The 72089-nt window shown below is 35.3% G+C and overlaps 8 protein-coding genes across 11 annotated transcripts; 6 read left to right on the forward strand and 2 right to left on the reverse strand.

Moving 5' to 3' along the window:
* The first annotated feature begins 3825 nt into the window (after nucleotides 1-3825).
* Nucleotides 3826-5293, forward strand: LOC117343688 (integumentary mucin C.1-like). Its single transcript, XM_033906153.1, has 2 exons — nucleotides 3826-3886; nucleotides 4713-5293. The coding sequence occupies exons 1-2, from the start codon at nucleotides 3826-3828 to the stop codon at nucleotides 5291-5293; spliced, it is 642 nt and encodes a 213-aa protein (XP_033762044.1).
* A 1723-nt stretch (nucleotides 5294-7016) lies between these two features.
* On the reverse strand, nucleotides 7017-15585 carry LOC117322442. Its single transcript, XM_033877358.1, has 3 exons — nucleotides 15493-15585; nucleotides 11577-11667; nucleotides 7017-8501 (listed from the first exon to the last, which is right to left on the reverse strand). The coding sequence occupies exons 2-3, from the start codon at nucleotides 11662-11664 to the stop codon at nucleotides 7720-7722; spliced, it is 870 nt and encodes a 289-aa protein (XP_033733249.1). The 5' UTR covers nucleotides 11665-11667; nucleotides 15493-15585; the 3' UTR covers nucleotides 7017-7719.
* Nucleotides 15183-36123, forward strand: LOC117322443. 3 transcript variants are annotated; one of them, XM_033877361.1, is made up of 4 exons: nucleotides 15493-17647; nucleotides 18470-18540; nucleotides 21972-22039; nucleotides 34425-36123. In XM_033877361.1, the coding sequence occupies exons 3-4, from the start codon at nucleotides 21973-21975 to the stop codon at nucleotides 35171-35173; spliced, it is 816 nt and encodes a 271-aa protein (XP_033733252.1). In that variant the 5' UTR covers nucleotides 15493-17647; nucleotides 18470-18540; nucleotide 21972; the 3' UTR covers nucleotides 35174-36123. The 3 variants fall into 3 exon arrangements, with proteins under 3 accessions (XP_033733250.1, XP_033733252.1, XP_033733251.1); XM_033877359.1 differs by lacking the exons at nucleotides 15493-17647; nucleotides 18470-18540 and adding an exon at nucleotides 15183-15246; XM_033877360.1 differs by having other exon boundaries at nucleotides 15493-18540.
* Nucleotides 36124-36436: 313 nt separating this feature from the next.
* Nucleotides 36437-44595, forward strand: LOC117343693. The gene is made up of 4 exons (XM_033906166.1): nucleotides 36437-36513; nucleotides 38346-38434; nucleotides 43048-43121; nucleotides 43675-44595. Exons 1-4 carry the CDS (start codon nucleotides 36437-36439, stop codon nucleotides 43777-43779), a joined length of 345 nt encoding a protein of 114 aa, XP_033762057.1. The 3' UTR covers nucleotides 43780-44595.
* A 1520-nt stretch (nucleotides 44596-46115) lies between these two features.
* LOC117322445 lies at nucleotides 46116-53987 on the forward strand. Of its 2 annotated transcripts, XM_033877362.1 has the most exons (4): nucleotides 46116-46473; nucleotides 47231-47303; nucleotides 50578-50666; nucleotides 52045-53987. In XM_033877362.1, exons 3-4 carry the CDS (start codon nucleotides 50588-50590, stop codon nucleotides 52809-52811), a joined length of 846 nt encoding a protein of 281 aa, XP_033733253.1. In that variant the 5' UTR covers nucleotides 46116-46473; nucleotides 47231-47303; nucleotides 50578-50587; the 3' UTR covers nucleotides 52812-53987. The 2 variants fall into 2 exon arrangements, with proteins under 2 accessions (XP_033733253.1, XP_033733254.1); XM_033877363.1 differs by lacking the exon at nucleotides 47231-47303.
* A 3682-nt stretch (nucleotides 53988-57669) lies between these two features.
* On the reverse strand, nucleotides 57670-59412 carry LOC117322446. Its single transcript, XM_033877364.1, has 4 exons — nucleotides 59308-59412; nucleotides 58870-58968; nucleotides 58217-58318; nucleotides 57670-57866 (listed from the first exon to the last, which is right to left on the reverse strand). The coding sequence occupies exons 1-4, from the start codon at nucleotides 59347-59349 to the stop codon at nucleotides 57693-57695; spliced, it is 417 nt and encodes a 138-aa protein (XP_033733255.1). The 5' UTR covers nucleotides 59350-59412; the 3' UTR covers nucleotides 57670-57692.
* A 2350-nt stretch (nucleotides 59413-61762) lies between these two features.
* On the forward strand, nucleotides 61763-63399 carry LOC117341589. Its single transcript, XM_033903444.1, has 4 exons — nucleotides 61763-61956; nucleotides 62127-62228; nucleotides 62595-62696; nucleotides 63209-63399. Exons 1-4 carry the CDS (start codon nucleotides 61912-61914, stop codon nucleotides 63374-63376), a joined length of 417 nt encoding a protein of 138 aa, XP_033759335.1. The 5' UTR covers nucleotides 61763-61911; the 3' UTR covers nucleotides 63377-63399.
* Nucleotides 63400-67344: 3945 nt separating this feature from the next.
* On the forward strand, nucleotides 67345-69884 carry LOC117322447. The gene is made up of 4 exons (XM_033877366.1): nucleotides 67345-67454; nucleotides 67709-67804; nucleotides 69145-69246; nucleotides 69672-69884. Exons 1-4 carry the CDS (start codon nucleotides 67413-67415, stop codon nucleotides 69837-69839), a joined length of 408 nt encoding a protein of 135 aa, XP_033733257.1. The 5' UTR covers nucleotides 67345-67412; the 3' UTR covers nucleotides 69840-69884.
* The last annotated feature ends 2205 nt before the right edge of the window (nucleotides 69885-72089 follow it).

Consider the following 72089-nt stretch of genomic DNA (forward strand, 5'->3'; position numbering starts at 1 on the left):
TATTCTCATACGTGATATCAAAAGGGCTTTTGTACCTACAAAGAACGGAATATCTACTGTAGTGGCGTTAAAAAAAACGGAGACACATGTATAGACATGCATCTGCTTCCTTTAGAAATATTTTACCTATGGTATGTAACAAACCGACCATATATATATATACCTTTGCCAGAGGACCACTATTTCAAATAACAAAGTCATAATTCTAGCTCAATCGATTAAAAATAACAACACAAGGTTAAAAGAGATATAAAATGGTGAAAATCATGGAAAATTTTCATGGCCGACATCGTGATCTAATTCGGGATTATTCTATTTCCCCTTACGATACGAAGTCAGGCGTGTTCGATACTCATTGAAATACCTCGTAGTTCAGTTGTCATCACTCTATTTCTCATTGCGAAATTGTGACTTTACCGGATTTGACCTGCATTTGTTTACGGGTACCGTCGACGTAGCAGAAGACGATAACTCTTTAGGAACACATTTAACAATATTTAAGCAAGAATTATGATTACGTTGTTAAATCGGTGTTTTTTTTTTTTTTTTTTTTTTTTTAAATCTCTTTCATATTATCACTATTGATTAGCTCACGATAAAATTAACGGAGATTTTTTCCCTGGCGTACCAGTATCAATTTCCATGTGAAGTCTTTATGTTACATATTAGAATTACAAATACTATTGTTTCAGTTCTATCGATAATATGTGCTCTTCAGAAAACTTTTCAGTCGGGTTAATTATTCAAATGCTGAAATGTTTTTCTTATTTGCAAATTGAGATGCATTGTGTTTGGAAAGTGGTTTAAGGGCCGGAAGCTGGTGTTAATCTATCGAACACATGTAAACAATATGATCATACTGTAAGCTATACAGTTTTCTCAATTAAAAACATGTTTTTAAGCTTATGTTTACATTCTGTGACACTATGTAAACTTTTATTTTTAATTTTCATCAATATAGGTTTTTAACAATGCAAAACGGTTCATTCATGTCAACATACAGACTTCCAAATTCACTTTCAAAGTCGTACCATTGTTTATTATCATTATTTTAACGTATCATATTATATAACATTTTGGGAGGAATCTTACTGACTTGATAGCATAGATTTTATAATACTCACTGTCTGCCATTTGCTGACCGATTCCCATGAAACTCGATAGATACAAGACAGATTTTTTTTTTCAAATTCGATAACAACTGGACGCAGGCATTCCATGATGACCCACATTAGTTTATAATCAGCGGACATTTCTCCTCAATTTTATGTAATAAACAACTGTAACGCTGTCCCTTACATCACTGACAAGTCCCTAACATCACTGACAAGTCCCTTACATCACTGACAAGTCCCCTAACATTACTGACAAGTCTGTAACATCACTGACAAGTCTGTAACATCACTGACAAGTCTGTAACATCACTGACAAGTCTCTAACATCACTGACAAGTCCCTTACATCACTGACAAGTCCCCTAACATCACTGACAAGTCTGTAACATCACTGACAAGTCTGTAACATCACTGACAAGTCTGTAACATCACTGACAAGTCTCTAACATCACTGACAAGTCCCCTAACATCACTGACAAGTCTCTAACATCACTGACAAGTCTGTAACATCACTGACAAGTCCTAGAAGAACGAAAGAGTTGTATGATGCCCCTAACATCACTGATTAGTCCTAGAAGGACGAAGCAGTTGTATGATGCCCATAACATCACTGACAAGTCCTAGAAGAACGAAAGAGTTGTATGATGCCCCTAACATCACTGATTAGTCCTAGAAGGACGAAACAGTTGTATGATGCCCCCAGAAACACGGACAAGTCCATAACATCACCGACAAGTCCTAGAAGGACGAACCAGTTGTACTGTCCCTAACATCACCGACGAGTCCTTGAAAGAACAAAAAATGCCGCAAATTATAAATGATATATCTCAATTTGTCTTGAAAGGTGAGGTGTGTGTATTCTTTTATAAAATACTTCCATTAAATGATGTTACAGTTTAGGACACAGTGTTTTTGTGGACATGAAATCGACACTACGAAACTGACCACCGACGAAGAGTGTAATACGCGTTGTGGCGGTGATCAGAGTGAAATATGTGGCGGTACCTGGCGAATGTCCGTGTACACTACAGGTATGATAACTCTTATGAAATAAATGCTGTTTCTTTTCATGTATTGATATTTTTTAAGGGATAACGCTTTTGCTTCTTTTGTTCATTTTTTGTAATTGTGTTTTTCAATTTTTATTTCTATGTTGGTTTCTTTCTGTTAAATCAAATTTCTTTAAAGCAATTTTTTCTTTTCTTTTTTCAAAAATACTCTTTTTTGTTAACATTAAACTTATATCAACCCAATCTTGCTGTCTGTCGATAAGACAGTGCATTCCGAATAATCAAGAAACTTTAACTGATAAAACTAATCTATCTCGCTGTATTATCAACAGGAGTTTATAAAAACACTTTCTCTCATTAATCGTTTGGCAGCGCCTGATTTAAAAAACAACCAGGTAGCATAAAACACTTCAATCCAGTCATTAGCGTTCTACACTATATCGGAATATCTGACCACTACTTGTTATGCATGTTGCTCTCCGTCCTTATCAATATAGACATAATCTAAGCATCAGACACACATTACGATATACATTATTGATGTCAATTTCATTCCATCAAAGTGGCGCTATGTATCCCAGAGATGAAATCTTTCCGGACAACAGGGTCTTACACACGTTGTACTTTAACTAGTATCGCTGTGGGTGTTCCCGTCTTATTTCTGTCAACACAAAGGGTTATGTGCAAATGTAGTCCGACCAGTATGACCTTTTCGTGAAATATTCAAAGTAGGCGATCCTATTTGTGTGTTCATTGTATACCAACCTATTAATTGATGTTTCGGTACATAACGCAATCATGAAAGTAGAAAATTTGCCAATTTTTCAAATTACGGCGATTTGGAAATTTTCTGGTATATTAGCCAATCGGAGCCAAGTATTGGTCCAAACATAATCTTATAGAAAGTGATCTTCATGACGAAGATTAGTCTTAACCATGAGGAAACTTCTTCATACAAAGGTGGAGTTCTCGATTGTGATTGGCTGATGTAAAAGGCCAATCACAGTCGAGTAGACGCTCAGATTTCTTTCACAGGGACTTGGCATAATTTCCCAGCGTACGATCCATACATGCGTGTTAATACAATATTGTAGGCTAAGAAATCGCGCCAAGTCCCTGGGATTTCTTTCGTATGAAAAGGGTTTCCACATTTAAAACAAATCTTAATCATGACGATAAAAATACACAAAAACTTTTTTTCACACAGGTCAACTTTATTTTACAAATACATACACTTAAATTTCAATCTTAACCTTTTTGCCGTTCTTTACGACGATGACCATACCGACACTGTCCGGAACATGAATGGTTAAAGAGTCGTTCGAGTTCACTAGCACTGCATTTTCAAACATATTTTCCTTAGATCCGTCGTCCGGGTTCTTTATCGCTGAGGAGTAACTAGGGGTAGCACCTGTACTTGAACTTGATTGTAAAGCAACAGAGTTTTCAATATTCTGGTTTTCTGTGTTTCTAACAGGGGGATTCAGAGAGTTACTGATATCCTTGAGCATAGGCGTGAGTTCGCGCTTGTATAGATTTACAGCAGAGCTGCGGTGCCAGGATCTTGAAGTTACAGCTTTATCATCAAACCCCTGGTTATAGAGTGTAGTACAACATGTGACACGTCCGCTATGATTGGAAATATTTCTACCACTTGTATCAATACAAGCCTCATTGTAGAATTTTTTCATCATATTTCTCATGTCTTTCTCGGGAATATCTGCAGCACCAAATCGAGGATATTTGTATTTGTCAGACAATGGTAATGGTTTCTTGTAAAGGTTTCCTTTTCCAGGAATAAGGGACAGGTATAATGAGTAGAGTAGGGGGAGTAGGGGGGCATTGTATTTGGTAGTATTGCGTAGCCGTCTAAATCGGTTAGATGATTAAGAAAAATCTTCATGATTTTGAAAGGGCTATGCTCCGCTCCGCCCCTTTCAAAATCATGAAGATTTTCCTTAATATCATCTAACCTTTACATAGCGATCGACTCGACCTGCTGTGTCACCCGCTCAGTGTGGCCATACAAACAGGCGAAATAAAAATTAACAGATGCTGTGATTGATTTGTATACACAAGATAGGTTAGATTATCAAACGTTTGTAAAACGAAATGCTCTCAGTTGTATATCATAGAAAGTTGTCTGATACATTTTTGTCAATAGTCGAATCGAACATCGCCAGCCTGAGGGCCACAATTAAAGCAAAGTTGAAAAATTATAATAAATAAATAAATAAATAAAACAAAATCCCAAGGGCCCAACATAATTAAGAACAAGTGTTATAAGGTGATATAAGTCCATATGTATCCTGGTTATTGAGAAGCCTTTTAAAGATTTTAGCCTATTTGATCCCTGTGACCTTGGATATACATTTAGGTCAAGGTCATTCATTTGAACAAATTTGGTAGTCCTTCATTAAACTGAATGTTATTCAACAGTTGTAATGATGATTTCATGCCCTGGGAGTTCCAAAACACCTATGGCCAAATGTGGAAGAAATTTAACCCGACATGTCACTCTGGTTGGACTATTCATATTGTTCTTACAAGAAATGATCACAATTAAGTATTTGATTTTTTAATTGCAGACATTCCTCCAACAACTGAATATATTCGGACGACTACAGAATCTCTAACAACAACAACAACAAAAACTACAGATAATCCGACGACTACAGAAACCTTTACAACAACAACAACAACAACTGAATATATTCCGACGACTACAGAATCTCTAACAACAACAACGACAACTACAGATAATCCGACGACTTCAGAAACTCTAACAACTTCTATGGATATTCAGACGACTTCGAGGTCATACACAACAATTACAGAAACTCAATCCACGACGGAGAAGACGACATTGCCGAGAGCATCTGGTAACTTTTCCTGCATCTGTAAATGTTATAGATATACAAATATGACGAATGCAGAGCAACAAGAACTATTGCACAAGTTACAGACACAGCTCACAGTCGCAAAAAATTCTACGTCTTCGTATAAAAGAAAATTCACCAGCGTCTATGATCCCCGTCAAAGTAGTATCACAATCGGTATTCTAGCGATCGCCATCTTATCTTTGATTGCAGGAATGATTATTATTCCTGATGCCATCACGTTTGTCAGGTTCTTACATAGATGGCGCTGTTGTTGCAGAAAACACTAACGGGTGGCTGATATATCAGACAATCAGTAGTGTGTGTGGAGTGAGTATTAGTGTGGGTGTGTGTGGAGGGAGTATTAGTGTCGGGTTGTGTGGAGGGAGTATTAGTGTGGGTGTGTGTGGAGGGAGTATTAGTGTGTGTGTGAGTGTGTGTGTGTGTGAGGGTGTGTGTGTGTGTGTGTGTGTGTGTGAGGGTGTGTGTGGAGGGTGTATTAATGCCGGGTTGTGTGGAGGGAGTATTAGTGTGGGTGTGTGTGGAGGGTGTATTCATGTCGGGTTGTGTGGAGGGGGAAGTCCCACATGATTGTGTTTATAATTACTTTGTTTTGGCACCACGACGTCCGAATGCACCTTTGTAGTAATGATCATTTGTTATCATGCTGGCACGAATATAGCAAAATGTATAAGTATTTTGATATACAAACCTTTCTTTTTCGCCTATTGCAGGTAGGACGTAAGAATTGTACCTGCTACCCCATTACATGATTGTAAGAGGCGACTTAATTTGTAATCTTATCTTTTCTCTTCTTTCTAAAGAACTTTCTTCTTCCTAATGTCTTCCTTGACAATGCCCCACATTTGGCCTTTAGTTGAGCATTCACCCCTGGGCGGAAGGTTTTGAGTAAATAAAAATGGTAGCTTCTACTCCTGCTTAGCGCTCAGCATAACATGAGTGGGACGACTGGTTCGCCCGTTGCCAGTATAATGTGACCGGGTGGGGTGTCCTGCTGGGTGTCTTCGGCAGTATGCTTCAGTGAGGTAGCGCTATAAACAATAATAAACGAAACCTCTCATATCGAGTCCTTTTTTGTAAGGTTCGACATTCGGCTATTTGTGCGCTATAAGTTTCACAAAAGACATGGTCATATTTATGTTCATGAAATCTCAGAAGAAAGGAACCGAAATCGAATCAAGATTTGAGTGGGAAATATAGACGGGCTATGCCGAAGTGTGGAATGTCTCTTGTATGTCTAGAAGACATCCAGCAGGTATTTGCCAATCTTTGAGTGATATTTGTAATAGGATTGTCATTCTATGAGCCTATTGAACTGGGAACTGAGATGTTTCCATCGGCTATTCTCTAGGTCAGAACAGATATGCCAGTAAAAGGTAGCTGTCCCCTAGGGAGCAATTTTTATAAGTCTAATTGACAATAACCTTATTTAATGTGGATCTATTCATATCGTTTTATTGTCATCTATGGATTTTTTTTCCACGCAGGATATTTATTCATAATATATATAAATATCAATTCGACAATTGTCTTAACAAAGGTACGTTTCCCACGTGTTGGCATGAACAATATCGATATATGATAGATCACGTGCATGTGTTTGGTCAAATAATATCGATCACGATATTACAGTGTATATCTGAGAATTCGTTCTTACATGGTGTTGTTGGTTTCCATTGTCAATGTTTAAAATTACAAAGGATGGATTTAATAAACATGTCTTTCACTCGAGTAAGTTATTTTTCAAAAGTTACAAAAACACGAGCTTTAGCGAGTATTTTTGTAATTTTGGAAAAATACTAACTGGAGTGAAAGAAAAACTATATACAACAACCATGAGAATGTGTGACCTGGTTCTACCACAATCAAGAAGCTAGTCTCTTGCCTGTTTTCTGTCAACGGGTGTTCTTTTCACAATATCAGGTGTTGTGTAAAGATATGGCCTAATTTGAAATGCCGCTTATTAGTATGCAAAACTGACAAATTCGAAAATGTATGGAAATATTACAATTTATTACAAATCATAAAGCAACGCGTAGGTTTATTCTTTCAAAGCAATAAATTGATAAACATCTATATATATATTTTCAAGAAAATAACAAAACAATGTGCTATAATATCCAGAGCATTGTGAAGCGACCTTCAAGTGTTAGCAAACCAAATTGCATTGAACCACGTGATTAAAAAATAGTCCCGGTCAAAGGTCACCGTTTCAACCAATAAAAACGCATTTAGAGTTTATTCAACATGTGGAATAAACGGAATGTTATTCAACAGTTGTTATGATTGTTCAATACCTTGGGAGTTGAATAACACCCATCTTTTGTGGTAGAAAGCAACGTAACAACTTGACGTAAATCCGTGATATTATTTACATTACAGCAGCCCTTCATGTAATTACAAACTGATGTTAAGTTTTGTTCAAGCACAGTCGTCATCATTACTAAGTCTGACACCTATTTACCATCACACCATAACAAATGAACCCCCCCTCTCCCACAGTAACCCTTAAATTAGATGTTACGTCCTCCTAGTTATCAAAGAACGTCTATAACCATACTTAAATCGTCACAACATCAACGCCGCCAGAGTAATATCTGTTGTTGAAGAGTATTAATCGGTCAGTGGAACTTCCCATATAATTCCAAACACAACTCCTTATTCCAGTGAGTAGTGGAAGGCATTGTTGGACTATTTACAAATAGTGTGGAGGGATTTTTGGAGCCATCACATGCATCCCATAGACAAACGCTGCCTTCATCACGCACGTACTTCCATTAAAACAGCTGAAGTATATCGTCTGCACGTCAACCTCGTCCTGCCACGTACAAACACGTAATTTGTCACCAACTTTACTTTCGCCTAATAATGTGACGTCAAACTTCTCCACGGGATAACGACACATATCGTCATTGAAGTGTTTGTAAAATCCGTCATTTGCTGCCTCGGTAGCACAGTCGGTAAAAGACTGGACATACCGATTCGTAGTCACGTGATAATTTTGGTCCATGTCGCTGTGGCGTGCAGTAAAAGTCATAGCAAAGATAGTATCCGGCATTTCCGGTATTACTGGTATTGGATACGGAGCGTTGCTATAGAGGAACGGTATGTTTCTGAAATTTTCTACAAATGTTTTAGGTAAAGGGGTGGATTTCCTGGTTGTTCGGTCTACTATAACCAACTTTAAAAAGAATTCACCGAGCTTTTCTTTTGTCTCGACATTGGTCATAGATGTTAACATACTGTATGAACTCTTGCCTATATGGTACAGGGAAGTTGACATGGCCAGTCGGATGTTCGGTTTTACGTATTTCGATATCAAGTGAATTTCCGGTGTAAGGGAGCAGGACATTTGTACGACAAATGACATCAGGTGACCCATTTTATAAAGGTCCTGTCTACTAGAGAATTTGACATTCTCCGGAGGGTGTCCTGCAGTCAAAAACAGCTCCACGATGCTCCAGAGCGATAAATTATCTGGAAAGATAGGTACATTTATGTAGTTCAATTTATAATGATTTAAGAACAAATATTCATGATTAATGAAAAAAATAAAAATCAAGGTGAAGAACTGAATACATTGTGCGGACATATTTGTGTAAAGTTTATCACCTGTTAAACAGAACAGGGTTTCCTATACTGGGGTTGTATGCGAGTATAATTATTTATTTTTATGTTCAAATAAATATGTAAGTCAAATTCGTTAAAAGTATATACCTACTTATTATACATGTAACCCATCTATTCATAAAATGAAAGGATTATTATCATTATGCAATATTAGAATATTATCAAATCTATCTTTGTTCATCCAAGTACTAGAAAGACATCTAAAAAATAATATGTGAATTTCAAAAATATATATACATGTATTGTAAAACTATTGAAATGATATGTTTTAAAACATACATGTTATGATAAGTACTATTGTATGGTTAAATATACCATCCTGTATTGAACGAACGTTTTATGCAGTGTATACTACAAACTTGTAAATGTATGTGTTTCACTACATTCTGTACAAAAGTATACATTGTATTATGCTGTTGTAATTTTTGTTGACCTCTTGTCGCACATAATAGTGTGCCTGAGTGCTAATAAAGATCTCCCTCTCTCTATACTCCCTTGTCGCAGTAACCTATTTTAACTCAGTGCAGTGAGTACATGTGTACCAATGTGTCCAAACAGTGTATGTAATTTTTATTGTTAAAACATATGTGAAGTGTGAAATTGAAATTGATTTATAAGCAAGTTCCCCTTCAGTGAACAACATAATCAGTCACAGATCCCTGAACAATCCCATATATTGAATTCAACAACAGATAATATATTTGTATTGTACTCTTTAATTTCCATGTATTTCTCATTAGGAAAGAAGCTATATTGTACTTTCATTGATTTTAAAAAGGCTTTCGATACAGTGTGGAGAGTTGGTCTCTGGAAAAAGCTCTTAAAGAGCAATGTCACTGGCAAAATTTTTAATGTTATTTTTATGTTATATGAAGTGTTAAAAATGGATGTGAACAGTCAGATTTATTCAATTGTCAGATCGGTTTAAAACAAGGGGAACATTTATCGCCTTTTTTGTTTTCAGTTTATCTTAATGATTTAGAAACTTATCTTGTTGAAAAAAATGTGAACTTTGGACAAATTATGTATCGACAATATCGGGATGTATCTAAAACTTTTTATCATTTTATACGCTGATGACACAGTTTTGTTATCAGAAACACTAGATGGTTTACAACAATTATTAAATGAATTTGAACAATATTGTCAGAAATGGAAACTTGAACTAAATATAAGAAAAACCAAAGTTGTAATCTTTTCGAAACGGAAATGTCTACAAATTCACAATTTTACACTGTGTAATACGGGGTTAGACAAAGTTGAAGGGTATACATATCTAGGTATATTTTTTAACTTTAATTGTAGCTTTTTTAAAGCAAAGAAAAAAGTTGCTGAGCAAGCACAGAAGTCAGTTTTTGCTATTTACAAGAAACTTAGGAACATATCACTTCCTGTAGACCTCCAATTGAAAATATTTGATTCACTTGTCATGCCAGTTTTATTGTATTCATCTGAAATATGGGGATTTGAAAATGTAAATATTATAGAGAAAATTCACTTGCAATTTTGTAAAAACATAATTAAATTAAGAAAGTGTACAGCTAATTTCATGATTTATAGCGAACTAGGAAGATACCCTCTTGACATTGAAATCAAATGTAGAATGATAACGTTTTGGCATAGCTTGATAACCTGAAATAAACTGTCAAGTAATATTTATAGATTAATGTATACTTTATAGGAAACTGGATCTATGTCGTGTACATGGCTGTCATATGTTAAAGATATTTTTATCTAAATCTGGCTTAAACTATGTCTGGATTTACCAATCAATATGTTCTTTTTCAAGAGATGAAATAAAGAGTCTGGTTAAAAGTAGATTGCAGGATCAGTTTATTCAGAAATGGTTTCATGATATTGATAATTCTTCAAGAGGACAAACATATTCTATATTTAAGACACAATTTGGCATAGAAAAGTATTTGTTACAGCTAAATGAAAAAGATAGACAAAATTATGTGTAAATTTCGATCCTCTTACATTAAACTACCAATAGAATCAGGACGATGGCTTGGTATACCTCGTCACGAGAGAATTTGTAATTTGTGTATATCAGATATTGGTGATGAATTTCATTATATATTTAAATGAGAACATGAATCTGTAATATGTTTGAGGAAGAAATATATTCCAAAATACTACAATACTTATCCGAGTCGAGAAAAAATGCAAGGGATGTTCACTATATTTAATCGTAAAGTTTATATAAGAATGTGTAGATTTATAGAAAAACTAAGTAAATTGATTCTAAAGTGATTTTTGTACGAAGCAGTGCTCCTCCATTCTTTAATGTTCTTTGTAATTATCACAAATTTATATTGTATAGAATTGTGACCTCTTGTTACACACGTTAGTGTGTCAGAGTGATATCAATAAAACCTTGAAACCTTAAAAAAACCTTGAAACGTGTTTTCATCTTATTCTTTTGTTCTCGCTACACCCAATGGGTGTCCGGGGGGATGGGTTGGGGGGGGGGGGGGGGGGGGGGGGGGGGGGGGCACTAACTGCCAGCTTCGTACAAGGTATGACTGGGGTGGATGGGGTAGGGTGGATGGATGGGGTGGGGTGGGGTGGGGCTTGGGGTGAGGGTTGGGGTTGGGGGGTTGGGGCGCTAACTGCCAGCTTCGTACAAGGACGTATGACCGGGGTGGATGGGGTAGGGTGGATGGATGGGGTGGGGCGGGGGTGGGGGGGGGGGGGGGGGGGGGGGGGGGGCACTAACGGCAAGGTTCGTACGATTCGTACGAGGACGGATGACCGGAGGGCACAAACATCCAGGGTTGTACGGGAACGGTCTGTTAAAATTCAGTCTACATTCATATATGTTGAAAAGGGATGATGAAGAACACATGTATTTATCAATGACAAAGTTTGTATACATATCAGTAAATATTCAGGAGTACCCCTTGAACGTACACTTACTTGTCCGATCGAAGAAGAGACTCGGTAGTCCGGAAATACGGACCTCTATCCGTGCCAGAGAGTCGTTAACGATCTCAAGGTAAGGCATCTCCTGGATAATGTGAAGGAAAACAATTATATAAAAAAAGGGCGTGGCGTGGGTCTACAGGTATGTCATACCCTGTATTATGTGAAGGACAACAATGATATAAAAAAGGGCGTGGCGTGGGTCTACAGGTATGTTATACCCTGTATTATGTGAAGGACAACAATTATATAAAAAAGGGTGTGGCGTGGGTCTACAGGTATGTCATACCCTGTATTATGTGAAGGATAAGTATCATTACGAAAGCCGGTTGGGATCATTCTCGTAGAATTTGTTTTGGCGCTATTACGCAAAACTAACGCGTTGTATCACAACAAATTACATGTCGATTATTTTCGATGATATCAAAAGATTAGTTACACTGAATGGTAGAATATCCTAATTAAGAAAGTACTGTAAATGTCAATATGTGGGTTGAAAATTTAAGTGACATCATCATGGATGAAACTGGAACCAGGCAGAATGTACAGGCAAACTATTACCTGACTTGTCCCCGTATGTAAATGAGAAATTTGAACAGGCTGTTGGAGCAGTTTGTAAAGCGATGTCCTGTCGGAGGAATTCGTTAATGTTTACAGGGAAAATTGTGTTTTAAATGTAAAAAATAAATCGTAGTTATTGACACGGTATGTTAAAGATGATTTTTTTTTTGGCGAGGGATCTGGGGTCTGGCCGCCAAGGCCACCAGTGGGTCCAGAGCAGCGGACAGCGGGTAGGAGGTTCCAGTGGCCCCGGCGGAAAATGAATTTAGCAAGTAAATCACAGACGTGACCGAACTTAGGTGCTTCTGTACACTTGCATCGAGTAAGATTTGAGAAATAACCAAACGGTTTGTGATCAATGATGAACTCCTCCACAAATGTTTTGATGTGATTTACTTGTAAGGGATAGTTACAGAAACATTAAAAACGGATATTTCAATGTTAAGTTATTTAAATTAGATAAAATGATCTAGTTCATAATTGGTATGTAATCATAATCTACAGAACTCAGCGAGCTTCTTTAAAACCAATTGTGAAACAGTTACAATAACATCATTGTATTATTGTTTATCTATGTCGTACAAGGCTGATATTTATTTGTTCAAATGATCAAAATAGTGTTTATGATAAAAAACGGCTATTTATATTCGTGTAAAACCATTTAAACTGTCTAATTTGAGTTTTTTTTTTTACATTATTTGAAAAAAAACATGGCAAGACATAGATAAACACTATTACAATGATATTATTGTAACTGTTTCACCAAGAAATATCTTTAAACAAGATAAACGGCATAGTTTTAATGCTGGTGGTTATAATGTAAAACTGCTGGGGAAACAAATCAACGAACTAATACGTTACAGCTTTACATGAACTAAGCTAACTTTCGAAAATGGATCTTATTTTATTATTCATTTTTTTCCATTATAAAATACGCAAATATTTCCCCCCTAAAATCAGACAAACAATTGACATTTTAATATCGAATATCTAATGTTTTAAGTTACTTGAAATAAAATCAACATTTGATTTACATCCAAATGTATCTCAGGTCAGGGAATATTTATAGCCCCGAGAACTATATAGCTATCGTCGAAAATTTTGCTGCTTTGCACCTTGTAAACATATTTTTAGCCGAACTGTGCATTCATGGCTGTATGTTGTGATGCCAGATAATAAGTTGAGTTGATAACAATCAGAATATTCGATATCAACTGGAATTCTTTTAATTTAAGAAAATTTAATTTTTAATGTCTATTTTTAGTAACAACGGCGAAGCACATGTATATCAGCGTATGTACATGTATATACTATACCCCCTACTAGGCGTGTACACATGTATACATGGCCTTACTATTTATCCCTTATCGACCATAATTAGGAGCGTACGCAGTGCGCCAGCTCAAATACGGGTCGTTTTGACTGTCGTTCCCCGCTATCTGATTCTTTTCTATAAAAGTAGTAAATATGAATATGAATATTTTGAATAATTTTAATTCCCTCAAATGTAAACATGCAGATACTCAAAATGTCCACTATAACTATAACTATAACCAGCTCAAATACGGGTCGTTTTGACTGTCGTTCCTCGCTATCTGATTCTTTTCTATAAAAGTAGTAAATATGAATATGAATATTTTGAATAATTTTAATTCCCTCAAATGTAAACATACAGATACTCAAAATGTCCACTATAACTATAGTTTATAACGTACAAATATTGACAACATTAACATCATTCGGACGACGACAACTATAGAAATAAAAATAATCATAAATGGTACGAAGTTATAGGACTCTTGTTTGTCATCGGAAAGTTCAACGTAAGAGAGAGAATTATTATAGTTACTGTCAATGTGGTCATCCTATTGAGGATACATATCATTTCTTCTTCGTCTGTAATAATTATGTTGAACAGAGAATCGAATTGTACCGAAATCTGAACAATTTCATACCGCTAGATCTGCAGCTATTACTGTATGGAAGCAGTGATTTATCCATAGAGGATAATGTTACAATATGTAAAAACACTCAGAAGTACATTCTTGATTCGTATAGATTTTAATTCCCCTTATCTTTCTAAATATATCTGTGTAAATTTATGTGTGCTTATCATATCTATTCCGATGCCGATGGCAAAAGAGAATTGAATTTCCAGGAGGCATAGGAAGCGAACGGAGAGAGCTAACCATGGCACAGGATGTGATGAACTTTAGAAACAGCAGAGTGTTTTGAAAAGTGAATAGTGTGAACTTCTGCTATCGGCATCGGAATAGTTTATTGGAATAGTTTACTTGAATTGTTTATTCATTTGATAATCTATAGTCATAATGATTTTTTTTTTAATTATATCTTCATTATAGCACTCTCTCTCTCTCTCTCTCTCTCTCTCTCTCTCTCTCTCTCTCTCTCTCTCTCTCTCTCTCTCTCTCTCTCTCATATGTAAATATATGTCATCTTGTAAAATAAATGTATTATATGTATGTAAAATTATATAGGGAAAGGGCTTAATATAAGTTTGATAACTTGTGCCCAATTCCCATGTATATATTAAGATACAATAAAATATGTTTAAATCAAAAACGTAAGAATATAGCGTGCACATAATTCACAAGATAATACTGCGATACATCATAATAATCTTTTTAGCAATTCTTCAAAACAGATCATTCGTCGGTGATCAATTATTGATTTTTTTTCAGTTATCGATTTTTGATTGATCATTCAATCAATTACTCGGTAAGAGATTGATTGATGGTCGGTTGATTGTTGAGTTATGGTTGCCGACTGAGCGGAAAGTTTGAAATTTTAGCTGAGGAAGTCGTAAGAGCTGCACTGTAAAAGATCTGTAAAAGATCTGTAAAAGATCGTTTGCAGTTGAGATGTTGGTTCTGACAAACAAAATTACAATTACCAAATGCAAGAAAACAATGAATAGAAAAATGATACCATGCCTAGAGAACTACGTGGCCCTTGGCCTCTTGTTATCAATTTCTATGGCGCTAAATTTCCGCGACACATTTTTCACCCCTCTGGCGCCCCTGGCCCTGACCAGGTATATGAACTTCCGGTGGTGAATGTAAACATCGTTATCTTTAGCCAGGTATGTATGATAATTCGTTACTGAAGAAATTTAAACGTATGTTGGTTAAACTGTACCGCGTTCAGGCTAATGTTTGTGTGATGAGGTGAGTTTCAGGCTGAGAGGGCAGACATGTAATGGAATCCAGTTCAAGTCTCCTGAACAGTCAAGCGATCAACTGCTAGGTAGATCTATAATATATGAACATATATACCCATTGTCGACGTAATCTAATGTACTAAGCAGTGTGTGTAAGCGATCACTCACCTATAAACTTGATCATATCCTTGTAAGGTATACTTGTATACCGGTACGCCTATGCCATTGATGTTGCCTTATATATATAGAAGTTATCTGCCCTTTGGAACTGGGGACCCACAAGGGGTATTTTCATATCAACATTGAGTACAAAGTCAAATGAAAAGCACGTTTATGTTCATATTAGTCACTGCGTATACAGTATATGTACCATATGTCCCAGATAGCTTGACAGTTTAAATGTCACACGAGTACTATACTCCAATTATGTCACAAACAATGTTTCACAATTAGGAAAAGTTTATTTGTCATAAGAAACATACCAATACGGAGACAATAACCTGAGATAAAAAGAACAATACATGACAGTATACGTATACGTGTACACGATACCGATAATAAAACTGTTTAATACCAAAAGTATTAAATATCTACTTAGGTACATTTTATATATTTATTATATTAAATTCTATTTCATTTCATAGTTACACATAGTTTTACCCTAACTTTGACCCTATGACTTTGACCCTATGGAACCAACCAACCACTTGTATGTCCGGGGATCCAGTGCTAATAAGTTTAACACTACGGGCAAGATATTTAAAATGTAAATATATATTAATTTAATGTAGTCCATTGATAGTAAAAAGTTCAAATATAAATATATATTATATGATTTGTAGTTATATAATTTACCTTGAAGCACACAGGTTTTTACCGGTATACAGAGAATACACTAGTACACAACATTTACATCATTGTACGTGATATGTGCCTGAAGTGAAAATGCTAAAGTAAAAGACAAACTTAGAATATTTAGCACTAGACATTGGCTGATGAAAAATTAAATGAAACACACAATTATCTAATAGTAATTAGCAGTTAATAGTAATTGTTTCGTGTATACTTGGCATATACACCTAGCACTGGACAATGGATGATAGGGTTTCATACAATTTTAATACGCATACACAACTAGTAATACTTGGCACTTGACGATGGGTAATTAATTATTAAAAAAAAAAATATATATATATACACAACGAATAAAATAGGTGTAGTTATTTTGTCCTGGTGTCTTGTATGTATCTATTGTAGGCGATGTTCTTGTACCGAAGGAATCTCATACGAATCTGCATTTGCCTTGTTATTGGTAGACAGGGAATAGTGATAGACATAGCCATCATGATGCATGTATACTTACAAATCAGACAGCTCAAACACTGATATCAATAGTTTAATCCAACAATAATATTAATCAAATGTAATGAATGACCAAGTATGATATTAATGAAAACCTTATAGATATTTTCTATGGGAAGATCAATCGCTAAACACTAAGGAAAATGAAGAACTATTCATTTCTGTTCAGAATTTCATTTGTAACAGTAAAATATTTTGATAATGTCCACATCCTGATTAGTTTTCAAACACCACTGAAGCTACATGTACATCAAATTTTCCTGGATTTGAAGTATCAAATATGTATTTAACTGAAGTATTTTGTTGAGAAGTTAAATTGTCCATCTCGTTATTGTGTGTAAATGTCCATGATTTAACACTGTAATCGTATTTTAGGAAAGGAATTAGTATAAGCTTTTAGCTTGTTTTCCAATCCTATATGTATATATGATTTGTAATCAGTTAAGTTAATACCAAGAAAATATCAGCGATACTTAGCCGTGTTGATAAAGGTTATCGGATAGTAGTGAATGGCCTGATGTGATTTTGTTTCGCATTTTTAATCATTTCAAACAGTAAAATATCTATAATATATATGTTGTTGTACTATTTGATGAAAATGGTATATGGTATGTAAAAATTGATTAATTAGTAACGAAATGAGATGAATTCAAAGTTTGTGTAAAATAGAGGTAATGTGGGAGAACAGAGGTAAAATCCAGGTAATGTGGGAGAACAGAGGTAAAATCCAGGTAATGTGGGAGAACACAGTTAAAATCCAGGTAATGTGGGAGAACACAGGTAAAATCCAGGTAATGTGGGAGAACAGAGCTAAAATCCAGGTAAGGTATATATGAAGCAGACTATAATGACGTTGACTTTACCAGAGTTGGTGCTCGGGGAATCAGCCTTATCAACAAATGTGACCGGGTTTTCTTCATGTTACCTATCTGTTTCAGGACTTACAGCAAATGACAACAAGGTATACTAAGGTGTTTTTTTATTGGTGAGGAAAAAAACATATCCAATTTTCTTCTTCAAAAAGCTGACAGCCCACAAGATTGTTTATGTCTAGGTATACTATAAACGCTGATGTGGATAGCATTATGTCTGTTTATGTTGAAATAAGTCACGATGCCAATAATATATCAAAATGAAAATATAAGTGTTCAGTGGATCCTTTAAATGGCTGAAATAGCACCATGAAATCGTCTTAAAGGGAGATTATGAAATAATTTCTATATAATGAATTGAGGAGGATTTCTATCAAAGAAAGAATGATAGTTTGAATGTTGGTGTGTTTATAAGAAAATCTTCCGATTTATATGACGAGAAGCGTTGATTTCAGTCATCCACAAAAATCATGTTTGCCAATTATCAATTATTTTACAGTAACGTCAAATGATGAATAACAATTTATATCATATCTATTTTATTATTACAAATTTCATAAATAACTAAGTCATTATCTACCAACTAACTTTTTTCTTTTACTATTGAATGGAGTTAACTACTATACATAGCTGGTATCAATTTCGAATTGTATCTAAGCATAGTAATGTTATTTTTCAAAAAGACATATGGGATATATTGACAATTATATAAATGACATTGTTTTATAACTCAATTGTCTGTTCCAAATAATGCATGTTTCTGAGACAATATAACTGTTGTTCAGTTCCTTTTGAATGTTGTAATTAGTGAGGATTTGAACTAGCACTTCACATCCCTTAACTCGTTATAATGTTACACGTGAATAACTATCAACAATCACTATCTAAATCAGTCCTTATCTTTTTTTCAGATCGGGATTTGCTAATTTTAGTTGGTGTTTCCAAATCTATGTTATTGTTGATGAAATGAGTTATTGGGAAAGTAAGCATGGTTAAGACGATTATCATTCGGTATTTATGTCACGGTGTTAAAGTTTGACCAACACATGTAAGGTGTATATAGATACTTGCGCTGTGTATCGTGTGTAGTGTTTATACAAGTCCCTGTGTCATATAATGTCCCATGTACCTGTGTATATAGTTATTGTGACGTATGAGAGGTGAGCGCAAGGATTGGTTGAGTGTGTCACTTTGCCCGTGCATAACCCTATACCTGTGCACGTGAAAAGCCTTACCTGGGCCCTACCCAGGTGAGTGCAGCCACAACGGCTATAGACCCTGCTAGCACACACTTCCGGTAGGTGTGTTCTCCTTTCTCCCACTTTTTAAAAATAACATAGGAGCAGTTATGGTAAAGACAAAGGAAGGTGTTTCTTTAGGAAGTTCTTTGAAGTTATGTTATAGTCTGTTTCAATATGGAATACCAACTCGGGTAAAAAAAAATAGTGTCAACTCAGGTATATGAATCGGATATAGTTTTCGAAATTCAAAGCACTTTCATTAAAATTATTTTACTAGTAATAATGAAATGGCAATATTATATCAATAAATATATATATATAAAAAAAATGTAAATTGAACAATTTTATTAGAGTATTTTTAAGTATTTACACTAAATCTGAAAACAAGCACAAATTAAATCAATATGACACAAAATAAGTTTTAACAGAAAATATGGTTCAAAACGATACAATTGTTTTACAAGTCAAGATTCAGTGAGTAAATATGTATGCCAAGATGTTGATAATTCAAATATCAAAGCAAAATATGATGATTTTCTGATCACCTAACAGGTGAGTTGATTTAACTGTGTTCTGATTTACCTGTATTCTTACAATGAGGATATTTCTGTAACAGACTATAACTCCTTATCAACACACCTTAACTCCTGTCAAAACACCCCACCCTAACCAGAGTTGGTGTTCGGGGAAGACCCCGTTGATGATGTGAGTAGATTAATTACTTGATTAATGAAAGTCCCATTAATCTCCTTTACTTCAAAGTCTGAGTCTGTGTATCTCTTAAAATAGGCAGCTACACATAGGAAGAGACTGACGAGTGGTATAATGTCAAAGAATTTTACAACAAAGTGCCTGATCAGGATTTGAAATTGTTGATAAATTGTGATTAGCCTAACCACCTTTAGAAAGATTGGGCCTGATTGATAATTGTACGATTACTATTGATGTGAATAAGGTTGATTTTCATTTGAGTATATTTCAATCCTGAAAATGTTTACTTATATGAATAAAGTGGACACCCATTAACTCTTTCATTATTCAAAACACATTTCATGTCTAATTATCCATTTGATAAATGTGTTGGTTTTAGTTAATCAAATCATTTTGAAATTAAACTAAATTATGTATCATATACACTATGTGTTGGTGATCGGAAGATAAAGATTTGAATTTCCCGTCGTAGTTGTACTGTGGTGAATATTTATAACATATGAACAATTCGCTACCATGTATGTACATACATTGCGATCCAGGTATTCATACCATCTTACTTACAACCACACCAACATTCAAACTCTCTTCTCTCTTTCTTCGATAGAAAACCTCCTCAGTTCCTTATATAGAAATTATTTCATAATCTCCCATTAAGAGGATTTCATGGTGCAATTTCAGCCATTTAAAGGATTGACTGGACACTTATATTTTCGTTTTGATACATTATTGGCATTGTGACGTATTTCAACAGAAACAGACATTATATGATGCTATCCACACCACCGTTTATAGTACTAGTATACCTAGAAATAAACAATCTTGTGGGCTGTCAGCTTTTAAAAAAACAACTTGGATATGTGTTTTCCTCACCAATAAAAAATACCTTAGTATGCTTGAACCTTGTTATCAATTGCTGTAAGTCCTGACACAGACAGGTAACATGAAGAAAACCAGGTCACAGTTGTTGATAAGGTGATTAGATTTATCACTTGAATAATGAAAGCCTCAATAATTTCCTTTGCTTCAAAATCTGAGTCTGTGTATCCCTTAAACTAGGCAGCTACACATAGGAAGGGACTGATGAGTGTTATAATGTCAAAGAATTTTACAACAAAGTGCCTGATCAGGATTTGAAATTGTTGATAAATTATTATTAGCATTTAGGACGATTGGCCTGATTGATAAATAATGTACATGTATATGCACGTTAACCCGTTTACTCGTTCATGCAATCACTGTTTTGAATAGTATCAATATCAAAGCAGTCTTCCAATGACTCATTTACTTAATGTTGAATTATAACACGCCGTTGTAGCGGGATATAAACATTTTTTGTCAGTATTTTACAGCATTTCACAACATATTCCATTTCCTCCATATCAGGACCGAGAGGACTTCTATAACTTGTTTCCCATTGGCTGTGGAAACATACAGTTTATGATTGTACGACTTGTCCAATTGCTGCCTTCAATATTTAGAATACAACTTCAGATGGCCCGTGCACGACATTATTGGAGTCTATTGCATACTCTTTCGTGAACCTTAACAATAACTTATTGTACAAATGAATAAATCGATAGATAAATTCCAACACATAAACAACACATAAAGATAGTTTTGCATATCTTTTTCACTTTCAACATTTTAAGAACATTTTGAACAGTATTAAACTGTAGAGTATTTGTTATTTATTATTCATTTTTTCATAAGTTAAGTATTGTTTAACATTCTATCAACAACTCACGTCATTTAAAGACGGCCTCCCCTGTGTGCGGGATGCATGAGTGTTTTAGGGGGCTGTGGTATGTTGGTTTTGTCTCCTTGTGAAAGCGCAAAATTGATTCCGACTCTAAAGTGCTACAGTTTAACAGCACAGGTAAGTCTTAGTGAATAAAAATGGCAGCACAGGTAAGTCTTGGTGAATAGAAATGGCAGCACAGGTAAGTCTTGGTGAATAAAAATGGCAGCACAGGTAAGTCTTGGTGAATAGAAATGGCAGCACAGGTAAGTCTTAGTGAATAGAAATGGCAGCACAGGTAAGTCTTGGTGAATAAAAATGGCAGCACGGGTAAGTCTTAGTGAATGCAAATGGCAGCACAGGTAAGTCTTGGTGAATAAAAATGGCAGCACAGGTAAGTCTTAGTGAATAAAAATGGCAACACATGAATACAGTAGCATAGGTAAGTGGTGGTGAAAACAAAACCTAAAAAGTCAGAGAAAGTCTTTGCAACCAATTCTTAAGTCTGAACGTAATTTTTAATTTTCAACACTGAATTAGTAATTAATACAACTAGGCACAAGTGTAAGGCTAAAGTTTTGACAAACAAATCAGAGCTTGAGGAATTTACATCAACAAGAGATTTGGAATATTCACACATGTAAGTGTATGATATGGAATACTGGTAGCGATAGTGTCTCGAAATTAAATCTTTATTAAATCTGTTCTACACTATTTCAGCATGGAGAGGAAGTTACTCCAATATGTATCCTTACCAAGACCAGTCATGGCACTGTCGGATAGGTTCGGTAAGTATATTACAAATACTTTAAAGTTGATCAATTTTGAGGGATAACTACAGAATAGTTCGCGGTTTTTAGTTTGAACTAATCGTTTAAAATCAATTCCACGTAACACCGTCTTGTCAATATCTTTACGCGACATCGTCAATGCTTCCATTTATATTAGACATTTAAGAACATTATATGATTCGCTATATAGAAATTGTACATGTACTGTACTTAGTTGCACGCTTTTAAATCAGACTGCTGACAGAGTGAACTGATATTACAGCAAATATGTCAATTGTAATCGCCTTTTTTTTTATGTTTCTATATATTTTATGTTACGTTAACTTTTCCATGAGTAACACATATTACATTGTAAATACTGTCAGCAATTTAAAACGCAATCTTTGTATAGACTTTTAGTTATTTGGATCTCAGGTCATCAAACTAGCTACCTAATTTTTGTCCATCCAATTATAGATGCAATACCTACACCAATTAAAAAGCATGAACTTGATGTACATCGATTGACCAAAAAGTGATCTTGGTCCTGATAATGTATTTAAAAAAAGAAATCATATCTGAAATACGTTTAATTTACAAACGATATGTAAATGGTGAGTGACGTTTCGTGTGCCAAGAAAGTAGGGGATGATCGCCAAAGGAATATGACTTTGTGAAGAACGAGTCATTTGAGTATGTTATTTGTCATAGATGTAATTTCTGGTCCATCACTTATTATACACAATTCAAATACAAATAAAAGCGTGTTACAAGCTAAATTAAGTTACATGTAGATGTCACAAACTGAAATTATAAACTAGTTGATTCCCAACTCTAATTGGATGAGCGATGTCACGTGACGAGTGTGTTAAAACTGTTACAGACTTCGTTCTAGGAATAAGATAGTGCTACATACCTAATTAATTTAATGATTACATACTCGTTGTAAATTTTTTTAACGGTATAAGAATGCGAGGTTACCCTTTTGCTAACTATCAAATATGACAAATAAAGACATTTTATTTGGTCAAAACACGGACCTGCTAGACTCTTAAAATGTATCCAATCTATTGTTACGACAGAAAAGTGTTCTAAAATTGTGTATGGAATTTGTATTTAGAGTACTCGGCACAACTTGGTAGCCAAAAAAAGACCTTGTCATCTGTTCATGACATTGCAAATAACTATTAATCCCATTGTGTAATGTTATATGATAAAGCAATCATGATCTTCAGTTTAGGTCTATCCCAGAGTACCAGAACAATAAATCAGGAATAAGCTTCAACTCAATTCATAATCATATGTATATAAGTGCATACATTTTTAGCGCTAAAACCATAGGTTTTAGCAGCTATTGTCAGCGCTTTTGAGAGATGGGCACGCAACGCGCTTTTTACCCCCCCCCCCCCCCCCCCCCCCCCCGGTTGGTGTTTTGTAAAATTACTTGACTACTGTGATATCTATATTGGCAAATTTGCACAAATATGCAACACTGTAAGGTTTTTCATCATTCTGTTCACTTATTTTGCAATGAAAATATAATATAAAAATGAATTTTGAAAGAAAAGAAAACTAATGTTAGACTGAATAGCCTCTTATTTATAAAATGTCTTCGGTTTAACTAACGTCCCGGTTAGCACAGTAGGTTGAGGTGGAGCGTTCCACCGTGGCGGCCGGGGTTCAATTCCCGGCAGCAGCAATTTTTTTTTATTTTTTTTTTATATATATTTATTATAATTATATCTATCTATATTTCAAGAAAAGATATATATTCGTATGCGTGTTTATAGTTGTTTTAATTCATATTTGCTCGAAATGTAAATGGCCTTTTAACACAAACAAACAGTAAGGCTTAGCTGTAGTACAGTAGGCTAAAGATAGATTTAGTACTATCTTTTCGTAGCTCATTTGCAAATATAATTTTATAATAATTTCAATATCTTAAATCAGTGCATGGACGCAGAAAATAATTTGAGCCGCTCGTAAATTTGATGCTTAAAATTTTGACTAACACTAGTGCTGCATGAAAGTTCTTTTGTGTTGTCCTATATACAGACTCACCAAAGTGTAGGTTAGCTATGGTCAGTGACACTAATTGACCCCAAGGGGTTAATTACAAGAGTCAGCCAACCGTGAAACACTCCGACTGTCGCCAAATTTGGTCACAGGTGAATTCTCCAATTAACAACTTTACCTGAATTGAAATTATGTTATTTACAACCTAGATATATTTGCTAAGAAACAGTATATTTCAATTGACTTAAGAATATTGGGACCGAACTGCAGCCATTCTCTCACAAAAATCGGCAAAATCTGTCTCTCTCTCTCTCTTTTTTTTTTAAATTTATTTTTCAAACGAATCTTATAAACATGAATTTTTATAAAAAAAGAAGAAAAAAGACAGAAACGTATATCTACTTATACATATACATATTGTGACTGTAATAACTGTATGTTTAAAATGTTCTGAGTATAAAAGAAACACAGATATATTAAATAAATTCTTGTAAAAACTCTGTCGTCTATCTTCACCGGAAATCGTTTTAATATTGGTCCGAAATTTACTTTATATATTTAGATTGAAATGTAACAACTTTTTAATGATATCTGCACCGTGTAAATTTTGAATTTTTATAGCCGTCTAACATTTGATGGTCTTATTCTAATTATTATATTATAATTATAGTCTGCTCTGGTGAAGTCACTTTTGTTACCTGTGTTTTACCTGTGTATGTTACCTGTAATTTTCATTGAATTTCTCATCAAAATCAAATGTCAATATTCAATGAATATACTGCACAATTCAATTTTTCAATTCAATTCAATTCAATTTATTTCTCTTTAACCATACATAACAGTACAGAGAAAACATATTTACACAATACAAAAGTTATATACAGTTGTTCAGCCAGTGTATAAAGTATGCACACGCAGACTGTATCAATTAGTTTATCAAAACATCTGATATTTAACCATATCGTTACGCATGATACCATTTTATATAATTTCAAATCGACAAAACGACAAAAAAAAAAAAAAAAAAAAAAAAAGATCAAGTCAAGATGAACATGATGTGTAACATCATGCTATGGAGGACACATTGCTAAAGATAATACTAATGAATTTACAGAGTTTTTTCAATGTATTTACGTGGTTTGAGTTCATAAGATCTCTAAATTTTAATATGTTCGGCCTTGTATAATAATATTTATTTAGATATAATTTTCTATGCGCAGCTAATGACTGGCATTCTAGCAGATAATGGAATTCATCTCCTATTTGTTGACTATTACAAAAAGTACATATTCTTTCGTGGCGTTCAATATTATTCCACCTTCCAGTTTCAATAGTCAGTCTATGATTTGTAGTTCTGAACTTACAAAAAGTATTTCTTTCTTTATCTGTAAGAACGTCTAGATAGCATTCAAAACCAAATTTGTTTTTAAAAATTCTGTAACAACCAGACTTAGAAGAATTAAATACATCATTATCCCACTGCTGTATAAACTGATCATGGAGTGTTTGTTTTACATATGACTTTATCCAAGAAGTATCTAATTCCTGGATATACTGGATATTCCACACATAGCTAATACCACATTCATCTAATAATTGTTGTATATAACGTATATAGGGAACATTATTATTACGGTATTGGTTTAGACATAACAGTTTATAAGTTATTACATTTAGTTTGTTTTCTTTTGAATTAATCAATTGAGACCAATAGGTCAACATTCTCGTCTTAACTGAGATATTCAAAGGATAAGCTCCAAGTTCACCATAAACCATAGACGTTGGTGTACTTCGTTTGACCCCTAATAATAACTTACAAAACTTTAAGTGCGCTCTCTCAATGACTTGTAGATTTGTAAAACCCCAAATCTCACATCCGTATAACAATATAGGTTTTACAATTTTATCATACAGATCATATATACACTGAACAGATAGGTTATATAACCTTCCTTTCTTTAAAACATCATACATAGCAATTGTTGCTTTTTTAACATTGTAATTTTTAGCTTCATTAAAAGAACCTGTGCGTGAAAAAACAGTGCCCAGGTATGAAAAACTTTGGACAATTTCTATGTCTTCAGTATCAAATTTGAATTGTAATCTGTTATTTAGACGACCTTTACTGAATATCATACATTTTGTTTTCTCACTGTTAACTTTCAGTCTCCATATTTTACAATATTCACTAAAAACATTTAGCTGCATTTGCAGGTCTTCTGGGGTGTCAGAAAATAAGATTGTATCGTCAGCATACAACAAAATAAATAGTTTAATATACATATGTAAATCAACTTCAAGTTGGTTTGTCAGGCACTGTAAACCGGTAACATTATTTCTAGTCATAAACTCCTCAAGGTCATTCAAATATAAACTAAATAAAAAAGGAGACAAGTTTTCCCCTTGCCTCAATCCATTATTGCATGCGAAGAATGCAGAATTCTGACCATTAAATGATATGTTAGATTTAATACCTTGATACATATTGTAAATAATTGTATACATTTTGCCATTTATATGATTTAACAACATTTTGTTCCACAGACCATTTCTCCAAACTTTGTCAAAGGCCTTTTCAAAATCAATGAAAATACAGTACAGCTTCTTTTTCATCATATTAGTAAGACTAATTAGGGAATACAGCACAAAAATATTATCTATAGTTGAATACTTCTTGCGAAATCCAGCTTGGTTTTCACATATTAGATTAACTTCGTCGGAATACTTTAATAGTCTTGCATTTAAAATACTTGTGAATAGTTTGCCGATGCAACTTACAATAGTAATCGGCCTATAATTTTTAGGGTCTGAGGGAGAACCCTTATTTTTATAAATAGGTACAATAGAGCCTCGAAGCCAGCTTTCAGGGATTTTCCCTGTGCTAAAAATAACATCAAATAATATAACATAGAGATCAATCATTTTAGAGGACGAATATTTAATATATTCATTAATGATGAGATCATCCGAGCAAGCCTTATTGTTTTTCAGTAGCTTAATAGCATGTTCCACCTCCTCTCTGGTTATATTACTATTTAATACATTATTTACAGGACCCATATCAATATCATTATTATCAAACATGTTATCATCTACTCCAACATTTAAGGTTTTAAAGAAATTAAAAAGCGTGTCAATCGATATGTTACCTTTTTTGTTTTTATGTGTACTATTAGAACTTTTAAGTAGTTTCCAGTAATCCCGTGCATTACTACTTTTCATATCTTTCAACTTACGACGGAGGTCTCTTCTGAATTTATTAATACTTTTATCCATTGTATGTTTGTAAGATTTTTCTGATTCTTTATATTTATTGAAGAAATAATCATTTTTGTGACGTCTGTACATACCTTTATGGCGTCGGAATAACTTCCTGGCCGCCTTACATTCACCGTCAAACCAGGGTTTAGAATTTGATTTTGGCTTTTTACATATATTAGTATGGTTATATTTGTATATACCAAAAGTTGACTTAGCAGCACTTACAAGCACATCACTGCAGTCTGCCATAAGTGTATTGACATCTAGGTCGTTCGTATTACTGCATTGGTTAATTGTATCAATAATATTCTGAATTTTGTCATCGTTTATATTCTCAATAAAATGTTGGATTTTCTCAGTCTCCCAGTTTTTAATACGTTCAGTATAATCTGTTGTATCATGTGTATTAATGTTATCATTGGTAACTGTATTGGCCATACCACCTATAGTAAGAGTTAGGGGACAATGTGCATCTGACATAAGAGGGCTAAAATCTAAAACATCAAAGTCACGTATGCGTTTTAGGAGCTCAGAGGAACATATGACATAATCGACAACGCTAGAACTTTTACAGGTGCACTTACCTATATCTCTATCACGACCAACTCTACCATTACAGATAAAAATGTCATTATATTTACAAAAATCCAATAGTCGATTCCCAAAATTATTTTTGTGTAAGTCCTGACTTTTTCTGTTCTTAGCAAAACCGGAATTTTCAAATACATTCATGTATGTAGCTTCATTTAGGATTTCAGTTGTTAATTGATCTCTATCGTCTATTTCATTGTAATCAATAAAATCTACAGAGCTCGCAGTTCTTGCATTAAAATCTCCTAACAAACACACATTTTTGTAATTAGCTGATAACCTCAAGTATTCAGTTTCAATTTCCAAATATGGATCACCAATACAGTATGTAGAATTCTCGGGTGGGACATAAACCATTCCAAATAAAAAATCACCATCACTTTGTAACTTCGCGCCATCTAACCTAAACCAGCTTACGTATTGACTATCACTTTGTACTTCATAGACATAATCTTCCAAGTCATATTTATATGCTATAACTATACCACCCGACTTCACTTTTTTAAACTTTGCCCTATTTTTCATTACAGTTTTAAAACATGGCAAATCAATGACATCTAAATCATCAGTTTTGGATTCACAGAGACATAAAATATCAAAACTATTTACAAATTCACGAAACTCAGGATATTGAGCTTTTCTCACTAAGCCACAAACATTTAACGACAGTATTTGTATTGTACATGCATTATAGTTACTTTTTCCACCACCACCATATGTATTAATCGGCTCGTTTGAAACCAAACTAGTGTCTATATTTTGCCCTCCGGCGCGTCCCTATTCGTGCTGATTTGAAATCACCCGTCTACGTTTCGAGCGCGGTTGTTGAGTGGGCGTATGCTGACTGGCCATGGGCTGAACATCCGGGCCCTTATATAGTACACCATCTATGTACAGCTGATCTCTGTTCAACACAGTTTTTTTCCCGTTTTTCCTAGCTTCTTTCGCTACCGGATATAAAATTTTCCTTTTGTCTTCAATTTTCTTTGGAAACTGTTCGTTTATACCAAAATGTGACCCTTTTAGTTCTTTAGCACTCCGCTTGACTCTCAGTAAATCCTTGTAGTAAATAAACTTTGCTATGATTGATCTTGGCCGTGTACCGGTACGCCTGTCGCGTTGGCCGATTCTATGGACGTTGGCCATAGCAATGTCATGGGCGTTTACAATTTTGAGTTTACTTTCAATGAAATTTTTCAATGTTATTTCATCATCATCTAGACTCTGATTTTGGTCCCAAATTTTCTCTGGAATACCTGAAAATATCAGATTATACTTCATGCTCCTGCACTGTGCATCAGTAGCCCTATCTTTCATTTCCTCTATCATTTCGTGCAATTCATCAACTTCATCTAGGACTTCATTTTCATTTTTTTCCAATTTGTCAATGCTTTTCTTCATGTTTGTAACGTTTCTACCGACTGTATCATTTGCAGCCTTTACCCGATCCATGATATCACTGTTACCCTGTATGTCACTTTCCATGTCCCTTATCTTATTTTTCATACAACTGATATCTGTTTCTGATCTTTCTACCCTCACAGTTAGGTTGCTGAGTTTTGTGTTAATCTCCTCGAGAGTGCTGGTATTTTCCTCAATTTTAGACAGTCTTGATTTCACTTCAGTAAACATTTCAAAAATAGAATTGATCGTGTTTTTCATTGTTGTGGTTTCAGTACTGACATCAGTTTCACTAAATAATGTTTCCCTACACTCTGCTAAAACTTTGGATGTAGACATACCTGTATTGTCCAGTGCAGCCATATTGGTGAGTTCAAGTCCTCAGAGTAAGATTTTCAAATCACAACAAAAGTTCATTTTCCCGGATAATTCCCGAATTTTTCCAGAATAATACCGAACAGGATGCTAATCCAGCACTTACACAGCATTTTCAACAGTTTATAATGTTAATGACCCTACATTTTAGATAAAAACCAGCAAATTTCCTCTCCCAGATTTTTCATGTGTGTAGACACCTGGCTGAACACTACTCAGACTCAATAATACAATATATTAGAATTAACTAATAATGATCAAATTGTTAAATATCAATAATTATCAAATTAGTATTTATAAATAATTCGTTGAAATTGATATAAATTGATAATTCATTGAAATTAATATTTATTGATATCATAAAATACCTTTTGATAATTCTCTCAATTTCATCAAACTAAAAATTATATCAAATACTTTGCTTTTTTCCTTAATACAAGTTATAATCAAAATGCTCTTTTTTTCTCATTTGAACGCCTCTCTGATACCTGATATCTGATAACTGAAGATAATGATGTTGTTAAGTAAAAACCGCTCACTTTACTGAGATCTGTAAAAATGATGAGCTGTGTTAATGTAACCCACGCTACGGATGGCGTGACACTTGGATATTAAAACCGAAGCTACATGTACATGTATGTATCTATATAAACTTCAAAATTATCATCAGGACTTATCATTCCACTGTTTGCACTCATACCGTTATTACCATCTTTGGCTAATACTCAGTTAGAGTTTAACTTTATTAGGAATAGGTTATGAGACAGATGTACACATTCAACATCGGGACAGACTCTTCACCGTCTTCCCGGGGACCAACATCAAGGGATGCTTTTCCATTTAACCCAATGCAACGACGACACTATAGGAGACTGGTTCGCCGAGCAGCTGTATTGCCACTTGTACCACTACACCAAGTAGAAAACGTAAGAGGACATCCAGGAAGCTGACCTACACATTGACGTTACGCCATTCACAGACTACGTTGTTGACCGGTGGATAGAGGTGGAGACAGTTGGGAACCACTACGACAACGACGGACCTGAAGGACGACCAACCACTTAGAAGCCTAGCACGGGAAACTCAAAAAGATTGTACACCACACACATCCTAACATCTTCACAATTATACGGACATTCAAGGACATATACAGGCTACTAATGAGATAACTAGACTTCAACGTCGCGCTGGACCCCGACCCAGGAAATACAGAAACATTGACACTCGCCTTGTCCTTCAGAAACAGAGACTGGAGAACCATATAATATCCTACACCGACGCAGCCTCCGAATTTCTTCACTTAGGTTGTACTGATGTAACATGGACAAGGTTGTACTGATGTAACACGGACTAGGTTGTACTGATGTAACATGGACAAGGTTGTACTGATGTAACATGGACAAGGTTGTACTGATGTAACATGGACAAGGTTGTACTGATGTAACATGGACAAGGTTGTACTGATGTAACATGGACATGGTTGTACTGATGTAACATGGACAAGGTTGTACTGATGTAACATGGACAAGGTTGTACATGATGTAACATGGACAGTGCTTTATCCTATTTGTATTTTACTACACTGTGATAATAAATTTGTAGATTTGTTCCAACTGTGTACATGTATACATGTATTTGCATGCCTGTTACAGTTTTCTGTGTATATTCATTGATTTCAATTTTGTCTGTCGTGTAACATTATATTATATAAACATAATGTAAGATTCTAATAGTCCTACCAAAATATGTGATATTATATTAATATGTAATATTCTATGATTATAATAGTGATATTTCAAACTGTGTATCTTTAAATTAGCATACATGTACATTTCTAGTGCTCTATATAATTAAGATTCTAATGATGTTATTCCTATCAAAATGTGTAAATTTACATTAACGTGTATAATTGTAGTTCTCAATTTATAATAAAGATTCTGATAATGTCGTTTTCAAATTATGAAAAGATATCTTAACTTGCAGAATTCTAATTAGAATTTTTAAAATTGATATGCTTGTGTTCTGGTTTTCTTTAGTTGTCAAATGATTTCTACAGGTAAAATATCTCGGTAAATACAGAACATGTATAAAACAGACTATAATTACCCTCCCTTTGATGTCTCTGCCTATTGTTCTAAATATGTAGGCGTTCAGGGAACACACCCCCCTGCTGGTACAGGTGTGACACTCTTTGATTACCTGGACAGTTCAGGTATAGCCTCAGGAAATCTTTCAATACACTGGCCGGTTATAGAGATACACAGATAAGTCAACTTATAAATCTTCCCATGTGTGAGAAATTTATCTTCATATATGGTAGAAATTACTTCCATAACTGTGAATGTATAATTGAAATATGTTGAAAGTTGTATTGCCCAGTAAATCTATATAATAAATATTTCATACAGAAATTGAATCTGAGTAGTCAATCATATATAGTTCATAATCTTACTTATCAAGGTAAAGTAATAATACAAACTGGTAATTGCGTTACCTTTGTATAATTTATATAAAATACCACAAAAGACTGCAAATCACCATTCTACTGTGCCACGCACTCACTATTTCTTGCATATTATGTAATATGTATAACCATGGATAATATATTAAATCATTATCTTTTATTCTTATTTTGTATTATACAAGTTCATGTGGAATTTGCATAATGAGGATGTTGGAATTATAAAACGTGTAAAAAAGTTATGGTGTAACATATGTATATCAAAAAAGATGTTCTTAAAATTTAGATGATTTCAATGCAGCAACCTTTGTGTTGATTATTGAAAAAAATATACAGTTTATTCAGGTGTCTTTAATATTTCAATTTATGTCTTAATAATTATGCTATTTAAACAACATATAGAACTATTGAATTAATATTCAACTCAGACGGGAATCGGGCTGTGAATCACGAAAGATTGAAAAATAAACCCCTAAAATTTTATATAAGATACAGTTGTGCAATGTAGAACATATACTTGAGTCCATTCTCTGAAATTAATACCAATTATGACCCCATTTTTAGCCCATCATCTGATTTTTAGCCCACCATCTCATATGTAGGTTGCCCTTGGTCCCTAGTTACAATGTATGCATATTTCATTTTGGGACCAGTCAGAAAACAACATGGCCGACAGGCAGTCATCTTGGATTTTGACAATTGAAGTTTATTATCGCTATTTCTCAGAAAGTACTAAAGGGATCTTTCTGAAGTTTCATATGTAGGTTGTTGCCCTTGGACCCTAGTAACAATGTATGCATATTTCACGTTGGGGCCAATCGGAAAACAACATGACCGACAGGCAGCCATCTTAGATTTTGACAATTGAAGTTTGTTATCGCTATTTCTCAGAGAGTACAGAAGGGATCCTCCTGAAATTTCATATGTAGGTTCCTCTTAGTCCCTCGTATTGCATTTTGGGACCAATCTGAAAACAACATGGCCGACAGACAGCCATTATCGCTAAATCTCAAATTTCATATATAGGTTCCCTTTGTCCTGACCGTAGGCCGGTGGTTTTTTCTCCAGGTACTCCGGCTTTCCTCAACCTCCTAAACATGGCACACCCTTGCTGTTTATAGGACGTTAAACAAACTAAACCAAACTAATTTGTTTGAAAACACTGAGGGATGTTTCTCAATTTACACAGATTAGTAAGAGGAAGAGAAAATATAGAGAATATCAATCTGACATGGAATCTATAAAGATCATTCAATGGTGGACGCCAAGATCACTCTGGGATTTCTTGTTTTTCTTCGTTTCGGCAAATACCTCAAATACACCAAACACCGTTGCCAGTTCCCGGTACTCTTCCTAATAACTCCGTCCCCATTTTTTTTGCAATTTCGTGGCATTGACATAGAAAACAGATATAACTATTATGGAGGCATCGACCAAGCCATATATATGTGATCTTGGGTTGCCATTAATACATGTGTGCAAGTAGAATTTTAGGTTGTTTGGGAGTATGTGTAGTCCGAGAGATTTCCATCAACCTTAGTAACGTGTTGACATGCCTTAACAGTTCGGCCATATTCGATTGCCACTTTTGCAATTGGTGGAATTGTGGCCCGTTTATTGATAAGATATACCACCTACCCTTTCCATGCATTGACTGAATCAGAATATGGCGAGTTTCCTTAAAAATTGTAGAGTCCGACCAAATTCTTCATTCTTTAAGATTTAATTAATCTGATAGCGTTGAGAGTCGAAATAGTCTTTTCACTAAATCTTTTCAATACAACGACCATGGTAAAACGCTTCAAAATGTTGCAGTGTCCGTCTGACATTCATTTTTACCTTGACACTGCTTCACACATTTGACTTGTGCGTTCATGTAATAGAAGTCAACAACGTGTGTTGGAATAAGTTAACATCAACCATATTCAATGAAACAACTGTGTTAACACTTTCAAACGGCTTTTGGCTAACTGAAATGAATACAATGGACATGTGAGTTTGGTCAGGTCCAAACGTGTTATCTGTGAAATTACGATAATGAACCAATTGAAGAACTGAATATCGACTTGCTCAAAAATAAGGGAAATCCTGTTTGTGATACAATTCCAACAGAAAAAAACGTGTAAAATATTGTCAACTGATAAAATTGCACAAGAGTTTTAGCGCTACAGTACTTACAGTACTTTGATTAAATATAATTCGTGCTTTAAAATTAGAAAATATTGCATGCGACATACAGAAATTTATGGATAAGTAATAACATTTTTAAAAGGTTAGTAAATTCTTGTCTGTTTTCAGGACGCCTTCCAATTCAAGGAGTCAAGAAATTTTTAATGGATGGCTATCACGAGGCGAACAAGCAAGGATTCCCCACAGAGTTAATCAAGCATGCATTTTTTATACGAGAGAAAGTGGTGTGTTCCCCTAAGCTTCACCGAAATGACTTTCCAATGGACCAAAAGTTTATGTTTCGTATGTCCATTGCTAGTGTCGGAACTACGTCATATTCTGTTTTCCAGGAACTATACGACCCGTCTACAATGGAGCGACTACTACGTTCTGAAACTAAACTGGTGAACGTTGACCCCGAGACAAGGAGACCAACGAACCTCCCAAAACTGTTTGTTGAGCAAAGCTCCAAGTTTAAAAGTGGAGATTGTGGATTAATAACAGAAATTCAAAAAGATATCGTACCACCAAATAATGCATTCAGAACGATTACTCGTACTAGATACAGTGATATGGATACAAATTTACATGTGAACTTTGCAGAATATTACGGATTCTGCGCAGACTGTGCTTCGGAAGCGTCTCAATCCGGGTACTATCGTCACTATGCCGACGACATAGGTCGGTTTCCTGTTCTGCAGACAGATGTAACATTTATTAGAGAATCTCCATCATGTTCAAATTTGGACGTGTACACTTGGCAAGACACTGGCAACGTTCAGATTATTTATTTCGCAATTTATCTTAAGTCTGACAGGATATTGCTAGCACAATTCCTGTATGATTATAAAGCAAGTTTTATTGCTTCCAAAATATGATAGTTATGAGCTTTACCGAAGGCGATAACGATGTTTAGATATATTTGCATAACTCTTCCTTATGAATTGTATTGATGTATATATTTTTGAATCAAGAGTCCAGAAAACAATATTAAACGTCGCACACCTGAAGCATACGCTGATAAACATTGCAAATATTTTGTTAACTTTCCTAATGAATTGAACTGTTATCAGTGTCACAAATCTTTCATGTCTTGACAATATTATGCTGCTACAGTATAACAGTATTTAAGCAATTCGAAATTCTGGACACATTGCATTCCACAAGATGAAGGAAAGTAAGGAAATAAAAACTAAACTTAATGTGTTATTTGTGTCACTTTTTGTCATTTTGACATTGAATTCGCAAACTACATGATGCGGAATAATAAAATACTTGGCATGCAATAGGTCCACTTTTTAAACTTTCCTATCTTACTGAACATTCATTCGTTTTAAAGGTAAGCAAACAAGCAAAACAAACAAACAAAAATGTAGAAGCTCCTGAACCAGTTTTCATTTCATATATAATAATGAACACAGGCCATGAATTTATCATTTTATGAATCTCTGGCGAGATAAAATTGATAATTCGTGACGTTTATAATGTCTGCATCTCATAAATGCTACACTGGTATATTCTGCAAACAGGAAATGTTTTGAATCAGACTGATATGCAATCGACCATCGCGATATTAAACCCACGTTGACTTCATTCCTTTTCGAGTCCGCCAAGGTAAAAGACAGTCTAGTTCCATCCACTATTTGTGTCAACCGAAAACTCCACCACAAGGTAATATTACAAATGTGCTCGTAACGCAATTTATGAGTGGTGTGTTAAGCCATGCACATGAACCAGAAATACGTTAACTACATAAAGCAATAGGGTGTCAGACGTAGCTTCAGTAGGTGATGAATTTTCGTTTGAGTATATTTCAATCCTGAAAATGTTTTACTGGTGTGAATAAGTTGAATTTTCGTTTGAGTATATTTCAATCCTGCAAATGTTTTACTAATTTGAATAAAGTGGCCACCCATTCACTATTTCATTATGCAAAACACATTTCATGTCTAATTATCCATTTGACAAATGTTTTGGTTTTTAGTTTATCAAATCATTTTAAAATTAAATTAAATTATGTATCATATGTACTTTGTGTTTGTGATCCGTGTTTGTTATAGACGACTTTCACTATGATCCTGTCCGGATATCGGTCCGACCATCACTGCGCCATTGAAACGTTCTTTTTTAAGAACGCCGATATGGCGCAGCGGCATAAGCTGCGGATATTTCTGGCTAGGCGATTGGGTGCCATAGATCGTGAGTTCATATTAGGAATGTACTGCCACGCCGAATTTCAGAGGTGCTAATTTAGCCGTAATTATGACGTTGACATTTGACGTCAAATAGAGACTGCCTTTACGCTCGTGATTTGTGACGTCATGAAACCTATTAAACACACAGTTTCTACGTATTTTCAATATCAATTTTCTGACTTCGTTTCCTGAGGAACCATCATCAAATCGACTGTAGGTTTGACATTATTGTGTTATTAACAAATGATGATTTCCAGCTATATGGAAATACTTATTTATCTTTAGAAGATATCACAACAATATGTCAATCCACTCAGTAATACACATTATAGAATCAAATAGATAAGATAACATAAGATATTCAGTTATTAGACTCCTTGGTAACGAGTCGCTTCATCCACATCCTAGCTAATTAAGGGGTTGGATGTTAACCGTCCTTATAAAGGGAATAATTAATGGTAGGTTTACGGCCTCCTTGTTTTACACAAGCAAATCACACCTAAATTTAAATGAAAGTACACCAGACCTAGAATTAGTTTCCCTGATATACTGATTGAGGATTTCAATCCTGTTTCTAGTACCAATTCATGTTGGGCAAAAGATTCAGGATTTACATGTCTTTAAAATCATTCCAAAACCTTATTGAATATGCCGGAATTTCAGAAAAGACAAATTAAACATCTTTAGTGAAAAATTTAGCAACAAATGAAACAAACTTGTCAACGCTGTTCTTACATAAACATAAAATTCAGGGCCCAGTTGTTCAAAAGGTGATTAGGCTAATCACATTTTTCAAATCCTATGATAATTTCTGGTAGAACTTACTCCACAAAACTTCACAGTTCTCTTCAAACTGGCATAATTTCAAGACGATATACTCACAGGTTTTTCAACAAATGAGAAATGAAATTTTCACTAATCAAGTGATTAAGCTAATCACCTTTTGAACAACTGGGCCCAGAAATAACTTTGATTAAGTCGCGCTTCTGCTTTACAATATAATTCCTGGCGATGGTAAAAAATCTCGATTATATCTACACGATGTCTCAAGAAAAACCTTAACTGCATGTTAACAAGATTGGTAAATACATGTACTTCGAAATATCTGGTGCGGCTTACGGCTATCCAGTAAGCATATTAAGCTTACTTACTCTCATCCGAAAGCAGAATTGGACTAAGATTATCAATATAGGTGAAATAGTAGATCAATAATACATTCCAGAACAGGTGTACTCTTGTGTTTAACCAAAGATATTTGACATAAAACAAGAACAATCACCAACATATAAACTTTACCTTTCATTCTGGTGACAGGAAATGGTATGTAGGGATATGATAGTGATGATAAACAAATAATGAATCAAGAAAAAATGTTCATTGTTTTATACTATATATATATATATATACCTAAATGGTATTACAGAAAACAATATAAATAGAGACAGTCATAGACAGGTCAGCCTGGTAATCGGCTGCTTTTGTAAAATGCAGATGTGCGGCCAAGATTGCAAAACTCGAACATGCTGCTTTTCCATGTCGGAAAAATGGCGTTCACTGGAACAACGCCGTGACTTTCTTCACGACTTTGTCTTTATTTACCAGCAGTGACGTTATTTATCAGGATAAGACGTCAAACTTTATTTCAATATGTAGGTAAAAATATCTCCCTATCAATATATCAATTAATAAAATGATGTGTTCATTTTTTACCTTTCTGCATTAGCCTGCTGGCACTCATCGTTGTACTACAATCAACACAAAATCGGCTTCGTGGTACAAACCTCGTTAAATGACCTACTCTATCATGATCCGGGCTTCTTGATAACAAAAATAACCTTCGTACTATCAATATCAGAAGAGCACAGGTGCGTGATTTAAGCAAGATAAATGTGACCTCTTTACTTCAGCGTAATTATTTCAGGGAGAACATCCGCGCAGCTATAGGTAAGTGGTCGTGGTATGTGTGTTTAGGGAGGACACGAGTACAGCTATAGGTACGTGGTCGTGGTATGTGTGTTTAGGGAGGACAAAGGATGAGCTATAGGTAAGTGGGCGTGGTATGTGTGTTTAGGGAGGACACCAGTACAGCTATAGGTAAGTGGGCGTGGTATGTGTGTTTAGGGAGGACACCAGTACAGCTATAGGTAAGTGGTCGTGGTATGTGTGTGTAGGGAGGACATCAGTACAGCTATAGGTAAGTAGTCGTGGTATGTGTGTTTAGGGAGGACAAAAGATGAGCTATAGGTAAGTAGTCGTGGTATGTGTGTTTAGGGAGGACACCAGTACAGGTATAGGTAAGTGGTAGTGGTATGTGTGTTTAGGGAGGACACCAGTACAGCTATAGGTAAGTGGTCGTGGTATGTGTGTTTCGGGAGGACACCAGTACAGCTATAGGTAAGTGGTCGTGGTATGTGTGTTACGGGAGGACACGAGTACAGCTATAGGTAAGTGGTCGTGGTATGTGTGTTTAGGGAGGACACCAGTACAGCTATAGGTAAGTGGTCGTGGTATGTGTGTTTAGGGAGGACACCAGTACAGCTATAGGTAAGTGGTCGTGGTATGTGTGTTTAGGGAGGACACCAGTACAGCTATAGGTAAGTGGTCGTGGTATGTGTGTTTAGGGAGGACACCAGTACAGCTATAGGTAAGTGGTCGTGGTATGTGTGTTTAGGGAGGACACCAGTACAGCTATAGGTAAGTGGTCGTGGTATGTTTGTTTAGGGAGGACACCAGTACAGCTATAGGTAAGTGGTCGTGGTATGTGTGTTTAGGGAGGACACCAGTACAGCTATAGGTAAGTGGTCGTGGTATGTGTGTTTAGGGAGGACACCAGTACAGCTATAGGTAAGTGGTCGTGGTATGTGTGTTTAGGGAGGACAAAGAATGAGCTATAGGTAAGTGGTCGTGGTATGTGTGTTTAGGGAGGACAAAGGATGAGCTATAGGTAAGTGGTCGTGGTATGTGTGTTTAGGGAGGACAAAGGATGAGCTATAGGTAAGTGGTCGTGGTATGTTTGTTTAGGGAGGACATCAGTCGAGGTATAGGTAAGTGGTCGTGGTATGTGTGTTTAGGGAGGACACCAGTACAGCTATAGGTAAGTGGTCGTGGTATGTGTGTTTAGGGAGGACACCAGTACAGCTATAGGTACGTGGTCGTGGTATGTGTGTTTAGGGAGGACACCAGTACAGCTATAGGTAAGTGGTCGTGGTATGTGTGTTTAGGGAGGACACCAGTACAGCTATAGGTAAGTGGTCGTGGTATGTGTGTTTCGGGAGGACACCAGTACAGCTATAGGTAAGTGGTCGTGGTATGTGTGTTTAGGGAGGACACCAGTACAGCTATAGGTAAGTGGTCGTGGTATGTGTGTTTAGGGAGGACAAAGGATGAGCTATAGGTAAGTAGTCGTGGTATGTGTGTTTAGGGAGGACACCAGTACAGCTATAGGTAAGTGGTAGTGGTATGTGTGTTTAGGGAGGACACCAGTACAGCTATAGGTAAGTGGTAGTGGTATGTGTGTTTAGGGAGGACACCAGTACAGCTATAGGTAAGTGGTCGTGGTATGTGTGTTTAGGGAGGACACCAGTACAGCTATAGGTAAGTAGTAGTGGTATGTTTGTTTAGGGAGGACACCAGCACAGCTATAGGTAAGTGGTCGTGGTATGTGTGTTTAGGGAGGACAAAAGATGAGCTATAGGTAAGTAGTCGTGGTATGTGTGTTTAGGGAGGACACCAGTACAGCTATAGGTAAGTGGTCGTGGTATGTGTGTTTAGGGAGGACAAAAGATGAGCTATAGGTAAGTGGTAGTGGTATGTGTGTTTAGGGAGGACACCAGTACAGCTATAGGTAAGTGGTCGTGGTATGTGTGTTTAGGGAGGACAAAAGATGAGCTATAGGTAAGTAGTCGTGGTATGTGTGTTTAGGGAGGACACCAGTACAGCTATAGGTAAGTAGTCGTGGTATGTGTGTTTAGGGAGGACACCAGTACAGCTATAGGTAAGTGGTCGTGGTATGTGTGTTTAGGGAGGACAAAAGATGAGCTATAGGTACGTAGTCGTGGTATGTGTGTTTAGGGAGGACAAAAGATGAGCTATAGGTAAGTGGTAGTGGTATGTTTGTTTAGGGAGGACAAAAGATGAGCTATAGGTAAGTGGTCGTGGTATGTTTGTTTAGGGAGGACACCAGCACAGCTATAGGTAAGTGGTAGTGGTATGTGTGTTGAGGGGGGACAAAAGATGAGCTATAGGTAAGTGGTCGTGGTATGTTTGTTTAGGGAGGACACCAGCACAGCTATAGGTAAGTGGTAGTGGTATGTGTGTATAGGGAGGACAAAGGATGAGCTATAAGTAAGTGGTAGTGGTATGTGTGTTTAGGGAGGACAAATGATGAGCTATAGGTAAGTGGTAGTGGTATGTTTGTTTAGGGAGGACAAAAGATGAGCTATAGGTAAGTGGTAGTGGTATGTGTGTTTAGGGAGGACACCAGTACAGCTATAGGTAAGTGGTCGTGGTATGTGTGTTTAGAGAGGACACGAGTACAGCTATAGGTAAGTGGTCGTGGTATGTGTGTTTAGGGAGGACATCAGTACAGCTATAGGTAAGTGGTCGTGGTATGTGTGTTTAGGGAGGACACCAGCACAGCTATAGGTAAGTGGTCGTGGTATGTGTGTTTAGGGAGGACAACAGCACAGCTATAGGTAAGTGGTCGTGGTATGTGTGTTTAGGGAGGACACCAGCACAGCTATAGGTAAGTGGTCGTGGTATGTGCGTTTAGGGAGGACACCAGCACAGCTATAGGTAAGTGGTCGTGGTATGTGTGTTTAGGGAGGACACCAGCACAGCTATAGGTAAGTGGTCGTGGTATGTGTGTTTAGGGAGGACAAAAGATGTAATTCGTACTAAGTCGTACGTATAAGTAAATCGTACGTACGAATTAGTACGAATTACTAATTCGTACGTACGATTTACTTAATTCGTACGTACGGATTACTAATTCGTACGTACGATTTAATTTTTTTATAGTGGCCCTAATACGCTTCCGTACCATCGCACTCTTATCGTATAATATTTTTTTCAGTCGATATCTTGCCATTTTAGCTATCTGAGCAGCCATCGACATAAAATAGGCAGAACAAATATAGTGAGATACGTGTAATTTTTTTAATAACCTCGTACATATCGTAAAGCTGTACCCGGCTAGTGTGTGAAAACGCCATCTTGCTTTTAGGAAAGGTCTCTGAAGCGAGACTATGGTGTTGTCTTTTTTTCGGTTTTAAAAGTTCTGCTTTTAGATCAGTCGAACGAAAAGTATAAGTCAAACTTGTTGGTAGATAAAATATATAGTGAACATCGTAAGATAATCTTCCAGAATTTATGGTCCAGTCGCGCTGAAAATCAACGATGCCTGAAATCTGAACTTAAAAGTTTATTGTTTATCTCAAATCCTGAAAAAAGTACCAATGCTATTCCAACCAAACCTGGAATAAAGTTGTATTGTAATATGATTACATGAATTTTATGATTTTGTGTATTATTGGTTTGCGAAACTAACGTAACATCGTTATTGCCCTAACGATTAATGTACTTATTAGCCAAAACGCAAGTTATTAATGGATCAGATGTATTGCCTTCTTACGTTAGATCCTAATTATTTTATCAGTAAAATCTTTGAGGATTAGTAAATTTGTAAAGTTTGCTATTAGTCGTATGAAACAACAAATATTTACACGTGGTTTTTGCGTTACATGCGGAGTATTTACAAAAAAAACCCCACTACTTTGAGTAGATTGATTAAGCTGTAAGTGTGAAAAAAATACAGAAATGTTTGTGAAAATGGAGTTTGGTTAAAACTCAATATACCAACAAAAAGGGGACCGTGGAGAGATTTTTTTTTTTTAAGTTTTATTTTCTACACAAGGCTTCATTCGTACACCAACACCATCACAAACGCACCGTAGACACGTTAGTTTCTATGTAACAAAGAATTAGTGCCAAATCCCGAAATCGACGAACCGATTATCGTATAAACGTATTCACAACATGGCTACAATTGACACTGGATATTATCAAATGTAATACAATAGTCTTTTTTTTTGCTTTTTTTTTAATAAAAAAAATACTGATTAAAAAATTGGCGAAAATGCGGTTTCGCAAGAAGACGTTAAGAAAGAAAAAATATAGTATTTCAAGAAAACGGCGGATGAATTGTGGGTAATTATCCAGTCATGTATTATGTACCATGTGCAATATAAGCATTCATAAAATCCCCATCCAAAACCATTTTGAATTTCGGGCTATGGAATCCTCGATGTCAAACCAAGACCTTCCCCGTAATCACCTTGACAATTTCAAAATTGTTTTTCATTCTCATTCCAACCTTTTCGTGCCTGTGATACTCCAGTTAGTGTCGCTAAATCGAGGTACTCGTGTGCTGAGGTCAACGATGTAATTTTGTGATCATTTCACTGCGATTTCAATGCTATTACGACGAAATAATGTCGCATATATTTGATTTTGCCGAAATATGGAGGTATTTATGCACTAATATCATTCTGTTTAAGGATGGCGACGAAATCGAAGCTATATCCACTTGTGTCATTACCAAGACCAGCTTGGGCACTTTTTGACAGGTCAGGTAAGTCGACACATAATGTTGTAATATAGGCGACAAAGAAACGTCACAATACAATTACAACATAATGTTGTATATAGGCGACACAGAAACGTCACAGTAATTATATATAATATTGAATTAATTGTAGAGAGTGACATTATTTCTTAAAAGGATGAACGTTCTATTTATTGTAAAACAATCATGTTTAGACACGTAACTCATGTAAATACAATTACAACATAATGTTGTAAACACGTGAAAAAGAAACGTCACAGTAATTATATCTACAAGGGCAAATATTGGATTAATGTAGAGAGTGACATTATTTCTTAAAGGGATGAATGTTCTATTTATTGTAAAACAATCATGTTTAGACACGTAACTCATGTAAATACAATTACAACATAATGTTGTATATAGGCGACAAAGAAACGTCACAGTAATTATATATAATATTGGATTAATTGTAGAGAGTGACATTATTTCTTAAAATGATGAACGTTCTATTTATTGTACAATAATCATGATTGTTTAATACTTATCAATGTTTATGAAAGATTGTTGTTTTATTCAGGTCATCTGCCTATACATGGAGCTTTACAGTATACTGAGGATGGGCAAGCAGAGTTGTCGCAGCTGGAATTCCCAACAAATACTCTCAAACAAGCATTCGCTATAAGGGAAAAGACAAAATGTTCTCCAAAACTTCATCAAATCGGCTTTTGTCAGGATTGCAATATTTCAATGCACGTGTCTATTCCAAAGATTGGAAAAACGTCATATTCTATTTTTCATGACCTGTTCGATTCCGCCACAATGGAACGGATGTTACACATAGAAACAAAGCTAGTGAACATTGATCCTGAAACAAGGAGACCATCGCAACTTCCCTCTGCTTTTACTGAACAATACACCGATTTTAAGAGTGACTATCCTGTCTTGATAACTGATGCTCAAGAAGATCTTGTCCTACCAACAAACGCCTTTAAAACATTGATTCGCACGAGGTATAGCGATACGGATCAAAATTCGCATGTCAATTACTCAGAGTATTATAGATTCTGCGCAGACTGTGCTTCGGAAGCGTCTCGATCCGGGTACTATCGTCACTATGCCGACGACATTTGTCGGTTTCCTGTTCTCGAGACAGATGTTACATTTATTGGAGAATCCCCAGCATGTTCAAATTTGGACGTGTACACTTGGCAAGACAATGTTAACGTTCAGATTATTAATTTTGCAATCTATCTAAAATCTGACAGGATATTTCAAGCACAGTTTTTGTATAGCTTTGAAAAATCACCCAGAATAAATTCAAGATTTTGACAAAATCGCCATATTCAAAGGATGTCGTAAATGAGTTATCCTAGACTAGGTAAATATAATCAATGCTGACAGAGGAGTATTTCAACAAAAGTAATATGTATAAGTTGATAATGATGTTTAAAGTATTTTTTCCAAGTATCAATAGAATGTTTATCGGAATATGACTATATTACCATGGAGATTTTGATATTTAAATGTACAAGAATAGAGAAAAGCAGGTCCATGAGAAAAAATAGGCTCACTTTAAGGTAACTTCCTTTGTTGATATTTACAAATCCACATGTGAAAAATCCAATTATCGTTTTTATCGATAGTTCAAATTGACGCTGTTTAGCTGAAAATGTAGAAGTACCCAGAATAGATTATCAATGAAATAATGACACGGGCCATCATATTACCCATTTGTATATATATATGAGGTCAGTGGTAGGAAGACGATGTATCATTCTGGTCTTAGTAACTTCCCATCGCTTCACTTTGTGAGTATATGGAAACGATGGGAGCCGAGGATGACGATGGACATACAGAGCATATCGCATGTTTCATCACTTTTTTTCATTTGATGGACCTGGGTTACTGAAATTCATCAATCTCCTAATGTATGCGAACAGAGCTGGTGAACATTTTGATTATAAAAATGTTCACGGAAACATTTGTTAGACTGATATGTTCCGTTGAAACTCTAGTCAATCTTAGCAGCATTAGGTATTCCACACGTGTTTATATCAAGGAATATGAAATAGATGACACACTTATGTACGTGATAATATTGCCTGAATGTTTGATGTTTTGATGGTTGCATAAATTTACCTGACAAACCAATCTTCAGTCCGATATAAGATAACAGCGTGTTGTTGATATACTCATGTATGATCAGGCTATTAACAGCAAAATCAGAATGTATCATCATACCTTTACCTATATGATGTCCTCTGACCTTAGCAAGATCACGTCCTATAGAAATGACTTTGTAATAGTACATTTGTACTTGTGCAAATATTTTATAATACAACATGTAGTACTTACACAACTACTTTGGAATTGTACTTATACAACTACTTTGTTATAGTATTTAATTTATACAAATAGTTTGTAACAGTACTTATACATATACTTTGTAATAGTACTTATACCAATACTTTGGAATAGTTCGGGTGGGGGGTGGGGTGGGGGTGGGGGTTGGTTGGTTATATCTTTCAACATTTAAAAAAAAAAGTTGTTCATAAGTGTTAAACATTTGTCTTTTTACAATGAAATAGTGTGGGGAGCATACACTAACTCGATAAGTGCATCAAGTCAGTAAAAGAGCTCTTAATTAATACTTATATACGTGTAAATAGCAAAAAAATGACTCTTGTATGATATTAGTGATATTAAATTCTGATGCTATTCACATCAATACAAATAATATAACAATAATAAAAACTGACACTACAGTGCTGAAAACGTCGACCTGAAGTGTACAAGTCCATTGTATTTATCTCCCTTCCTCGACATTGTTACGTCGTGATCAGTCGCATCATCTCGGTCATTTCCGTCAAATTTGATACAAACTGAATCAGTTTAATGTTATTTCTAACAAGACTGTACTTTTTGAAATGGTCCACTAATATTTAAAACGTATTACTCTTCGAATTCTTTAAATTTTCTCTTATATTTTAAATTGTTCTCTTTTCGTGAAGTAAACAGGATGCTATCTCCTATGATACCCTGGTGTAATTGGGCCGGGAATACAGTTGTTTAAACACTTAACATAATTTACCCCGTGTGGCCCCGTTGCATACATTTACCTCACAAACCAATCTTCAGTCCGATTTAAAATAACAGAGTGGTTGTGGCTAAACTCATGCATCGTCACGCTATCGACAGTAAAATCAGAATGTATCATCATACCTGTACCTACACTTTGACCTCTGACCTTATTAAGGGTCACGTCCTATAAACATTTGACGGAGTCTGATATCCGGGTAGTCTAGGGGTGAATAGAAGTGAATTGATTTTGCCTTCAAATTTGTCAATCGGATTGACCCTTGTGGAAATCCTACAGGTGAGTAATGGATGAAGTTTGTTTATTTGCTGTGTTGATAGATACAGGGACTGTCAGAGCTATTTCGCGGCGTCCCGATCTCCTTGTAATCATGCAGGTGTGTTCTCTACCGGAAACACAATACATATCTTCCTGAACAGTGGTGTGATCAGTATTACTGCATACCAACTAACACACAAGCGACAGCACAGTAGGGTAGTGTCGGTTACATTATACTAGACTAGGATATGGATCGAATCACACATTTACATATAAGAAAGCATGAGTTCCATGGTACAACAAGAACAGTGCAGATATTTCAAGATAAATAAAAGACATATGTGTGGATACAACGCGCATATAAAAGGGATATCAGTCCTATATATTGACGGCCATTTGAACATATTACTAAATCATCCCTAGAACTATTTGTGTTTATAATATATTATTTACTCCATAACTGTAGAATTCATACTCATTAAAAGGTGAGTTCCTTTTATAAATAAGGTTATAGGTTCAAGACAAGTATAGCGTACACGTACCGTACAAATTTTATTTATATCGTTTATGACTATTAAAACACTATTGACCGTGGCTGATGTTTATAATGATTGTTACTCGGAGAAAGCCGAATAGTGCCACATGTGTGTCAATAACTAGTTCGCCCAGAGTCTGTTCTTTAACGGGCGGTATACAAGTTTTGATTGAAGTAAGAGCACAATACAATAAATTATCTCTAAGTAACTCTAATAAACATTACATGATTGTTACATTGTAGATATATACGTGTCGAATTCTCTAATATCTGACATTTGTGTCTCCCCCACGCAGAGTCCAAACGTGACGAAAAGGTGAGTGCCAGAATCCCCATGGGCCTATTCAATTTTAACATATTTTATTGACTGATGTTATATCAATATAGGATTGGACATCAGGCAGAGCCTATATAAGTCCTCTCCTTACATAAAAAAGGTAAACAAACTTGATATTGACATACAACCAATATGGATTATACAATAATAAGGAAGGTATCTTCTTAGTTTGTTATGATTTTTACATGATTAGGAGAAAGTAACTTCTTAAAAGATGATTTAATTGTTGTGAAATGTATAAGTATGCCTATTTGGTCAAATTGAGCTTATTCCCCCAACAGCTACAGGCCGACAGTCCATATGTATATAACATAAAAGCCATCCACTGATGGGGATCAAAACCCATTTTCACTAGAGAGGTATATATAGTTTGTGAATGGAGTTACAGTAAAGCTTACTAATTATATGTTCAGTCTAAAATTGCTGCTATAGAAGTTACCTCGATTTAACACTTTTATAATATAAACTATATTACAACAATGCCAATTTCCATCCAGTCCATTCTCCACTATTTGTGCATTAATAGGGTGTTAGAGGTGTACTCTATATGCTACATAACTAAATAAGTTCCAATGAAGAATAAAAATAAAAAATAAAAACAAAAATAAAAATGGGGATGATGCATATCAAATATCAAATCTTTCAGTTTCATGTATGTGCTGTGTTACACATTTTAGTATGTCAATATTGACATTATTGTTACATAGATAATATCCTTTTAGCAGAGTATTAATATTATAGTGATTGTGATCATCTTGAGTGTTTATTTGTGCTAAGCTTTGCATTAGATGTTGTCTAGCATATTAAATAAAGGACATTCAAACATGAAATGTTGAATATTTTCATTTTCATAGTTACATATACATGCTGCTGATTCAACTAGGTAATCATTATGAAGATGTGAATTTAGGTTTGAGGCATTGTTTCTTAATTGGCAGAGTATAATATTTTCTTTGTCCGTTGTACTTGAAAATATTACTTACCTCATATATGTCATTATTATCATTTGTATATTTAATGAGTTTTTTTAATTGATTTAATGTATTAGCATTTAATACTTCTCTGTCTAGTTGATTAAATTCATTAAGAGTTGATGGGAAAAAACGTTTTGAGTAACGTTCAGTTCTGCAAAGTGGGGGGTTGAAAAGTCGATTATTTCTAAATGGATATCTAATGCGTGTGTTGTCATTAATGTGTGGTTCAATAATATCGGCAAGGTATTTAGGTGTTTCATTAGTTTATATTTTGTACATTAATACAAGTTTATGATTCCCTTGTCATTCTTACAGTCAAGAGTTTCGATGTATAATTTATCATTGGATGTCCTCCTTCTTAATCCTGTAATTATTCTCAGAGCTTCTAATTGGATTTATTCTAAACAGTTTTTGTTTTGGTTTGTACAATTATCCCAGATTACATCCCCATATTCTAAAATTGGTCTTATGTATGAGGTATAAATGGTCAATAGGCTTTTTCTATCAACTTTGTGTTTAACAATCTTAGTATGTTCATTCTTTTATATGCTTTATTAAAAGTATTGTTTATATGAGTGTTCCATTTGCCATCATTACTAAACGTTAGTCCTAAATGTTTGTGATCCACAACAAAATTAACTGCATCATTAGCAAATAGAATATCTGGATTTATTATCTCCTTTTTTCTCGAGAAAAGTACTGATTCTGTTTTTAATGAATTAAAATGTATATCCCATTTTATTACCCATGTATTTATATTATCTAAATCATTAGTTAACTTTTCAGAAATTTCCATTTGGTTATTGTCTATTATTTCATATAATGAAGTATCATCAGCAAAGAGTTTTTTTTTGCTTTCAATACAATAAGTGATGTCATTGATATATATTAGAAATAAGAAAGGACCGAGCATTGAGCCTATGGGCCTAATACATCTATCTTCGGGAATGAAAGGGTCCGATGTGTTTTCGTTTATGTAAATAACGAGAGAGAATAAGATCGGTAACAAATTTATCGGGGACGAGCAAAGGTAAAAAAAACGCTTACAGGAGCAAATACCGATATACCCTTTCCGCTCGATTGAAGTATAAAGAAATGTAATTTATTTATTGTTTTGCGTTGATTTAGGTATTTACAGAACACGGTCACTATTCTTTCATACGTAAATAAGGGAACGTCTTAGTTTTATCATATATCTTTTGAAAATAATATGCCTTGTGTGATATTCCAGGTGATTTTAACAGTTACAGTCGCTTTAACACACTTTAATCCAGAATGTATCAATTTAATTTAAATAAACAGATAAGTTGTTATTTGTGGGGGTTTGTGAAATTTAAACATATAAATGTTAAGGTATTCAGGTTTTAATGTTATAATCATGGACAAATGACTTCAAATTATGTTGAACTATATCAATTAATTTAACCATTTGAAGCTGAATTTCTTACCGTAACGAAGCTAATTATCCGTGTTGTAATTAATAATCATAGTGGTTATTTTACATTCTTAAATACATTTTATCCGATGAGCATTCTCATTTATTATACCTAATCTTATTAACGTGATTATGCTAATATCATAACTGTATATATGACTATATCACAAATGATGATGTTATATTTTTGGTAAAAACTAATGAGAATAATGAAGGTCCTGTTCATCCATCGCAAGCTCCAAAAGAAGAGAGAGAGTAAAATGAGTGGTTATATTACTTTTTACTCTTCCCATAGTTTACATAGTGCTTTTGAATTTTCATTTACCAACAAGTAATAAGCAAACCATCCAAAGCACATATAGAACATGTGCTACGCAACCCATTCAGAATATCACTGTCTCACCATTTAGCGTAATGCCATTAGAATGTAATGTCAAGGGTTATGCTACTGAGTTCTGGGCATTTTCAAGAGGAGAATGTTTTGATATTTCATCTTCAGAAATGAAGGGAAAACTGAACAGAATACATATATTGCGTATAGAAGAATACATCGATATTTTGTCGTACCGACAAATACATGTGATGCTCTAAGGGAAATCATTCAATATCCTTTTATTTACTCTAAGGTTAATACGAAAACAACCAAATTATCTATCCATAAAAAAAGAACGCTAGTTTCGGATTATTTTTTAAAGTCTCAAGTGACCTGCTTCCGGTTTATTCGATTAACAGATTAGATAACATTTCAATATCTCTATTAAGATGGATGTAATCTTCAGGGATAAAAAGCTCTTATGTCGTACACTGAGTTAAATGAATACATAACCAATCATACTCTTTTCAGGTAGGATAGCATGCAGTCGAAATTAGCCTCAGAACAACAGGTCGAGATGATGGTGCCGCATTTAACTGCATCTTACTACGATAGAACAGGTAACAAAGTGAAAAAAACACATATAGATGCATAACACGTACCAACAGGTATCCTACAACGTTGTATATTTGAGCCCGTAACTAAGGAAGTCATATTGCTTGGATACGGAACCACAGATATAATTGAAATTCCATTTTTGTTATTCATATCCACCAATTATAACATAATTTAACATTTAAGGTCACTTTTTCTAAAATCTATTTTTTTTTCACTTTCCACCTAATGCTCGATGCTTGCTGACATCCACTCTTAAGAATCTTCCCCTCGGATTGAGATTCCCCTGTCTCACCCCCAAAGGGGTGAAAGATTCTATTATTCTCTTACCCTGGACAGGGATATCTGCAGTTTTACCGGGGTGCGATTTAGATTTTCTTATCTCACCCTAGGGAAAAGACAAGCTACACGTGATCTTTCAACGTGCTCTTGTTCTCGATAGGGTGACGTCACTATGACCTGACCCTGAACCTTTTATGGGGTCACACACATGCATATGTTCGTCGGCTTGTTTACCTGTGTGCATATTATTTGAGGAAGATTTAAAACATAGTTAAGTTCACAAACACAAGGCTTGCCTCGTGTTTGGGAATTTAGCAATCTCCCCCCTCGGGTTAAGATCCCCCTATCCCATCCCAAAAGGGGTGAAAGATCATATTAATTTATCATGGGTCTGTTCCGTGGACAGGGATATCTCAACCCGAGTGTAAGAGTTTGGCCAGTCAGCACCAGGCTTGCCGAGTGCTGGCCAGCCAAACTCTTACACTCGGGTTGAGATATCCTTGTTCGCAGAACAGACCCATGATTGATTATTTTTCCCACATATATGCAACCAAACATAAGTTTTTATGAAAGGATTCCATCGGGCCGTCTTCCATGATCCTTGGAATGTGCGTCAACATTGATGACGTCATCATTTACGACTTTGTTACTCAACGTAAAATGATGACGTTACGTTATTGTGAGCAGCGTCATATAGAGCGCGTGCCTGCTGTGCTGTCTTTGCCCCCCCCCCCCCCCCCCCCCCCCCGTGTAAGATCGATTTATCTTTTCCCTAGCAACTGCCGGATAACCCTGTGAAGTATGGGAGAAAGATTTATCTCTGCCCTGTGTAATTTATATGTACACTATTTTTATACACTACTAACACAATGATCAATCACTCACACATAAAATAGCATGTGTCCTCCTTTTGTATGTGCAACGCACAAATACATGTCAAGGTGAAGGTTAAGTGCAATATGGCACGGGTTGATTTATATCAGAATGGGAAATGTATTATTTTATGATTCTAATATCATCGAGTTAATTACATTACTTATAACAATTGTATTATTTTGAGAACTCATACTTAATATGAAATGCTATATTTTTCATTTTCAGATCATTTTTCAGCTCATGGGATAATTTGTGTTTTAGCTGAGTATTTCATTGAAGCAGAAGCAATGGGGTTCTTTACTGCGAGATTAGCACAGGAAAATATGAGAACGTTCACAGTTCAGGAGAATATAGTTTATTCTCCCAAATTACATCGGAAGGCTTCAAAGAAAAACGGAGATCTTCTACATCGAGTCTTCTTTGCGTCTATTGGGCAAACCTCGTATGCTTTTACACAGGATCTGCTGGATCCGTCTTCAAAGGAACAACTTGTTCATCTCGAATCGAAAGTAGTAAACATTGATCCAGAGACACGGCGTCCATCAAAACTGCCATCATGGGTTACTGAACGATTTTCCAATTTTGAAAAAATTGACAAACCAATACTGTCTACGAGACAAGAGGACATCATCCCACCTCACGATGCTTTCAAAACAGTGACTCGCACTAGACCGAGCGATATGGATTCCAACTTCCACGTAAACTTTTCCGTATTTTACAGGTTCTGTACAGATTGTGCTACAGAAGCGTCTCTAGCGGGGCATTACCGTCACTTTAAAGACGACATGTGTTGGTTTCCTGTTCTGGAAACTAAGGCTACGTTTCTTGGCGAAGCTCCAGCGAGTGTAATGCTGGATGTGTACAGCTGGCAGGACACTGATCATGAACAGAGGCTGTATTTTGCAATTTATCGAAAAAATGAGAGGATATTTCAGGCATCCTTTCTTTACAGTTTAGTTAAGTCAACGCAACAGAGCATTTCAAAAATGTAAATGGTATTTATTATAGGTTCTGTTTAAGGGGGAAATCGGTCGCATAAGACATATATAACTTAAATATTTCTTAATTTGTTTTTTTCCCTTTCAAATTATGTTTGTTAACAAAGTCTATGTTGACTCGAAAGTTTAATTTAATAGTGTTTGCCTTTTTGAAACTTATAACAATGAAATAGTGTGCGAGCATAACGAACTTCATAAGTTCACCCGGTCAGTAGAAGTGCTTTTAATTTATATTGATAGAGTTAAACAAATCAATGACGCTTGTAGGATATTTATGGTATCATATATGGATTATTTTTATTCACATCATTAAATATTATAATAAAAATAATTAAAAAAATGACATACCAGTGTTGAAATAGATAACATAATTGTATTTATCTCCCTTCGTCCACAATACTATTTGTACGTCGTCGTCAATTTCATCATCTTGATCATTTCCGTCAAGTTTAATATAAACTTATGCAGACTGATTTCTATCGAGTCTTCATATCTTGAAGTGGTACGCAAATACTTAAAATGTATTACTCTTCGATTTCTTTTAACTGTCTTTTACATTTTAAATTGATGGGTTTTTTTTGGTTAAAATTACTATAACCCGAAGGAGTAAAGATGAAATCTCCTAAAATATAAAATATACAGTCTATTTAACACTTATCATCATCTATTTAATGTTCTTCTTCGTTGTTCCGAACAAAAAATCTACCATTGCTTTTTAGAATCCCTCAAATCCTTGATATAAACCTTTTTTTACACAAATATCAAAATGGTTGCCGCCTCTTCTTACGAAGAACAATGACGTTGCGACACATTGATATATATATTTCAAACAATTAAAATGGAATTTAAGTGCTTCACTTTTTAACTGAAAATTACAATTGTTTTCGTCTCGACTCCTCGATAACCGTTAAGGGGACGTAACCCACGCTATACCGGTAAAATAGCTACACACGGCCGGGGATATCACAATTTCCCTTACTATTTCCGTTAATGTTGTAATTAAAACTCGCTAATCAACGGAAGTAAATAACATGCACCGGCTATTTCACCCCTGGACCCCCCTTTGCCAAGCCCTTCTTCAAGGAGACTCACTTAGAACACTCAACTCTGGGATGTTGTTATTATATAACGGTCTAATGAAGCACACGGACACACATTTATAAAATTAAAATCAAATCTGCAATTACTGGTGTTGTGTTTTTCACTCTCTGCAGGAAGCACATGTTGATGCACTTCCGATTTCTACATGTTACTTCATATGCGTATTTACATTATAACACAAGCTAACCGAACCAAGGTTATACTATTAACATCTCCCTCTTTTTGAGATGAACGAATCTAAGCTTAAGGTGACACCTTCAATAAATCAACCCATAAGTATTTAGCCATGTCCATAAGTATTTGACAAATAACCTATGAATATATATCTAATCACACACTGGACATTATATAGCTACACCTTAGCTATTTAATAAAAATCATCATAAGGTTTTGGTTTGACAACCATTCTGCCTGAGCGCGTACTTACAGATGAAGGATTGTCACTGCACATGGGTTTGGATTGTATACGATCATGATCATAGTGTTCATCAGATGCCTCATTACTGTTCAAAATGTCTTCCTCCTCTTTTGACACGTTTGCCGAGTTCTTAGGTGGGATATCCTCATGAATAACACTGCGTGGCATAGACTGAAGTTTGTTCAAAAGTACTGGACTTTTAACGTTGTTTGTTATATCAAAATTGTCTGTGGGCTGAGGCCCATGTCTTGATAAGAGTCAGTGTCTACGATTTCTTCAGTAAACACCTCGGTGTGTTCTGACACGATTTGACCGTCTTTTATGATTAGTCGCTTCCACTGTTCCTTTCAAGCTCCACAGTTTCTGGTTGTCTAGCTTAATTTTGACAATGTCTCCAGGCTCAAGTTTTGGTAAAGGACGGACAGCATTTCGGCGATCATATTGAGCTGTGTACCGTTCCTTATAGCTTTTGTCATGCCGCTCAATCCGTTTCTTACTTGGCCATTTAGGGTTCAGTGTTTTTGGTGCGGCCGGTACGGATGTCCTTATCTTTCGACCCATGAGAAGCTGACAAGGGCTAGCTCCCATCGAGGCGATAGGTGTTGCCCTATACCCCATCAGGGCAAGAAATTTATCGTCTTGCGCAAGTATTCGTTTTGCGATCTTCACTCCACTCTCCGCTTCTCCATTTGCTTGAGGGTAGTGTGGACTGGTAAAGGTCTGAATGAAGTTGTACTTCTCTGCGAACTTGTCAAATTCCTGTGAGGCAAATTGCGTGCCATTATCCGAAACCAGTTCTTCCGGAACGCCGAATCGCGCAAATATGTTCTTTAGTTTGCCGATAACTTGACCACTAGTCTATGTTGGACAGATGTGCGATCTCCAAAAACCTCGAGTAGTAGTCCATAACCATGCCATGGTCGTTGAGGAAGCGGAGTAACTTTTAATGGTTCCTTTCATTGAGGAGGTTTGTGCTCCTGGCAGAAAGTACACCGTTCCACCATTTCCTTAAGATCCTTCCCTATGTTGGGCCACCATACGCAAGTAGCTGCATGCTCGCGACACTTTGTAATACCCAGATGACCTTCATGGAGTGTTTCCAGGATCTCCCTCTGTAAACAGTTTGGTATCACAATCCTCTGTCTGTATAGGAGCAAACCATTAGATGTTGACAGTTCATTACGCACCGCAAAATAGCCTTCCATCTCCCGTATCGAGTATTCACGATCTGGCCACCCAGACTTAGTAGGAGTAAGGGCTTTAGCAAGTTGTGGGTCTTCTGTAGTAGCTTGACGTATACGGGACAATTTGCGGTCTGATATCGGCCATGTCGATTCGACAGAGACCACAAACATTTCTACATCATCGTCAGAGGGAATCTCGCTTATCTCGAGGGGACTCCTTGACAGAGTATTAGGAACTACCAAAGATTTCCCTGGTACATGTTCTGCAATCGGAGTAAATCTCCTTAGGCGCATAAGCAATCATTGACATCTCAGTGGCTTTCTGTCAAGATCTTGAGTGTTTATGAGTGGCACTAAAGGCTTGTGATCAGTGAACAATTTAAATGACTCTAGTCCGACCAAATAACGTTTAAATTTCTCGCAGGCCCAGACGGATGCCAAACATTCCTTTTCAATTTGGGCGTACCTGGACTCAGCGGGAGTTAGTGTGCGAGAGCAGAATGCAACTGGCTTGACCTCATCTCCATCCTTTTGAAATAGTGCACCACCTAGACCGTAGCTGCTGGCATCAGCACCGACAAATGTAGGTTTGTTTGGAGAATAGAATGTCAAAGTAGGAGTACTTGTTAACTTCTCCTTTATCTCATTGAATGCTGTTTGCTGGTGTGGAGTCCACTGCCACACTACATCAGACTTCAAAATGTCCATCATAGGACGTATGATTGTTGACAGGTCTGGAATGAACCTTCCCAGATAGTTTGTCATGCCAATGACTCTTCGTAGCTCGGTAAGGTCTCTTGGTGACTCGAGTCCTCTAATGGCTTCTAAGCGACTTGGGTTAACGCTTACGCCATCTCCACTAATCACGTGGCCAAAGTATTCAAGTTTGGATTTTCCAATTGCTCATCATAAGTAGTTATCTATTTCATTTTAGCACTTACTCCCTTCTTTTTATAAATTATCGGCATCCTAGACTCACTTTTACCGGCATCATGTAAAAACTAACGATGTCAATATCAGCTTAAACTAATTACACCAATTATCGCCAACTCGTCGCTTCAGATTACATTTATATTTAAATTACTATCGATACGCTTACTCAGAATGCCATACAGAATTGAAAAAAACGCATTAATAATTCAGTTCATTTAGTACTCATCGTTTTCGCCCTCCGCCATATTGCATGCAGGCCATTACAGTTAATCGCATCAGGTTCTCCACCGCGACCGTGGGAATAGAGAAAGTTTCTCTCGCAAATATTATCCAATATACAGTAATTCGTTCTGATTTGACGTGGGTTTAAATGAACATACCATTTATATTATTATATGTTTTATTCATCTGTTAAAACATACAAAAAACACAATTCTAACTAAAAGTCGAAAATAGTTATATCTATCACAATGTGGATACATCGTTTTTCTCATTGAGCTATAATAAATGTTTCTTTAATCCACTGCATACATCCTGGCAAATGTTCTCTCCAAGTATGTGAACAGTGATCATGACTGTTGATCGAAAACATTTCAGTAATAATTCGAAATATGCACTTATATATGAGGAATAACATTCAACGCTTGGAATGAATGATACACATGTAAAACACGTGTACACGAAACCTGACTTCCTACTGTATTAGAGTACATTTGGACGAAATGTCGCGCTACGTTATTGAGAGCTGACTTCACTAACTCGGCCTATTTGTGGTAGTTAGATGATATCAGCGGTCAGAACACCGACACTCGGCTATTGCAATCTTTACTTGACAAAGGAAATAGACGTTTTCGAAAGATCGCAAATGAAATTTTTAATTTTCTGTTTGCGTACAAAACTTATTTAGCTTTATACTTCATAATTAAATATATTTTTGCAAAGACATGTTACACTCCAAAGAAGAAAAAGGAAGGATATCCTTTGATTGGTCCGTTAAAAAGCATTGTTATCTGATAGGGAATTAAGAAATATGGGGTCAAAGGGTAGAGTAATTTCAGAATGACAGAAATACCTAGGCATATCATTCGTATGCCTTTTGAAAATATCGTTATTTCCTTTTTTGAATCCTATATTGCAGATTCAGCAAGGTAGCACATCAAGTTCTGTATTTGTTTTGTTCCTATGTAATGTAGACTTATAACAATGACACCGATGATTGACATATAAATTCCAATTTATTTAACCAATTACACCCATTGTTGTAGGTACTGTAGTGTGTCCGTGGTGGGGATGCGACACCACGAATACGTCCTGACCAGCACACATATGTTCTACATGCATACTTAGGTCATTAACATCGTCATGTGACATCTGTGTTTGGGTTCCCTTGGCTACGAGGAACATCAGATTACTCTGAAATAAAAACAGAAATGGAAAATGTCAACGAAACAGCATTTATAACTCAAAAAGATAAAAACTGCTTGAATAGAATATCGGTATAGGAGCCATAGAATTGAGGGAGAATAGAAATAAGACCAGAAGATCCGGAAGATATGCGTCCTCTGTTTCATCAACGACAGTCGTCATGTAAAACAAAACCTTAATGACGATGTCAGGTCTAACTTATTACACAAGCTTATTCGTCACAACATATTAAACAGGAATTATTTCTTAAACGAAAGATGAATGTCTTAACCTTTGATATCAATTAAAGATATTCTTTGTCAGGGGATGACGGTGTAATATATACATGTGGTATTTACCTCCATCTTCAGTAGTCCGTCTGTTGTGTGTACTTGGGGTCGCTGTGAAGCTTTCAGCTTCTCAATATAACATCTGCTTCCCAGCTTCATCACCATTTGATGCTGAAGAAGATCCATTGCATATGATAGCGAATACTTGTTAAAAACTGATTTAATCATGCAATCAGTTTCCGTAGAATTGTGTATAAATAAAATTATTTCAGTAATACGTGTCAGAACGTATTCGAAATACGCCCCTTTATGTACAACAAATCTAGTGAGTATATTATCAGAAATCTTTACTTAATTGTAAGTAAACGAATCATATAGCAGAGCGCCACCTTTCTAATGTATTATTTATCTTATAATTTTTTATCATAAATTCCCATTATTATCAAAATTATGTCATGATAATGCTTGGGCGACATTTGATTACATATCACAAAAATACGTTTTATCGAGATAGTTATCATATGTCAATATTATTGTAGTGGTAAGTGAAAATGCATTTTGCAAAATAGTGGTCTAATTTATCGTGATCAATCGAGATAACTACCATTGTCTAAATCATCATAATAAATCAATTAAACATGATAATGTAAACTTAATGTATCGACTTGATAAACTAAATATGCCATTTTAAATATCAGATTCATTTAAAACCTGGAACATACCGATTTGGCGTCATAGTAAAACAGGCCCTGGTCGAACTCGTTAGATTCGTGAACGTGATGGCGATGAGTGGTGGGCGTGAAGGTTGTCATACCACATATCTGTAAACATTTAATGCCTTTTATCTTACAAATGGTACTGTTTCTATAATTCAAAAGTACGCGAGTAATTAATATCTTCGTTGTAGAAATAGATTTATTGCTATTTCAGCCAAGCTGATATTGTGAAATAAAATGTTTGCAAATGAAAAATTTCATTAAACACGTATACGACCTTTTGCAAAACCAGGTGATGAAACATTGCCAATGACATTGCCGTCTTACATATTCGTGTATGTGCCAAACAAACGTACATTTTGATATATTTTTCCTAAGCTTGAAATTTCACAATATGCATGAAACACAAAAAATAAACAAAATAAAATAAATAAAACAACATACCTGCCCAAAAAGGCATACGGCCACAACTAACACACAGTACATCTTGCTGAAAGGACGAAGTAAGGAAGATAAGATCGTTTCGTGACAAGAATGATCAAACTCTAAATACAGGTTATATATTGGAAGACACTGGGGCTCTTTAGGGGACTAGATTCATAATGTCTTGTTTCGTAAATACTGATAAGAAAGGTCAAATGTTGTTGAGACATTCTTTCTCCAATTCTGATACACATAATGTTCTAATATTTCTAATCTAGATCTTACATCTTCAAATCTATATGTCTCCAGGCTTTTGATATGCTCTGCTTACCTGAATCATTACTTATAAGTAATCATGTCTTAGCAACTTCAATGAAAATGTATTTCCCTTTAAGCCTAGAATTCATAATTCGTGAGGGATATCAACACGTACAAGCTTCTGTTTTCAAAAAAAAACAAAAATTGTAAATAAGTTAATCATAAGGATATTACTTTTTTGGTATGTTTCCTATTTAGATAAATATACGTTCAAACTATCCGATATGTGCTAATTTGGATTATGTTAATATTGTATCTAATATTTTTACGGAAATATTGAGGTGTAAATCCACCTGGGCAAACTTGTGTCCATATTTTCATCTGATTCTACGTTATCGGATTTTCATGCTGCACTCTTAATTTCAGTGTAGCAATAAAACTTTGGGTCCACATGGCACAGTCAGAGTACTATTTATGAGAAAACATATAAAAAATGCTGGATTATTACAAATTACAATTTGACAAAGGCAAAAGGTTGAGTCAACATTTGGCTCTCACTTAATTCAATTTCTGTCATTTTTTATCACCATTTGTAGATGCATAGTTAAAATTGAAGGACTAATAGCATCACCTTGGCGCACACTTTAAGACATCCATTTAAGACTTTCATTGGGTGTCAGACAAGGCTATCATTTCTGGCTATACTTAAATGTTTGGGGAAGATATATATCTACGTATGTAATATATCTTCATGTTTTGTGTGAAAAAATGGGTAAAGACATAATGATAATCACATATGTATTATTTTTATTATAATGGATACTTCATTGTCTAGGTATACATGTACATGTTAATGGACATCAATGTTCATTTTACCACCATCTCAACCTTAAGTAGTTCTTCAGAAGATTATTACTTCTGCATATAACTGTTGATCTTGGAGTTGTTATGTAATAAACAAAATTAGAAAATATATCGGTATTTAAAATAAAAATCGATGACACAAAACTTCATGATTACGGGAAATTGTGCATTGGACACATTTGACATGTTAAAAACGTAATTTGCCGGTTTTATAATTTTCTCAAATTCATTTTGTAGAATAAATAGTCCTTCTCTATCAAACGTTTAAGTCACTCAGATGTCAACACTGCCAGACGACTAGCTATATAGGCCTACATGAAAGTCGAGATTTCAGTGATTCTAATTGTGTTTTAGTGATTATGTAATAAGTATACCATGGATGTCTGTGCAATAGCCCAGAATATTTGACCCTCGGTACTGGTAATCTTTACAATATTGGATACTTTTTAAATTTTGTCAGAAAAATGGCATGCTATTCTAATTAAATGTATCACAACACTTACTTCATGTATGTCAATATGACATATTTGATATCAAAATAACAGTAATTATATACACTTCAAACGTTTATAATTGATTTCCACATACATATGTATAACATTAAATCGTAAGAATTATTAACCATTGTGTAAGGATACCTCCTTCACTCAACTTGGTGTTATGCAAGGAGGTCCACTACGACTATCGATTGATACAATGATTAACCATTTACGCGATAATCGTTTACTTTCATGTAACTAAATATTGTGAAAAAAATAAAGAATTTGAAGTGGGTGGCCGGCGCTAATCTGAAATCTCCATAGTCGTTGACCCCATATTTCAGATAATGTTTTAATGCAATTTCCAGTCTTTTGTTATCAAGTTAGATAAACGATTTTCCTTTATTTATTTTAAATTCAAGTTTACATTCACCAAAATGGGAAAGCTTTTTGTACAAAAATGGGCTGAGATAACACAGTTAACTGTTGTCTTGAATTAGGAACACTACAACTGGAACAGTCACCAAGTTCTTCGTTTGACTTCATCATAGAGTACGTTTTTGTCACGATCTATGTTAAGGGAACCGACATATGGTATTCGTTACATCATCCAATGATATGTGAAAAAAGTTTTTTTAAAGACATGCACCACTGGAATATCATACTGCAGTTTTTATCGGCAATGCAATTTATGATTTTTCAAGAAATGTAAGATAAAATATTGCGTTCATTATTTAGAATATTAAAATTTGATTCATAATTTAAAGACAAACTCAACACACATGCATATATAGACACACGATTCTGAACATATTGAACGAAGATATTTTAATTTAATCAATTACAAACTTATCGACTGCCCCTCAAGTACCTAACCTCTACGTACTACACCTCTTATACAATTTTTGACCATCACTATCAGTTGTGAATTTCGTATAAACTCCCCCTACTGTACCTTACTGCTCCATAGTATATATCTGGGTCATTACTGTGAAGACAGATTACGTAGCATTCCCTTACCAAGATGTACTGTGCGGTGGCAGCCATAGCTTTGTGCCTGATTGGGCAGGTATGTTTCTTTCATGGCGATTAATTTTTGTTGTAAAACTTGTTATAATAAATATGCCTTCGGAAGCAGGTGCCATTCTTGACCACTTGCCATTACTTTATACTTATAATTGACGACGACAAGATTCTACTCTTGATTACTACATAGTATAACTCGTCATTTTGTTACAGGTCTATACCATGACAACAATACCTCCTAACCATTCACACAGTCCTCATGTCCACGAATCTAACGAGTTTGACCAGGCCTTGTTTTACTATGACGCTCTATCGGTAGGTATTATCATTCTGTCCGCGGACGAATATGTTAATTTCTATCAGATATCGCAAACATACTTAGTATCTTTGTTATTGGTTACCTATGGTCTTCAGGTGGAAATTTGAGCTGAACATATATATCACGTAATCTTTAAATGAAAATTAACTGCACAACATGACAACCAATGTTCTGTAGATTTAAAATCAATTAGAATTGTTCTTCTATAGCCGAAAAAATAGATAGCCTTATTTCAAAGTTTAGATATGTGCATGAGTTATATTTTATACTTTCATTAATGTCAGATCGGTTATTAGAAGCTTTGATGACTTCCGTCTATGATTTAACATCCATCAGTTGATATCTCACATGTATCTCTACAGCATGAAATGGTCATGAAACGCGGGCAGCAGTGCTATATAGAGAGAGTGAGAGGTTCCTACCGACCACAGGTACATACACCAGAAGGACTACTGAAGATGGAGGTAAGTACAGTTATCTATCACGTGGAGATGGAGGTAAGTACACATATCTGTCACGTGAAGATGGAGGTAAGTTCACATATCTGTCACGTGAAGATGGAGGTAAGTTCACATATCTGTCACGTGAAGATCGAGGTAAGTACACACATCTGTGACGTTAAGATGGAGGTAAGTACACATATCTGACACATGAAGATGGAGGTAAGTACACATATCTGTCACGTGAGGATGGAGGTAAGTACACACATCTATCACGTGAAGATGGAAGAAAGTACACACATCTATCACGTGAAAATGGAAATAAGTACACACATCTATCACGTGAAAATGAAAAGTAATTGCAGAGGTTTATAACGACAATGTTCAATCAGAAACGGCAAAAGTGGACAGGACAAGTAATAGTACAATAGGTGTATCGTTAACCCTGAGTGTAATTATGCTTAGACACTGACTGCAATCAAAACTATAAAGTTGACTGAAAATCAAATCATAAGCATGTTTTTTTTTATTTCAAGGATAACCTCATGTTTCTCGTTGCCAAGGGAAACCACACACAGATGTCTCATGCTGATGTCAAGGCGTTAAGTGTGCACGTGGAAACCATGTGTGCGGGTCTTGATGTATTTGTTGTGTCGCCTAATCATTATCATCATCATACTACAACTATGAGCCCAATTGTTTGAATAAAATTATGTGTAATTTAAAATTGTCTCCTCTTATCTTTCTCTGATCAAAATGAATATATACAATGTGTATGGAGGCATGTTTTTTCCCTTAAAGGCTTATCGATACTGAAAGGATCATTCGGGACAATGAATGATAGTATAAGGAATTTATAATTAACTGACCAACATTAAAGATATGAGATATGTAAAAATATTTACACGCACGTATACAGTATAAAATTATAATAGGCTATTGTTAGTCATATCCAGTGGTACAGACTAAAAGCTGGTGTGTTTTGGGAGGCTGTGTCATATTTGTGTTAAGTCTCCTTGTGATAGGCCGGAGATGTTACCGATTTATAGTGCTACCTCACTGAAGCATACTGCCGAAGACACCCAGCAGGACACCCCTACCAGTCACATTATACTGGAAACGGGCAAACCAGCCGTCCCACTCCTAATATGCTGAGCGCTAAGCAGGAGTTGCAACTACCATTTTAAAAGACTTGGCCAGGAGACAGAACCCAAAACCTTCCTCAAAGGGGCGAACGCTCAACTAAAGTGAGGCATTGTCAAGGGAGATATTAGGAAGAAGAAAGTAAATAAAGAATAGAAAAGATAAGATCCCAACTTTAGTCGCCTCTTACGATCATGAAATTGAGGCAGCAGATACAATTCTTGCGCCCTACCCTAGAATATTTTTAATGAGACCATAATGTCTTCCAAATAGCCACTCCATGGCCTAAAATCGTTACGGATGGATTCCTCTTTCATAATATCGCTATCATGGTCGGTGACAATATTTACAAATGGCATATTGGTAAAGTGTGATGCTCTACTAAACCAGCGGGATTTGAAGGGGGCTGACCCAAAGTGTATCTTAACAATCTGTTGATCGAGTACCAATTAGAAATGGAAAAATGCTGACTTCCTTCTTAGGTAATTCACACCATATCTCATTTAGAGATGTCGAAACCTTCATGGATAATTTGACCACTCGTTTAGAGATGTTGACACTTTATGGATAATTTGACCACTCATTCAGAGATGTTAACACCTTTCGAGGGTAATTTGACCACCCATTTAGAAATGATAACACCTCTCGTGGGTAATTTGCACCACTAATTTAGGGATGTTGACAGCTCTCGAGGGTAATTTGATCACCCATTTAGAAATGTTAACACCTTTCGTGGATAATTTGCACCACTACTTTAGGGATGTTGACACCTTTCGTGGGTAATTTGACCACTCATTAAGAGATGTTAACACCTTTCGTGGATAATTTCCAAGACTCATTTAGAGATGTTAACACCTTTCGGGGGTAATTTGCATCACTAATTTAGGAATGTTGACACCTTTCGTGGGTAATTTGACCACTCATTTAGAAATGTTAACATCTTTCGTGGGTAATTTGACCACTCATTTAGAGATGTTAACACCTTTCGGGGGTAATTTGCACCACTCATTAAGAAATGTTAACACCTTTCGGGGGTAATTTGCACCACTAATTTAGGAATGTTGACACCTTTCGTGGGTAATTTGACCACTCATTTAGAGATGTTACATGTAACACCTTTCGTGGGTAATTTGACCACTCATTTAGGGATGTTGACACCTTTCGTGGGTAATTTGACCACTCATTTAGAAATGTTGACATCTTTCGTGGGTAATTTGGCCACTAATTTAGGGATGTTGACACCTTTCGTGGGTAATTTCCACAACTCATTTAGGGATGTTGAGCACATTTCGTGGGTAATTTGACCACTCATTTAGATATGTTAACACCTTTCGTGGGTAATTTGACCACTCATTTAGAAATGTTGACACCTTTCATGAATGACTTACACCACTAATTTAGAGATGTTGACACCTTTCGTGGATAATTTGCACTACTCATTTAGAGATGTTAACACCTTTCGTGGGTAATTTGACCACTCATTTAGAGATGTTAACAGATGTTAACACCTTTCGTGGGTAATTTGACCGCTCATTTAGAGATGTTAACACCTTTCGTGGGTAATTTGACCACTCATTTAGAGATGTTAACACCTTTCGTGGGTAATTTGACCACTCATTGAGAGATGTTACTTGTAACACCTTTCGTGGGTAATTTGACCACTCATTGAGAGATGTTACTTGTAACACCTTTCGTGGGTAATTTGACCACTCATTTAGAGATGTTAACACCTTTCGTGGGTAATTTGACCACTCATTTAGAGATGTTAACACCTTTCGTGGGTAATTTGACCACTCATTTAGAGATGTTAACACCTTTCGTGGGTAATTTGACCACTCATTTAGGGATGTTAACACCTTTCGTGTGTAATTTGCATCACCTCGCATTTAGACAATTTGCGACAGAAGAACAAAATGATGAACAATTTATGAAAAAAGCTGCCTATCTTTCAAACGTTTGGGTATTCGATAAAAGGTCACTAAGGTTCGGCACATTGATTACTTACTAATGTGTCAAAATAGATGAAATTGCTTCATTAGGCTGCTTAATCAATTAACACGTATTTGTTGTGTTTGTGCAATCTGCGATAAAAATGACGATTTCAGATTTCAAATTTACTAGTAAAATTTTGCAATTTTGACATGTTCAATACCATCATCTGTTATATTTAATTTACAAAAATGATTAAAGGGTGGTTTTCAAAAATGACTCGTCGTTTGTTTTGAGTTTAATTTGGTGGTGTGTTGCCTCTAACGTTGTAACAAACAATTGAACAAGTACAACTTATTTGCATTATCAGCTGGGGTTGTTATGTCGCATAAAAGTAACACCCACCAGAAAAAAGTAGGTTTTTTTCGAAAAAGAGAAATTCTGCTATCTGAGATAAACTATCTTAAGAGTGCTTGGGTGCTGCATGCACAATATATTTGACCTGGTAAAGATTATAATATGAATTATTGATAAAAGAACGAAATATTAAAATGCTATTTGGGCTACAGATTTAAAATTGCGATGCCATGACCCTATTGTTTAATTGCCAATATCCATGATTATATGGAAAACTAACAAAAAATGTTTGTTTTCAGTTTTAACCAAATAAGTTACCGAGCAACGTGTATGGTCTTTGAATATATATTAGAGTTAAGAAATGGGACTCATTGCGAGTGGGCTTTGGGGGAAGGGATCTTTGATTAATGATCATGAATATTGCATTTCCCGGTCATCGATGCCTATCTTTTGTATTCTTTCATTGTTGATACATGTAAAATGTACATTTGGTACACTACTAAGTATACTTGAACTAATTACGTAAATAATTGTGCACTTGCGGTGTCACAATTGTATGATATTAATAAATTACCTTTAACAACATTTAATGTCAATTGTTGTTTCCCCTCTTCAGCTTCAGTTTCTGAACGGATTATCAATCTGCTGTATAAATTAATCTGTTGATATCCTGTAACTAATGCTGGTTTGGTTTATTAATGCAGTTAATCTAATAACACACACTTATCAACTCAAAACAGACACACTTGATGTCCCGAATTGGTGATACATGAGCGACACCTTAAGAATACAACAGATGTCGTGAAATTCTGAGTAGGCGTTAGCTCTTGTAATGTAAGCAATGATAATACTGTTACATGTGTTTCAATGATGCCAACAATTTCTATGTGTCCTGTAATGCAATGCCTGTATATGTTTTTTTTAAAAAAGCTTGCATTTCTAATGTGAACAATACTTAACGATTTTATATGATAAATATAATTGCTTAACAATCAAAATGATATTACTGTCCTTGTTAACCGTGAATGCTTTATACATATCTCAACGTTAGTTAATAAGATTCCAAGTTTATACGTATAATTAAAAAAAGAAGGAAAGGCACAGTTATTCAAAATATAGCCAGAAGTTGCAGAATTACGGAATTAAAAAAAAAATTGTTATCTTCACATCTATTATAGAAGTTCACATGTTTCCCTTAAATGTGCCTCTCCTCCTTATCTCTGATCCATATATAGAGGTGGACACCGATACACGTTTGTGGACTTCATTTTCAGAGCGTTCTCGACCTACTTCCCTGAAAGACAATCCAACATGCAGGGCGTTTTAGTTGTCGCTCTCTGTCTTATTGCACAGGTGATGTATATGTTTATTAATGAACAATCACATTGATAATACTTTAAACTCTAACTTACATTTTAAATATTTTATATAAATAAACTTGAAATTGAAAAGACAACAGATTGATTATGAAATAAAGGTGGTGGGACTTTACTGGAGTACAGTTAATCAATTATCTGCTCAGCCAGCTGATATTCCACTTTACATATACTTTTGTCTCTCTTCACATTAAAATATGATGTTTAATGATATTAAATGCATTTTTACAGATATACGCCGAAACAACCACCCACAAGCCTCACCACAATCATCAACACGAGGCTAATGAATTAGACCCTGCCCTCTTCTACTACGATGGCGCAACCGTAGGTGATCGATATCAAACGCCATATTTTATATTAAAACATAAGTTTCTCAGACTAATTAGATCGTAAAACAATATAAAATGTTAAAATGGTTTGACTTCCAAATCATCAGAATGTTCTCTTTTTATTTCGTGAATAAAAAAGTTGTCTGATCACAAATAAATAAAGAACAAACGATAAAATTCATTTGCGGGAGATCTTGGTATATCAAAAAAATACTGATTTGATGTCTTTAATGGTGTAGGTAGATAAATCAAATATGAATTTTGGTTATATGATAAATATATCGATTTTACTGTATGGAATCTACCACTCTAAATTTAACATTTACATAAGTGTGTTTTGTCAGATGCGTATGTTCCTATGCATTCTACTTTACTCGAAAAACAGTTCAAAGACGTAAAGTTCAGACAAATAGGATGAATAGAACAGTTTTAAAATTGACGGCACTGCTTGGAGTAAACAAACATCAGTATTAACGTCAAGCGAACGAGTTAAGAATAGACAGGTTACGTGATACATTGCTATCACAAGATAAGAAAAGTCACGATGTGATACGAATGTGAGGAATGCGTTCACATAGACTGTCTAGAACAATGACCGATTATTATGACTGGGAGAAATGGCGTTTTTAACACTAAAATAGTAAAGCTTGCAATAAACTAAAAATGCATTCAAACTGATGAGGCTAAGATAAATGTTCTAGGCGGGAATTTCGGAAACGTAACAGAGTAGCTGGTGATGCAATGAAACTGACAGTTTAGTAGTTTAATGGCACGAGATGACAATGAATAATAGTATAGATACAAAGTTTAGATAATATGATTTATAAAACTAGACAATGGATATAGTTCATAGGGATCTCTTGTGGCTAGGAATTACGAAATAGAGATACAAAACAAGAAAAAAAATACAGATATAAAGTTTTAATAAGAGAATATAATAAATGTAAGCAATACTTCTTACAACCAAAACAATAATTATCATTCATTTAATTAATGTAATTGTTTTTATTCTTCTGAATTGATCACATTACAGTGTACAGTATATTTATTTACTGGCAACACACGTATTGTAGTGGTATTCTATTTTAGCGGTTTTGCAGTGCGGTATATAATGACTGCATCAATACCAGTTTCTGTATTTAGGTTCCTATGGTAAACACTGTGAATGCGACAATTCATAACTGAACTCTTTGCTATTTTAATGTAGTTGTGCTCTAAATTTCGAGTCCTCAAAAATAAGAAAATTTGCAGACTTAGATATATTACACCAGAATTGTTTAAATGCATATTGATAGAATACATATAATTATGCATGTATGTTTAATTTTCTTACAGCACCGCCTGGTGATGAAGCTGGGTAACAACTGTTACATAGAAAGGATTACGTCACATCATGGCGTAGATGTTCACACTGAGGACGGCCTCCGAACTGCCGAGGTAACAAATAAATATAGCATCTTACATGTGGGATATATCAAATAGTAGGGTAGATATGATGTATGTGTGTAACATTTTTTTTTTTGGGGGGGGGGGGGGGGGGGGGGGGGGGGACATATATAAGAAAGTAAAGACGTTAGGTATGGAAATGCACTCTCTGCTCTTTTTAGGTACACATATTAGGCTAGGTTTTAATTACCTCAATACATTTTGCTAATAATACTGATGACATTACAGCATATGAAAATGAAAATCATGCCATTCCAATCACATATATGTTTTTTTTCGCAGCAATACGTTTTATTCTACTATACTACATTTATATTGTAATATGATATTTCAGAACCAAATTTAATAACACTCTATCGAGGTGTTGATTGTTTAAAACAGACAGAACTCAATAAACGGTTTGTTATTTTTTTCAGACAAAACTGATGTTGTTGGTCTCCAAAGGAACAAAGACGCCCATGTCTCATGATCAGGTGAACACGTTAAGTCAACATGTAGAGCACATGTGCTCAGGCGCGTCTGTCTACACTGTATCTGCTACTCATCACCATCATCATACAACAACAATGGGTCCTCAAATTTAATATGTTAATGATGAAGTAAAAATAAATTTAATGGTTGGATTTGCAGTCAATATTCATTTATTTATTTAGTTAATGGTATTATTTCTCTCGCCAGATACGAGAGTTCATTCAAAGGGGAATTACTCTAACAAGAAGGTTACAACCCCCATTGAGTCATGCGACTGTCAAAATTAAAGCTGTATATCATCTGAAACACTGGGACGTTGCTCAACAAAATTAACGAAAACATATAGTAAAAAATTAAATACACCATAGAAAGTAAAACTTAAAATGCATTATTTTGTGTTATTGCTAATAAAACTGAAATTATAAAGTGATTTTCACATACCTTGAATGCTACTCCTCACAATCTTGTTTCTTATAAAGAAAATGGAAAACCTGAGAAAGATGGCCTAATACACATCACGATTGCGTTTAAACTCGTTATCGACATTTCTAAGTGAGTAGAACGCACGCAATACACATTTCAAAGAGTACCCATGGTGAAATATAGGTAATCAGTTTTTAAATGAAAAAATAAATTCACTTTTAGGAAAACAATCAGTTTCGTGTTCTTCTATCTGTAATAGGAAAATGGAAGCTACATTGTATATTATGTACATTTGGTACATTATGGAAAATTGTATAATGTTATTTGCCCGAAATTTTTCTATCCGAGTCCTTTCTTAAATATTCAAGCTCGATCTATTTCATGTATCACGCTAATAGAGATTGCAATATTTATTTGCACGTTTTCAGGAAAAAGGTATCATTTTCTGTAATTATATATATAGTATCGGCAAATATAACGACGACCTATAAAGGAAAAGAAGTGCTAAGGATATCGTGTTCATTTCATAAAAGTCATTAGAAAAATATAACCTGTTTGTGATGAAGGTAACAACCCATATATACCCATACATATATTACAATATCGGACATTTCTGAGCGAATGCGGGTTTCGCGACCCTATCAAAATCGCAAAAAATAAATATATAGATAAGTATCATACTGTCAGTGTTGGTTGCCTGTATGAGTTACTTCCCTTTTGCTTGAATGTTCGAAATTCTTAAATAACTATGTATAATATAACATACGATTAACTATTGTGCAACTTTTGTATTTTACTACTGAAATAATGAATTGTGAAATGACGTAATTGTCCCCTTCCTATATCCCAGGGTAATTACCAACACTACTCTGTTTAGACGTTTACAACCCTGGGATGTCCTTGGGCACGATAGTAAACACTGGTCTAAGAGTAGTTCAAGAACACGTTCTGTGTCAATATCGCTCAAACGACCGAGAACAATAAGGCGGAGTTCAACATATAGGTCCTGTTCATTTATGCTGACAAACCAGTCAGTCTGTCTTTCAAATATAATATTTCAGGTATAGATCATGGCGGACCTGTCGATGAGTTTTACCTCCCTGGACGTAACTGGAGGGAAATATAGTCATTGATCTAATTTTTTTAATTTTTTTTTTGGTAAAAAGACTTTCGTCAACCATTTTAGCTTTCCTAGTATATAAGGGAACAACTGATTAAATACAATAAGATATATTATGCTAATGTCGATTTTAGAAGATTGTGAAGACATTAGCTTAATACATTAGCGAGTATACAAGTAATGCGTCGTTAAAGATAGACATGAAGAGTGTCTGTGACAACCATACGGGGTATGCTACAGAGGAACAGGTCTTTTTTATTGATAATCTCTCGGGTTACTCACTCTCGACAATTGGGTTAAGATATGTTCCTCATCAATCGTGTCAGTTTCCATTTGAAAAAAAAAAATTCTGTCACCTGCATGTAGACCTTAGAAACACAAGTGACGAAGGAAAGCGTTCTTTTCTAGTTTATAATATTTACATTCGTAAGGTTTGATTTATTTTTATTTAACGTCCTATTAACATCCAGGGTCATTTAAGGACGTGCCTGGTTTCGGAGGTAGAGGAAAGCGGAGTGCCCGGAGAAAAAAACACCGTCCTACGGTTTAAGATACCTGGTGTTGATAATTAGGTGGTGATGACTCGTACCCATAATCGCCTAGCTAGCCAGAGACATTTTATACAGTTCTGCAGCTCCAATGACATAGTTACTCCAGCTGCCGTGGCCATATAGTGACAAATCGTCTCTTAGATGATATGGAAATGAATGCTAAGACATGAACTAGTTGTTAGTATGTACCGTTTGAATAAATTTGATCATCTTTATGTGTTAAAGCTGCCTCACTACTTGCTTGGTGATTTTAAACCCACCATACTGTA

This window comes from Pecten maximus, chromosome 2, assembly GCF_902652985.1.
Source record: "Pecten maximus chromosome 2, xPecMax1.1, whole genome shotgun sequence".
Taxonomy (NCBI): Eukaryota; Metazoa; Mollusca; class Bivalvia; order Pectinida; family Pectinidae; genus Pecten; species Pecten maximus.

What these genes read in the sequence shown, in the direction of transcription:
- LOC117322445 (XM_033877362.1), top strand. Translation starts at nt 50,588, where the DNA reads ATGCAGTCGAAATTAGCCTCAGAACAACAGGTCGAGATGATGGTGCCG. An exon ending in ATCTTACTACGATAGAACAG is followed by an intron (nt 50,667 to 52,044) that starts GTAACAAAGTGA and finishes TTTCATTTTCAG; the next exon opens with ATCATTTTTCAGCTCATGGG.
- LOC117322442 (XM_033877358.1), bottom strand. Translation starts at nt 11,664, where the DNA reads ATGCCTTACCTTGAGATCGTTAACGACTCTCTGGCACGGATAGAGGTC. An exon ending in TCTCTTCTTCGATCGGACAA is followed by an intron (nt 8,502 to 11,576) that starts GTAAGTGTACGT and finishes CTATCTTTCCAG; the next exon opens with ATAATTTATCGCTCTGGAGC.
- LOC117343693 (XM_033906166.1), top strand. Translation starts at nt 36,437, where the DNA reads ATGGCGCAGCGGCATAAGCTGCGGATATTTCTGGCTAGGCGATTGGGT. An exon ending in CGTGAGTTCATATTAGGAAT is followed by an intron (nt 36,514 to 38,345) that starts GTACTGCCACGC and finishes TATCAATATCAG; the next exon opens with AAGAGCACAGGTGCGTGATT. An exon ending in GAACATCCGCGCAGCTATAG is followed by an intron (nt 38,435 to 43,047) that starts GTAAGTGGTCGT and finishes ATTCTGTTTAAG; the next exon opens with GATGGCGACGAAATCGAAGC.
- LOC117322443 (XM_033877359.1), top strand. Translation starts at nt 21,973, where the DNA reads ATGGAGAGGAAGTTACTCCAATATGTATCCTTACCAAGACCAGTCATG. An exon ending in GGCACTGTCGGATAGGTTCG is followed by an intron (nt 22,040 to 34,424) that starts GTAAGTATATTA and finishes GTCTGTTTTCAG; the next exon opens with GACGCCTTCCAATTCAAGGA.
- LOC117322447 (XM_033877366.1), top strand. Translation starts at nt 67,413, where the DNA reads ATGCAGGGCGTTTTAGTTGTCGCTCTCTGTCTTATTGCACAG. An exon ending in CTCTCTGTCTTATTGCACAG is followed by an intron (nt 67,455 to 67,708) that starts GTGATGTATATG and finishes GCATTTTTACAG; the next exon opens with ATATACGCCGAAACAACCAC. An exon ending in TCTACTACGATGGCGCAACC is followed by an intron (nt 67,805 to 69,144) that starts GTAGGTGATCGA and finishes ATTTTCTTACAG; the next exon opens with CACCGCCTGGTGATGAAGCT.
- LOC117322446 (XM_033877364.1), bottom strand. Translation starts at nt 59,349, where the DNA reads ATGTACTGTGTGTTAGTTGTGGCCGTATGCCTTTTTGGGCAG. An exon ending in TTTACTATGACGCCAAATCG is followed by an intron (nt 58,319 to 58,869) that starts GTATGTTCCAGG and finishes GATCTTCTTCAG; the next exon opens with CATCAAATGGTGATGAAGCT. An exon ending in ACGGACTACTGAAGATGGAG is followed by an intron (nt 57,867 to 58,216) that starts GTAAATACCACA and finishes TTTTTATTTCAG; the next exon opens with AGTAATCTGATGTTCCTCGT.
- LOC117343688 (XM_033906153.1), top strand. Translation starts at nt 3,826, where the DNA reads ATGTCTTTCTCGGGAATATCTGCAGCACCAAATCGAGGATATTTGTAT. An exon ending in TTTGTATTTGTCAGACAATG is followed by an intron (nt 3,887 to 4,712) that starts GTAATGGTTTCT and finishes TTTTAATTGCAG; the next exon opens with ACATTCCTCCAACAACTGAA.
- LOC117341589 (XM_033903444.1), top strand. Translation starts at nt 61,912, where the DNA reads ATGTACTGTGCGGTGGCAGCCATAGCTTTGTGCCTGATTGGGCAG. An exon ending in CTTTGTGCCTGATTGGGCAG is followed by an intron (nt 61,957 to 62,126) that starts GTATGTTTCTTT and finishes ATTTTGTTACAG; the next exon opens with GTCTATACCATGACAACAAT. An exon ending in AAGGACTACTGAAGATGGAG is followed by an intron (nt 62,697 to 63,208) that starts GTAAGTACAGTT and finishes TTTTATTTCAAG; the next exon opens with GATAACCTCATGTTTCTCGT.